We start from the raw sequence: 71,071 nt of genomic DNA, 5'->3' as shown, positions 1-71,071 counted from the left end.
TCTAGGGGGTGCAGCCACCACTACCCCAACCGTGTGCTTTGACTCCATCAATAGCCTCGTACTGTGGACGCGGTCCGCCGACTAGAGCACTTAGAGCATTTTATGTGGGGACACACACAATCGGCTGTATACAACCGATTTCTATAAAACCGGCTTCTATAAATTCGAACTAATTTCGTAGTGTAGACATACCCGAAGAGAAACAGAGCAGCTTTAGGTTTAGAACCTTATTCTAGTAAAGTTCCTTGTTTTCCAGAAGAAAGTGACTTTTTCTGTGATCCCTTCCCATTGTCACATGACACCAAGTTCGCTCAAATGATTCACAAACTTTAGCAAAGTTATCAATGAACTTGTTCAAGTTTGTAACAAAATCTAAAGTCAGGTAAGCTTTTTGTAGTTTTAATTGTCATTCTCACAATTTTTCACTGATTCAATGTCATGAGATTTTTAAGGTAAATACTAGAGAAGGGTGTGAGCTACAAAACTGACATCTAACTCTATAACTAAATTATCCCAAAGTCTGGGAGTTGTTCAGATCTGGGCCCATTTCTAATTGGTGTAATTAATACACATAAGGGGAAATATGAATTCAGTATTCCTTGGGCAAAACAAGGGGGCCCAATCCTGCTAACATTGACTTCAAGAGAAATTTTTGCCAAAGTTACCAGATCATCCTGTAGGGGAGAGACCACAATATTGATGCAAAAATGGTATTAATATAATTACTATACCTTATTTGATTAGGTCCTTACAAATGTCTTTGGACCTTTGCTAAATGATAAGCTATAGCTACAATTACGTTGTAGCTAGGATGCTTGGAAATATAACAATACATGTATTTAGCTAGTTATATTACAAAATGTGAAAGCTAATCAAAGAAATCCCAGAAGGTTTCTGCTTCTATCTCCCAAGGACATGCATGCATCAAGCAGATAAACAATGTTAAACATTCATGTTTTAGGAAGAGGTCTGATTGTGAAAAGAATGTAGGGTGTGTTATCAGAGCAATAAATAATAAAGCGGTCTTTACTGATCTTCACCATCTTGCAAGAAAAGCTGCTAGTGTTCTTCAGAGATGTTTTCAACTTTTGTTTATTTCTTAAATGTTGAAACGGCAAAAACTTTTGAGAAGTGCTGACTTGCAAATATGCTAGCTAAATGCAAAGCTCCTAATGTCGTTGCTCTGTAAGTGGTAACAGTTTAGGTACCAACATGAAATATAATGACCTGGCTAAATTAGTGTAAGTAGCCATTTAAATAAAGAATATGTATATTAATGGGCAATTAATTAATTATGGGCCATAGACAGACAAAACCTCACCAACTCAGGACGACAAGAAAAATCTTTTCAAAAACTGTCGTGTAGAATCAACAGCTTACGCTAAAGACTTTCTAAAAGTTATTTAATGTTAAAAGACTGTTCTGATAACTAGTAGCTTTTATTTTGAAACTTTGACTTAAAAGTTACAATAAAATATTAACATATTACATCATACATTACTTATTAAGGATCAAGTTAATATTCAAAGAACCTGGCTAAAGATTCTGGCTTGCTAGCTGGGGAGCCCTGCTCCTCTGAGTACACTAAAAAAGATGAGCACATTTCTAAATACCTATCCTCTTTTTGGTGCTTCTTTTGTGTACCTACTTGTAATGAAGAAGTTTTGGACAGTCCATATTTTACTATACCACATTCCCCAGGAGGGGAAATCTCACTTTCCAATAACATGCCATACGAAGTCTTGCAGCTAACAATAAAAAAACATAATTTGTCATGCTGTTTAAAATGTAGATCCTTTTACTGGTGCATTAAGAAAGGAGATCAGTGTAAATGGTGGATTCTCTGTGAATTGAAGTATTTAAATCAAGATTTGAAGACTTCAGTAACTCAGCCAGAAGTTATGGGCCTATTACAGGAGTGGGTGGGTGAAATTCTGTGGCCTGTGATGTGCAGGAGGTCAGACTAGCTGATTGTGAAGGCCCCTTCTGGCCTTAAAGTCTATGAATTAAGGTTGCACGGGCATTTCCTAACGTTTGAGTGCTTGATTTTGGCTTTCTGCTATCGTGGGGGTGGCGGGTTTGGTTTTTGTATGTACTGTAATAGAGAAAAACATAGTAACAAAGTGAGTTGTGTATGGTTATCCCTGCCCTCTGCTGGATGGAATCAGAACTGGTCAAATATCACAGCCTGGCCTTCTCTAGTGCACAAAAATAATGGCAATTCTCCATTAGCTCAAGGAGTCAGGGCTCTTATAGCAAAAGGATCTGCGTTCTAGCCTTGGTGTGTCTCATGTTCTGAGCAACCATAGCATTGTGACATCTGTATAGTTCTAGGTGGCCATGGAGTTGTTAGAATACTTAACATCCCTGTGAGAAAGGCAAGTGTGAGGGTTAAGTGGTCAGCAGTATAGCACTTTACAATTTCAAAATGCTTTTAAAAACATTATATTGAGTTGTTTAGTTAATGCACTGTGGTGGTAAAATGATGCAAAGGATTCTGGTGTATGGAGATTACAGGAGAGGCTTTACAGGGGCTGCTCTCTGAACACAGTCAAGAGAAGCCTGTACTTCTGTCTCATCCTTGTAGTGCTGAGAATACGTAAGTGAGGAGCTGGGTGTGTATGTGAGAAAAAGTTGCCTTAAGTGCAGTTCCTCTTCAGCATGGACAGGAGCAAATACTGTTAGAACCACATGTAGGGTTGCCAGGTGTCCGGATTTCAACCGGAACACCCAAACAGGGATCCTGGTGGCTCCAGTCAGCACTGCTGACCGGGCTGTTAAAAGTCTGTGGGGTGTGGGGCTGGCAGGCTACCTACCTGGCTCTAGTGGCTTCAGAAGCGGTGACAAGTTCCTTGGCTCCTTGGTGGAGCGGTGGTCATAGGGGCTCCATGAGCTGCTCCCACCCCGAGCGCCGGCTCAGCGGCTCCCACTGGCTGGGAACTGCGGCTAATGGGAGCTGCAGGGGCAGCGCGCAGAGCCACCTGGCTGCCCATCTGGCTAGGAACTGAGGGACATGTGGCTGCTTCCTGGGAGCCCCACGAGGTAAGCGCTGTCCGGCGCCCACACCCCCTTCCGTCCCCCAACCCCCTGTTCCAGGGAAGGTTGGGGCAAGGGTGTTCGTTTTTTTGGAATTAAAAAGTTGGCAACCCTAACCACATGACTTTTTAAGCATAGTTCTAACATGGTTTCACTTTGAACACACTGGCTGACCAAACTGTGTTAGGGTTTTCTCTCTACCCCGTGAATGCAACCATGTTTAGAGATCTGTAATGGGTCCCCCAACATGGCTGTATTTGTAGGGTAAATAAACCCTCATAAAACAGGCTGGATCCATGTTTAAACTAAACTTAACTCAAGTTTTTACTATGTTTTAAATGTAATCCTTTAACAGAGTTTGAGCCCCTATCTGTATCAGGCCATAATTTTTCCTCTCCTGTCTAGGGTTACCATATTTAAAAAATAAAAAAAGAGGACACGCCACGGGGCCCTGGCCCCGCCCCTTTCCCACCCCCTTCCCCGCCCCAACTCCGCCCCTTCTCCGCTCCTTCCCCAAAGTCCCCGCCCTAACTCTGCCCCCTCCCCTGAGCGCCCCGCATTCCCCCTCCTCCCTCCCAGCCACGCGAAAAGGGCTGCCCGAGCGCTACCGTTTTCACGGTTTGCCAGGCAGCCCCCAGACCCTGCGCCCCCAGCCAGCGCTTCCCCAGCACAGCTGGAGCCCGGGAGGGGAAGTGCCCAGCCGGGGGCGCAGGGTCTGGGGGCTGCCCGGCAAACTGTGAAGCCAGTAGCGCTCGGGCTTCGGGCAGCCCCCATGCCTCCGGACCCTGAGCCCCCGGCCGGGCACTTCCCCTCCCAGGCTCCGGCGGCTGCTGTGTTCCCTGAACTCCTGGGCTCTGTAAGCGCTGAGCTGCCCGAGCACTACCGGCTTCGGGCAGCCCCCATGCCTCTGGACCCTGCGCCCCCAGAGCCCAGGAGGGGAAATGCCCAGCTGGGGGCACAGGGTCCAGAGGCATGGGGGCTGCCCGAAGCCGGTAGCGCTCCGGCAGCTCGGCTCTTACAGAGCCCAGGAGTCAGGGAGCACAGCAGCTCCCGGCGCCCGCTCCAAGGTAAGCCAGGGAGTATTTTTCCCGGACATGTTGTGCTTTTTGGAAATTCCCCCCGGATGGGGGTTTGATTACCAAAAAGCCGGACATGTCCGGGAAAAAACGGACATATGGTAACCCTACTCCTGTCTCTCTCACCTCGTAGCTTGGCAGCAAGTCACATAGGAAAGGACACATTTTTCTCTCTGTTAGACAAGTGCAAATCTTGGCGTTCCAGGCAGTGCCTCTAGATTTACACTAGCATAAACCAGAGCAGAATCAGGTCCTGCAAGCCCTGCTCAGCCACTTCTCCAGGAGGCAGATTAGCCCATTTTCCAGGCTGGGTGGGGTTGTGCATGACTGCACGCCCTGGGGGAAAAACCCCAGTTCAAATGATTGAACCTGGGAACAGAATATATAGGCATGGTGGTGTCTGACGGTAACCAACACACAATAAGAAAGCCAAGCCCGGTGAGCTGGGGAAGCTATTGCTGAGCAACACTGTAACAAAAGGACGTGGCAGAATTACTGCAGGATCCTATCCCTGGGGAAAGAGGTGAAGAGGCCGTATGACTGAACTGCATCTCCCCACCACACAACACTGTCTGTCTGGAGCCGACCACAGGAGCTCAGAGCAGCCTTGCAGATGGGTTAGGGGGCCCTGGTGATCTCTTCTGGTAAGTGCCACAGCAAGAGAGGAAAACTACAGGGGAGGTAGAAGAAATGGAGAGCATGTGGGGCAACACAGTCAGGATCCTAGATGCCCTGAGAAGAAGCAGGAATTGGTGAAGAGGCAACAGCAGTGGGGTTAGACAAAAGGAGAAGCAGCAGGACTCAGGTGTCAAGGAAGGGGAAGCCATATTTGTGGGGAAACAGTGCATGGCAGCAGGTTTGGGGGAATGATGAGGAGACAAGACGGGAGAAGCAGCAGTGGATTATAGCAGGAGCAGTGGTGCTGGAACTATAGGTTCTGGGGGTGCTGCCACACCCCCTGGCTTGAAGTAGTAACAACAAACACCAACTACGTAGTTTCTATCATCAGCACCCCCACTATAAAAATTGTTCCAGCACCTCTGAACAGGAGAGGGAGAAACTGGGAAAGGAAGAACAGGAGAGGCGAGGAGGAGCAGTTACTCAGTTTTCCCTATCTGTAAAAGGGGATAAATACTTGCCCTCCTAGGTATGTTGTGAAGCATCCTCAAGATTTGTAAGGTGTCTGCAGTTTCTTGGATAGAAGATGCCAGGTGTAATTTCCCTATGCTCACTGAAGAGGATTAGCCTGGTCTACACTATGTTAATGTCCCAGGGCTGACAACGAGTATAGTTTGACAAACAGACTTTAATTGCAAATGCAGACAAGGACAAACAGTGTTCAGCAGCCGTTCAGAATAGACCAGCTGTCTGCACAAGCAGTTTACACCTTGCTTAGCACCAGTTACACTGCATTCATTGTCAACACCCACTGTCAGCCCCAAAACCATTTTGTTTAGAGCCCCAGGCTCTAGAGTAAAAGGATACAGAGGTGCAATCCTGTCTAGGTGTACATGTGATTTCACTGTGCTACTGGCCAGGCTGTGGTTTGGAAGGTGTATGGTTAACTGCAAATACAGTCAGTTTTTGAAAACAATGAATCGGTAATTTTAGCCACTGTGATTGTCTCTAATTCCTCCAGACAATTCTGGTTTTACAATCACACTTCCCAGTTTAAAAATAAGTTTTAGTCTACCCTTTTCCTGTATAAAAGACTCACGCAGACAGGAGAAACCAACTCACTGGCTGACTGTACAGGGGAGTCAATGAACTGGTTTACAGAAGTGCACAAAATAAACCGAAAAATCAGAACAATCACTTTATTTTCTCTAACCTCTTTTAGATCTAGTAATCTAAGGTTAGACTTTTAACTGGATTGAGTAAAACCCCAAAACTCATGTTTTTAAATTGTGCTGCCCCTTTAAATATACAGTATATGTATCATACCATATCTATTTCTACTATAGCTTAAAGTATATTATCTCATTGTCTCAACTGGAGATGTAGATGAACATGCAGTTGACTTTTCTAAGCTGTTGTAGATACACATACAAAGGTTTCCATGGGGCTTTGGATGTGTTTGGTACAGTATGCACGCTCTCTCTCTCTCTGAATGGCAGGAGTTTTTTGTATAGGGTTACCATACGTCCTCTTTTTCCCGGACATGTCCGGCTTTTCGGCAGTCAAACCCCTGTCCGGGGGGAATTGCCAAAAAGCCGAACATGTCCGGGAAAATGGCGGCTCTGTTTAAGAGCCGGGCTGCCTGAACGCTACCGGCTTCGGGCAGCCCCGTGCCTCCAGACCCTGCGCCGCCGGAGCCCGGGAGGGGAAGTGCCCGGCTGGGGGCGCAGGGTCTGGAGGCAAGGGGGCTGCCCGAAGCCGGTAGCGCTCGGGCAGCCCGGTTCTTAAACAGAGCCTCCAGCGGCTGCGGCTCTGTGTAACTGACACTGTGTCAGTTACACACAGCCCCGGCGGCTGGAGGCTCCAGCCGCCCCCGCTCTGTTTAAGAGCCGGGCTGCCCGAGCGCTACCGGCTTCGGGCAGCCCCCGTGCCTCCAGATCCTGCACCCCCAGCCGGGCACTTCCCGTCCCGGGCTCCGGCGGCGCAGGGTCTCCAGGCACGGGGCTGCCCGAAGCTGGTAGCGCTCGGGCAGCCCGGCTCTTAAATAGAGCGGGGTCGGCTGGAGCCTCCAGCCGCCGGGGCTGTGTGTAACTGACACAGTGTCAGTTACACAGAGCCCCAGCCGCTGGAGGCTCTGTTTAAGAGCCGGGCTGCCCGAGAGCTACCGGCTTCGGGCAGCCCCGTGCCTTGAGACCCTGTGCCGCTGGAGCCCGGGAGGGGAAGTGCCCGGCTGGGGGCGCAGGGTCTGGAGGCACGGGGGCTGCCCGAAGCCGGTAGCGCTCGGGCAGCCCGGCTCTTAAACAGAGCGGGGGCGGCTGGAGCCTCCAGCCCCCGGGGCTCTGTGTAACTGACCCCAGTGTCAGTTACACAGAGCCAAAGAGGAGCAAAGCCTCCAGCCCCCTGGGCTGTGTGTAACTGACACAGACGCTCTGTTTAAGAACCAGGCTCCCCGAGAGCTACCGGCTTCAGGCAGCCCCCTTGCCTCCGGACCCTGCGCCCCCAGCCGGGCACTTCCCCTCCCGGGCTCCGGCGGCGCAGGGTCCGGAGGCACGGGGGCTGCCCGAAGCCGGTAGCGCTGGGGCAGCCCGGCTCTTAGAGCCTAAGAGGAGCAGAGCCTCCAGCTGCGGGGGCTCTGCTCCTCTTCGGCTCTGTGTAACTTATACAGTGTAAGTTACGCAGAGCCGCCGGAGCCCCGGAGGGGAAGTGCCTGGCTGGGGGCGCAGGGTCCGGAGGCATAGGGGCTGCCCAAAGCCCGAGCGCTACCAGCTTCACGGTTTGCCGGGCAGCCTCCAGACCCTGCGCGCTGGGGCTCCAGCTGCGCTGGGGAAGCGCCGGCCGGGGGCGCAGGGTCTGGGGGCTGCCCGGCAAACCGTGAAGCTGGTAGCACTGGGGCAGCTTTCCCCCTGGCTGGGAGTGGGAGGGAGGAGGGGGCGGAGTTAGGGTGGGGGAAGGGGCGGAGTTGGGGCGGGGCTAGGGGTGGGGAAATGGGCGGGGCCATGGCCCGTGGAGGGTCCTCTTTTTTTATTTATGAGATATGGTAACCCTATTTTTGTATAACACAAAAAATGTAACTTTTCAGCAGTTGCCAGTCACATTTCAGGGCTGAAGCTGCATCACGGCATATATCTGTGCTACTTCAGTCTCAGACCCCATTCAGGAAAGTACTTAAGAACATACTTACCTTGCAATGAAGTTCAAGGGGACTTAACTACATGCTTGGCAAAGCTCAGGTCATGTGAGCTGACAAGCTATTGCTTCCCTTAGAAGAGGAATTGCTTCATCATACTGGAACAATGGCTTCTGAGTCTCATTGTTTTAAAACTTGTGCTTAGGAATCTTTTTGTTAACAAAATGATTTATCTTCATACTAAAAAAGGAGGAACCAAATTTTGCCATCTAGAAACACCCTTTATACTCTGTGGCTGTTTTTGCTGTTGAAAGCTGGATTGCTAAGTGTTCAAAAACTCGTAGTGACACAAGGCCCGATTTCCAGAGATGCTGAGCACGTCCAACTCCAAATGAAGACAATCGGAGTTGAGGGTGCTCAGTCCATTTGAAAATGAGGCCACATTGTGCTATCAGTCAATTTGGCCTAGCAGTTAGTGCATTGAGAAGCCTGGAGGCCTGTGGTCTAGTCCCTGTTCTACCAGTGCTTCTTTGTGTAGCCTGGGGCAACTCATCTAACCTTTCTATCTTGGTTCCACCATTGGTAATACGAGGACAATACTAATTTCTCTGACTTAGAGGATTAATCTTTGTAAAGTGCTTTAAGCATGTAAATTGTTATATAATAGCTAAATAATATTTTATTATTATTACCATGCAGGCCTCCTGTAAATTCTACTATAAGCCAAGAAGCATCTTCTCCTCCCTTCCCCCTTCTTTCCCCACACCCCCATAAACAATCCCTCCTTTCCCCCATCCCTGCTCACATGAAGTTTGTCACCATGGAAGCCTCATTTAGTTTGCATCTCACTGAACTTGGGCTTCATTGCTGCAGCATGTTGTAGTGAAGTGCAAGGTGGTCACACAACAAGAGAGTGAAAGCCTGGATGAAGCCTTCGGAGGACACTTGCTAACTTCATTGCACAGGAGGCCTGTGGAAATCCTGCAGCTGAGAGATCTGCAGCTGGACCCATCATACTTCACCGTCGGGGCTATTGTGAGTCTCTGTACTTTTCCTCTCCATCAGCTCAGCCAGGCTGTAATTTTATGTCACCTAATGCAGGTGCCAGTTTACGCTGGCAAAGCAGGGATCACAGCAGGATGAACTTTGAGGAGGATTCAAAGCATAAATAGATCCCACATGGAAGTCAGGAAGGAACCTAACCCACCCCATCCCCTCCACAGACAGCAAACATAGCACTGCACAATTAGACAGGGGTAGTAGGAGGCTTTTTGCCTACTTTGGGAGCAACTAGTATTGGATACTCTCAGATGCAGGCGACTGGGCTAAATAGACCTGAATCAAATCCAATATGGCAAGTACTATGTTCCTATGTAGAAAATGATCTGCATCTGCAAAGAAGAAAATATTGTTTGTGCCCTTTTTCTTGTTGCTTTTTGATGTATGAAGAAGACCTGGTTTTAAAATGGTTTGTTTTTCTGCTCGTATTTTTACATTCCACATTCAGACATTGTCTCCTCTCTTTCCCGGAAGACCCTATGGACAACTAGAGAAACTAGTAGGATTATGACATCACCAAAACCTGTAGAGGGAAACCTTAGCAACTGAGACTATCAGACTGTTTAGAAGTCGAATTCTGTTTTTTGTTAACACCTATATAACAAACCCCTGAGAAACAGTTGGGAGAAAAGACCTCATTGTTAAAAAAAATCAACATGCCTTCCCTTTCTCTGAAAGGCTAAGAGTTCCAAGTCCTACAGCACTCTGGGTCTCCAAGGAAACTTCCAGCAAAAACAGCAGAGATCAGACTATATTTCCAGTGTTTCTGAGAATAGCAAGTAGGAAATAATTTTGGAGGGAAGAATACTCCTTTCTGTCCGTCTGCATACATCATGACATTTTTAAAAGGGAAAGGTCCCGTGCCCTTCTTTTTCCCCTTTTCAGGTCACCCTTAATATCTTTGGCTATTTACCACATTCTCCCCCAGCAGATTTCACATTGGAAATCCAATCAGGAACTAATACAGCTCTGCAGTTAATTCCCGAGTACCTTCTGTGACTGCCTCTGGGGAGGCATCTGATAGCAGCATTAAGGGAGGGGCTAGAAGGGCAGCTGTGCAGAGGTCATAGATCTCTGTGCCCCGAAATCTGTGGTTGACCTCATAAAATACAGGAAGGGCCAAGCCCGGCCTCTGTTCCTCATCCACTTTTATGAAATGAGAAGGAAACTCCTAACCTCTCCCCAGGTTTTTCCTGCTAGGGAATAACATGACCCTTAACAAAGTGATGGGATGGTGTTGTGATCCACGGATTGTTCTCCATGACATTGCCACAAAGTTACTGGTGCTCCACAAAGCGTTTTTCAAAGTTTGTAGCATGAAAGCAACAATTTTTCTAAAATCATTATTTCATTATTACCATTATTTATTTTATTATATTTTATTTTAGGAATTTAATTAAAGAAAAATGACCCAGAGACTCTTAGGAAAACTTGATTCTCTGGAACAATATTCACGCAAAAGACTGGCCAAACATGCAAAGGTTGAAGTAAGTATGGAGCAAATGGAAATCATATCAAGGATAGACGCACCCGTTGTCAGCTTTGAAAGAACTGTTTCTTGAGTTATGCCAGCACCCACACACTATCGTGACTTGCACCATATAATAATATCTAAGGTAGATGGATGAGATAGATGGGAGAGGGAGAGACTGATTTATGTCTGACTGATGATTATTCCAGGCAACAAAGGAATACTGATAAAGCGAGCAGGTCATCTGGCAGCTGAGAAAAGCACAACATTAGAAGTGTGACAGGGAGTACCAAGCATTTGGCACCCCCTGCTGGAGGCCCTGCCTTTGGTGTACACTGCCCAAAGAAGGCATCCTTTGGAGGAAAATAGCGAGTTTAGACCTCCAAGAGTGGCCTAGAGAGGCCCCCCAAGATCAGCTGCTGGCAGAACTAATGAAAATTGGTCCTCCAGCAGCTAGAAGATTCGGGAGCAGGCGGAAGCCAGTCAGAGCCCAGCAGGCATGATCTTTTGAAGCTGCGGGCTGCAGTTTTTTTGTGAATCTCAGTGAGAAGTGAGCATTTTAAAAAGAACCCCTTCCCCCACTGGCATAACCTCAGATGCACCCCACGCCAATGGCTGCTTTTCTGACCATATGGCTATGGGAGGCCAATCATGTGCCTCTGAGTCCACATGCATTTTATTTAAAAAAATGATTTGGATTTGGATTTGCAGAGTAATTGTTGCCAAAGAGAAGTAGCCCAGACCCTCCACATGCCAGGTGAGCCTCCCCCACCCAATACAGCCTCCAGGGCCGGCTCCAGGCACCAGCCCACCAAGCTTGTGCTTGGGGTGGCACCTGGAGGGGGGCGGCGCGGCGCTCCGGCCCCCGGGGAGAGCGGGGCCACGGCCGGGCTCGCCGCCCTCCCCCGGCGCTCTGGCCGCCCTCCCCCCCGGCGCCCTCCCCCCGGCCGGGGCTCCGCTCTCCCCCCGGCTGGGGCTCGCCACCCTCTCGCCGCCCTGCCCCCTGCGCTCTGGCCGCCGGGGGGAGAGCGGAGCCCCGGCCGGGGCTCGCCGCCCTCCTCCCAGGGCTCCGGCCGCCCTCCCCCCCGCGCCCTCCCCCTGGCCGCCGGGGGGAGAGCGGAGCCCCCGCCGGGGCTCACCGCCCTCCTCCCAGGGCTCCGGCCCCCCTCCCCCCGGCCGCCGGGGCTCACCGCCCTCCCCCCGGGGCTCCGGCCGCCCTCCCTCCCCCCCACCCCCCCACAGGGGGGGGGGGCGGCCGGCGGCTTTTTTGCCTGGGGCAGCAAAAAAGCCAGAGCCGGCCCTGACAGCCTCCCTCACTTGCCATGGGCACCAGCCCCCCATTCTTGCCCATGGCAGCTGTGCGGGTCTCCGGTCTCCCTGTGTGAAAGGGACTGTGCAGGGCTTGGGCTACAACCAAGATGGTTGTGCCACAGGCAGCTGCGTTGTGCGGCTGTGATTGGAAACAGGCTGAGGGCTACATCGCATGTGGATGGCTGCCTAAAAACAGCCAAACAGTGTGAAAATCCTCACAGCACCCAATGCTTGGGGTCAGCCCCATAATCTGGGGCGTGATGCTGCCATGAACACTTTAAGGATGAGAACACCTGGCAGGTGCTAAGTTTTGATGCATGAACAATATAACTACAGTAGTAGTTTGTTTTTAGAAGAGTAATGAAATCTCTATTATAAAGCAGCAGTGGGTTGGACTTGTTTCTAGAAGTTAACTTTTGCTTATTTTTCTGACCTGACCTGCCAAGTTCCAGGGACCCAGCTCTGGGTGAACTAGTGAAAGATTGTTTTATATTACAGAATTTAAAGCCCAGGTGGCCATCTTGAGTTAAATATCAATTTACTGCTGTACAATTAAGGCGTGCTCGCCTTGCAAGAGGCCCCGCTGGCTCAGATGGGCCCGTGACAAAAAGCCAATGGAGCATCTCACCACAGAGCACCTGTAAATGCACCTGCCACAATGCCAGTGTATGCAGACCAACTCCTCCACCCTTTTCTCATGTACCCAGGGCCAGCTCCAGGCACCAACGCAGGAAGCAGGTGCTTGGGGTGGCCAATGGAAAGGGGCGGCACGTTTGGGTCTTCGGCGGGAATTCGGCAGTGGGTCCCTCAGTCCCTCTTGGAGGGAAGGACTGGCTGCCAAATTGCTGCCGAAGAATGAAGCGGCGCGGTAGAGCAGCCGCCGTAGTGCCGCCGATCGCGGCTTTTTTGTTTTGTTTTTTCCTCTTCGCCGCTTGGGGCGGCAAAAAAGCTGGAGCCGGCCCTGCATGTACCTCCCTCCCCCACCAAATTGTCTGGTTTTATAATGCATTCTTTAAAAAATCGTAGGTTGTCAGAATTCTAGCAAGCTGATTTCTTGGGGAAATCTGTAGTAAAAGTCAGGGTAACCAGTATCACAGTAATACTTAACTAAGCTGTCTCAACAATGCATTGCACTGCCGTTAAAGTAAAAAGACATTTTAAAGTGCATTTAAACTCTGAGTGATTATGTAAAATGGTAGTTTCTTAATAACAGCTCTGCTCCCAATGTGGGTCTTCCAAGGCAAAGATAAGTTAATAAAATAAACAAGATTTTATTGCTTTGACTCATGTTGGCTTTAAATTCAGATGCTTAATTGCAGAAAGAGATAACAATAGCTGGTGGTTCACAAAGTTAGTAATATTTCACGTAATCGAAATAAGTATATTGCAGTCCTAACCAATTACGGCCATGTACACTTGTGTTGCAGAGCCCAGGGCTTGGGAAATTGCAGTTAAAGCCATTTGTGACAACCCCATTGACATTTGAATTTAAAGAAGATTATGATCTACCCAGTGCTAGAACAATAAATATTTCCAGGTCTAAACCTGCACTGCAGTTTTCAGAAGATGAACAGCTCTTCCGACATCAGCAAATAAGGTGACCCCAAACTAGAATGTTTGGTGTTAATTTTAGTTTGACTTAGAGATGCTATAAATATCATTAAAGTACCATAACTCTTTGACTTTTACATCAGTTCACTCTCAGCACAATTAAATGGGAGTTGTTAAAACTATCTTGTTTGCATGATTTACCCAAATCTACAGCCATTTTAAATAGCAATTATTAGTGTCAAAGGTATTATTGTTAGGAAAAGCCTTGCAATAAGGGGATCCTGTGCTGTTTCCTAAAGTGAAATGATTCCTCACCATAAAACAGGAAGCTGCGTAAACAGTAACTCACATGACTGAAGGATAATTTCTAGCATATCCCAAAAGAAAAAGCTGGAAAAGGACAGGCAGTTAGTTTGCCAGCTGAGCAGGGGTGAAAGTAAGCCGGTACGGGCCGGTACGGTGTACTGGTAAAAAGTGGCCGCTGGTACCAGCCCGTACTCAGCCAATGTTAAAGTGCTGCCGGAGCAGCACTTTAAGCAGGGTAATTAAAACGCTGCTGTGGCAGTGCTTTAATGTCATTGCCCCTTTTGCCCCTCCTACCCCAGGCTGCCGATGGGGGGGGGGCAAAAGGAGCAGCTGCCCCGGGGCCGGCGATTCCGGAGCTCCTACTACAGCGGCAGCGGCCAGAGCCCCGGCCCTTTAAATCACTGCTGGAGCCCCGGGCAGCACGGGCCAGGCAACGCAGATGGGCTGGCTGGGGGACACTGACCCCCAGCCCCGCTCCTTCCGCCTGAGTCCCCACCCCTTCCAGGGGCCGGCGCTGGCCCCTGTACTGGTAAGTGTTAAATGTTACTTTTACCCCTGCACCTGAGGATGCAATCTTCCTGTGATCCACAAAGTGATTACATACCAGGGTTTGATGTGCTATGCAAAGTGTGTGTCCATGAGCAATTGGAAGTCAAATCCTAGTGAGGAAAATAGAAAGGAGCATAAATTCTGGCAAATCAAGTGTAAAAGTATATGGCAGGCCAAGAAGGAATTTGAAGATCAACTAGCTACGGACACAGACTAACAGCAAACATTTTTTTAAGGGCATCAAAAGCAGGAAGATTGCCAAATGGTCAGTGGGGCTAGTGGATGATCAAGCTGCTAAAGGAACACTCAAGGAATACAAGGCCATTGCAGAGAAGCTAAATGAATTCTTTGCATTAGTCTTCACTACAAAGGATATGGAAGAGATTCCCCCATTTGAGCCATTCTTTTTAGATGACAGATTTGAGGAACTGTCCCAGATTAAGGTGTCAGTAGAGGAGGCTTTGGAACAAAATGTTAAATTTACCAGTAATAAGTCACCAGTCACTGAAGGAACTCAAATACAAAATTGCAGAACTACTAACTGTGGTATGTAATCCATCACTTAAATCAACTGCTGAACCAGATAACTGGACAGTAGCTAATGTAACACCTATTTTTAAAAAGGGTCCATGGATGATCCTGGTAATTACAAGCTTTGGTAAGCCTAACTTCAGCACCAAGAAAAGTGGTTGAAACTATAGTAAAGAATAGAATTATCAGACACACAAATAAAAATGATATGTTTGGGAAGAATCAACACAGCTTTTTGTAAAGGGAAATCATGCCTCACCAATCTATTAGAATTCTTTGTGGGGGTCAACAAGCATGTAGATAAGGGTGATCCAGTTGGTATAGTGTACTTGGACTTTCAGAAACCCTTTGACAAGGTCCCTCACCAAAGGCTCTTAAGCAAATTCAGTAATCATGAGGTAAGAGGGAAGGCCCTCTCGTGGATCATTAATGGGTTAAAAGATATGAAAAAAGGGAAGAAAGTAAGTTTTCACATGATGGAGAGGTAAATACTGGAACCTATGCCATTCAATATGATAAATATTCATAAATGATCTTGAAAAAGGGGTGAACAGTGAGGTGGCAAAATTTGCAGACAATACAAAATTACTCATAGTTTAGTACAAAGCTGACTGCAAAGAGTTACAAACTCTCACTAAACTGGGTGATTGGGTGACAAAATGGTAGATGAAATTCAATATTGATAAATGCAAAGTACTGTAGTGCAAATTGAAAACATAATCTCAACTATACATACAAAGTGATGGGGTCTAAATTAGCTGTTAACACTCAAGAAAGATCTTGGAGTCGTCATGGATAGTTCTCCGAAAACATCTCCTCAATGTGCAATGGCAGTCCAACCAAAAAAAAAACAAAACAAAAAAAAAACCACCTAACAAAGTTAGTAACAATTAATAAAGGGATAGATAATAAAACAGAAAATATAATGCCGCTATATAAAATGCATGGTACACCCACACCTTGAATACTCTGCATGCATTTCTTGCTGCCTCATCTCAAAAAAAAGTGCAGAGAAGGGCAACAAAAATGATTAGGAGTATGGAATGGATTCCATACAAGGAGTGATTAAAAAGACTAGGACTGTACAGGTTAGCAAAGAGATGAATAAGAGAGGTTATAATAGAGGTCTATAAAATCATCAGTGGTGTAGAGAAAGTGAATAGAGAAGTGTTTCTTATCCCTTTGCATAACAAAAGTACTAGGGGATGAAATTACTAGGCAGCAGGTTTTAAAACAAACAAAAAGAAGTACTTCACACAACCTGTGGAACTCATTGCCAGGGGATCTTGTGAAGGCCAAAAGTATAACTGGGATCAAAAAAGAATTAGAGAAATGAATGGAAGATAGGGCCATCAATGGCTATTAGCCAAGATGGTCTGGGACGCAACCCCATGTTTGGATGTCCCTAAATCTCCGACTGCCAGAAGCTGGAACTAGACAAGTGAAGGACCACTTGAAATTGCTCTGTTCTGTTCATTCCCTCTGAAGCATCTCGCACTGGCCACTGTCAGAGACAGGATACTGGGCTAGATGGACCATTGATCTGACCCAGTATAGCCATTCATACATTCTTATGTACCTATTCCCTGCTACTCGGCAGAGAGGGATAGCGCAAAATCAGTACTTTGAACACTCTCAAGTTTGGAGGCGTTGTACCTCTGAACACTGCTCCTGCCACAGAAATATAACATTAAATAAAATAATTTGACTTTCATTTCAGTTCTAAGCGCCATTCACACAGGTTCATTTAATGGAAATTCTCTTCCAGATTCAAGACTTATGGGGCAGCTGCTGCAGTTTGTATAGTGCCTGTTACAATAGGGAGCTCGAAAATAGCAAGACTGTGTTAGACTGCCAGCCACTCCACGGAAGCAATTTCAAAAGTACTAGGGCCTATACTGGGAACCTTCTGTTCCCATTAAATTCAGTCATAGTTCAAGTGCTCATCAGCTTTCAGGATTAACCCTCTTAGTAAATACACAAAACACTAAATGATAGGGCCCAACCTAACATTTTGGGCCTAGAGCTGCCACTCATAAGTGCTAAATTTTGTTATTACCGTTATTTCTCATCACTTCGTGGGGGTGGGAGATACAACCCTTATTTTGCAATATTAGCCAAAGTATTGCTGTATAATTCTGTTACCTTTTCCAACCTGTTTAACTTTTTTTAGTCAGATGTTGATTGTGCATGTCTATAAAATGTACAGCCTTGATCTTAGTCCTAGCAGGCTTACATCTGTGACCCCAAGACTGATGGCTAGAAAGAGTCACTCTGGCAAACCAACTGCAAGGCCATTTAGTGCTCCAGATACCTTGCAAGCTAAAGCATGTCATCAGAAAGGTACATCTTTACGTAACACAGGGTTACTGCTGATTCTGACATACACCTTCTTCAACTTGTTTAACAATTTTGTAAAACATTGTATGCAAAGGATTGATATTTGATTTCACATTTCAAAAAGCATGACTTTAGCACTATTGCACCCTGTCTACACTAAACTGCCAAAAGGCATGTTTTTACATCGAGAGAGTTAGTTAACTTGATGGAAAAAATGCATTTTTCCAGAAAAAGAAAAATGGTTGCAAGAAACAATTTGTTTGGATGCGTTGAGCTTACAGGCCCTTGCATCTACACGCAGGGCTGGCTCCAGGTTTTCTGCCACCCCAAGTGGCAAGAGAAAAAAAAAAAAAGCCGCGGCAGCGCAATCGCGCCGCTCCACTCTTTGGAGGCAATTTGGCGGCAGGTCCTTCGCTCCAAGAGGGACTGAGGGACCCATCGCCGAATTGCTGCTGAAGACCAGGACGTGCCGCCCCAATAGCAGCCGGAGTGCCGCCCCTTGGTATTGGCCACCCCAAGCACCTGCTTCTTTAGCTGGTGCCTGGAGCCGGCCCTGTCTACATGTAACAGCCATCTAAGATATAAGTGATGACTGTACATGTGGGAGAAGGTCTTTAGCTCAAATATGGTTGAACCAGTACATTGTGAAAAGGAAACCACAAATGTTGCAGCTGCACTGGTTCAAGTAGTTCTCCTAACTCAGGGGTTCTCAAACTAGAGGTAAGGACCCCTCAGGGGGTCGTGGGTTATTACATGGGGGGGTTGCGAGCTGTCAGCCTCCACCCCAAACCCCGCTTTGCATCCAGCATTTATAATTGTTTTAAATATATTTAAAAGTGTTTTTACTTTATAAGGGGGGTCACACTCTGAGGCTTGCTATTTGAAAGGGGTCACCAGTACAAAAGTTTGAGAACCACTGTCCTAATCCAACAATTCAGTTCCCTGTGTTAGGAAAAGAGCAAAAAGCCCTTGCTCCTGGAGACAGTACTGAGCATTATAAGATATGTGCTGCGGAATCTCAGAATGTGCTGGTACAACCACAGATGAAAGGAGTGCTGTATGTGAATGAGTCAGAACGGTTCTGTTTAAAAAATAGTGTTTCAGGGTAAATCTGCTACATCATTGCAAGGGAGCAAAACATTACATGCAATCACTGTCCCTTCAGCAGTTTCCTTGCTTGATGTGGCTGCTTATTTTAATGATTAATTCACCTTTAATGTAATCTATTAATTTAAAATACTGCACTATAATAATCTCTTCAAATTATTCCTAAATTCATAGAGAATCTGCACACGTTAAAAGAAGATTTTATTTCATTAAAACTAAACCAAAAAGTAAAACCTGCTAGTCTTAGACCAAAAGTTCACAGAAGACCAAAGTGGAACACAGAGGTAAATTCCACTCTCATCTTAATCCCAAAATACTAACTAATACTCTCCATTGCTGTCTTAACTCTAGCCAGATTTACACATGCTTTAAAAACGATACTAATTTCTTCTTGGGATGGTTTACATCATCTTTTGGGGTATGGAAGAAGGAGGTGTCTGTTTGAGGGAAAATTCCTCTTCTGGTTGTAATCTAGATATCCATGAAAATCACTCACCATAGTGAGGGGCAAATTAGAGATGCTAGTTAGTTAGTTCTTTTTTTTCTGCAAGAAATCAGATCACAATTTTTTTCTAGTGAAACATAATTTTTTCAATTTTTTTCATGGCTGTGTCCCCTTTTGCAAAAATTAAAACATTTTATTTTGTATAATTTAACATAACAAACTTGAGGGTATTTAGAATAAATGCTAAAACAAGATTGCTACAAGGTGAGGCAATCTTGCAGAAAGTTCTGAACTTGATGTACATACAATATAAACGTCAACTGTAAACTCAGGGAAGTGATCAGTGCTGAAAAATGTTTTGCTGGAATGGAGCCTGAAAAAATGAGTGAACATGTGACTATGGGGCGACTTGGTAGAGGCATTCCTGGAATAGATGCTTCTCTTGCATGAACGCCACATTAATATAACACAAGCTGCACACAGTAAAGGTAAATATCTTAAGGTGGACCAGACAGCCAAAAAATATGCCAATGGAACAAACTAAAAGTGAAAAAATCAGCCTTCTGCCTACTGAGCACTAAAACAAAATATTTCTTGTAATAAACAATTAGCTTTTATTATTAATCATATTTATTACGGCAGTGCTGAAGGGCCAACCAAGAATAGGGCTGTCTTGTGCTTGATGCTTAGTAGAAGGTCCTTCCCGAGGGGCTTAGAATCTAAATAGACAAGACGGACAGAGTGGGGGAAAGGGGCAAAACACAGAAGCAGGATATGAACAATGCGATGGCAATAATTGTCATATTAATTTCAGAGTTTTGGGGGGGTTGGGTTTAGTTAGGAGGGGATGAGCTAAATGGAAAGAAAAGGCAAGGGAAGGGGGTGAGGGACAGGGCAGGGGAGAAGAAGGTAAAAGGGGCAGGCGTGGAGCTTTGTTTTTGTTGTTCAACATAATTATAACCCTTTGTGGCTAAATACATTCTGATTGGCATAGCTAGATTTTTTTCCCTCCCCTCTGAGCTATAACAACTAGTGCCTGCTTTCAGAACGCTGATACACCCAAGGATTTTCCTTCAGGGTAAAGGCCAGATTCCAATTTCAGATGTGCATCAGCATGTAGTTAAAGAATACGTAACATTTTGCCAATAGCTACAACATAGTGATATCTAAGCTGCCACACCTTATCCCTATACTTAAAAGAGGAAATATCAGTTGTAATCCTATGGGTATCTACTGACAAATACTGACTTTTTAACAGCTATTTTTATACTAGGCACACAAGCAATATTGTGGATTTTTTTTTCTTTTTCATTTAGGTAGGCAGTGTTTGCTCACATATCTGAGCCTAACATCTGTCTCTAAATATGAAATCTACAAAATCTGTATAAGCGATCCACATTTGTGGATACTTACTTTAATTGGGCAGTCAGATTCCGTCATGAGCTTAGTATATATGGTTATGCAATGATCTGGTATAACAGTTCCTGTTTCTTATTTATAATTCAAGTGACTGGGCTCTTTCATTTTACACAAATGCTACACTTTCTAATCTTTTTGTTTTATTCCGTCTATGATTTTTTTGCTTTAAATGCATGATCGTTTAAAGTTTCTAACATACTATTTGCCATGAAGATAATTTAAAAGTTTTCATGTTAGGGTTATATTTTTAATGGTGGCTCATTACAAATATGATATGATGTTAACATGTACACATACTTCCTCATATCCAGGTTGAAAATGTTTTGAAGTTGGATGTCCTCTGTCAGCAAGATAGCCAAGCCCATTTACCATCTACTCTTGACCATATGGACACTTCTCATTGGTGCCCTCCTAAAAGTGCCAATAGTCAGAATGACGAGTCATTTCTAACAGCTTTAATTGGTAAGAATCAGTGAAATCCTTATGTATCTACTGTTGAGGAAAATACCTGGAGATTTACCAGTAGCATTGCATTGCCTTAGATTCAAATTAGAAGAAAAGTTTTACTTGGAGAAATTAGCAGCGACAATTGGGTAAAAGGACACATCCTGCTTAAATGAGCTATTAAATGTGCATAATTCTAACTTGTTCAACTTACATTTTTCTTTAATTATTTATTTTATTTTTATGACATCAGTTTAAGAAAAAAACAAAAACGTGAGTAACTGTAGGAATGTGCAATGTTCCCTAAGATGGGAAATTCTATGTGACCTGCCACACTTCTGCTACCGTCTTGAATTCCTTGTTCTGAAGAAGAAATCCTTATGGCTGAATGTATTATTGCTGCAGCACCATGCTGTCAAAGATGAAGACAACATAAGACACCCTCTCTGCAAAGCTGTAGGCCAGGATCGGTCAGTTTAGACCACTGATGGGATTTGCTGAAGCTCTCCCATGTGCTTTATAATACCTAACGCTTATACTATTTTCCAACAGCAGCCTATGAGAAGTAACTTTTATCTCCCTTATTTGCACATATACATATCACATACAAAACTCACTGTCTTTTCAGGGGACAAGATAGCGCAATACAGTATTTATGGGGAAGCTGGCAAATTCGTTGCTCAACAGCTAGAGAGAGACAATAAAATCAGAGTCTGTGTAAATGGCCATTTGCCATTAGATGGTCTGAAAGAAAGGTAATTACTGACAGACTGTAAATATTACTGCAAATCTAAGTTGAATTACTTTCTGAATGACCTACTGTGTGACATCCCAATAGTCAATGACTGGCCTTACTACCTGGTTAGATCTCACAGGACAAGTAAAGTCAGGCCTGGGCAGTAGTTGGAGTGGAGAACTTCAAAGAGTGCCTAGGATGATGAAGCAGGAAGTGGTACTAGCAATTCAGTGGGTAGCTCTCAATACTGAACCAATGCCCCTGGATGATGCTAAGGAGCCCTGTGCTGCTTAAAGTGCCATTTTTATTGTAAAGCTTAAAAGACAAGTCATGCTGGTCATCAAAGATCCCCTTGGCACTTTTGCAAGGACAAAGACATTAACCTAGGAGTCCTGGTCAAATTCTAACTCAAGTAATTGCCGTCTGCCTACTTACGTTGCCCCTGCAGTTTCACGTGGTTATGGTATTCTTCACCTCTCCTAAGCTGTTGCCTAGTGTTGCTATGCACTGTTGAGCCATTGTTATACCCCATTCAGACCCGACTGCATGTAAGTGTTGAGCTGATTTTGCTCTGTGTACCAGAGAGGTGGGCAGCCTTTGCTGATTAAAGGGGAAGGCAGAGAAGGAATTAGATCACCTCAGCTGCCCATGTTTAAAGTGAGTTGTCTGACAGACCATTCTCAATGTATCTGAGATGGAGGTTGTTAGCATGAGGGCTCTGCATCTCATGGCTTGAATCAGCATGGGGACAAATGGTCATGCCAGACCCTGCCTGTTGCGTGACATACAACGTCCCTGAGCCATGGAAGGGGTCGATGGACCCCATTAAGCTGTGCCCCCAGAAGAACTCAGTGGCAGCCCATGATAGGAAAATTGTGCAACACGGGTCGCCAATACGAGCAGGTTGAATCAGGAAAGGACATACGTGTATAAGATAGTTCTGTGTTAACAAACCTGTACTCACAAAGGGCTAGATTTTCAAAAGAGCTCAGCACCTACATTCAGTATCACAATGGGCGCTGCTGGGCACTGAGCTCTTTTGAAACTCTGCCAGTGCGCTTCCACAAAGCCTATTTCTTTCTCCTTTTTGCAGCCTGATATTTGGCAATTCTCATGATGAGCAAAACCTTCAGAAAAAGCTGTCTGCACTGGAGCTGGAGGTATAATTTTCAGCTCAGGTGGATGTAGGTGCGCCAGCTTAGATCAACGCAGTGCACTAAAAACAGTAGTGTAACCACAGAGGTGCAGATGGGTGGACAGGCTAAGTACCAAGGGTCTGGGACAGGATTATACTCAGGGCAGCTAGCCCATCCACTGTGGCTACACTGCTATTTTTAGCATGCTAGTTCAATCAAAACTAGTATGCGCACGTCCACCCGAGGTGGGAATTACACTTCCAGCATGAAGTGTTGTCATATCCTAAGCTGAATGCCCATACCTGCTTTTAAAACATTGTTGTCTGAACATGTTTCAAGTAACAAGCAGCTATCTGCATCATCACTTGTTTAACTATGGCCTTCTTTATTTTAAGAAATGAAGCTCCTCTGAAAGAAGGTGTTTTTAATCTTGAAGAAACAGAAAGGAAGAATAATTTTCACCTGTCTAAATCTGCTTCAGAAGAAAAGAAAAACCTCATCTCCTTGACTATTGAGGAGGAAATGGAAAAACCAAATGCCAAAATAATCAATGTGGGCTCTCCAAAAGCAAAATCTCCCAGGCCGGTGATGGTAATGTCCTGTTTACCGACCCTGTTGTGTTTGGTAAAGTTTACAACGGGTCTCGTATGCTACTGCATGCTGCTATTAAAAGAATATTCTATTCTGAAATAAGACCAGACTTCTGAACACTTGAGATTCCTACAATAATAGCTTGCTATTTCATTATCCGTATTTGGAATAGTATGCATACAGAGTAACTTTTAGCAGGAGTGGAATCCTGCCCCCAGTGAAGTCAATGGGGATTTTGCCAGGATTCCGCCCTAGATCAGTGGTTCTCAACCAGGGATACATGTGCCCCCGGGGATATGCAGAGGTCTTCCAGAGGGTACATCAACTCACCTAGATATTTGCCTAGTTTTACAGCAGGTTACGTAAAAAGCACTAGTGAAGTCAGTACAAACTAAAATGTCATACAACAACTTGTTTATAATGTTCTATATACTATTCGCTGAAATGTAAGTACAATATTTACATTCCAGTTTATTTATTTTATAATTATATGGTAAAAATGAGAAAGTAAGCCATTTTCAGTAATAGTGTGCTGAGACACTTGTATTTCTGTTTGATTTTGTAAGCAAGTAGTTTTTAAGTAGGGTGACCAGACGTCCCGATTTTATCGGGACCGTCCCGATATTTCCTTGTTTGTCCCGCGTCCCGACCGACGTGTGGTCGGGACAACCGGACAAACAAGGAAATGCCCCGAGCCTCGAGCCCGGAAGTGCTCGCGCCCCCCCCCTGCCCCGACTCCGCCCCCTCCTCCCCCGATTGGCTCCCTCCCCGAATCCCCGCCTCTTCCCCGGGCTCACCATTCCCCCTCCCTCCGCAAGCGCTGGAGGGAGGCCCGGGAGACGCAGGGGCAGCGCGGGGCCGGGGTGAGTAACAGTCCGGCCTGGCCCAGTGCAGGCAGGACTCAGTTGGGTGGTTGGGAGAGGAGGGGGGCGACCCGCGGGGCCAGGCGACGGGGGAGGAAGCGGCCATGGCGCTCGGCGGCTCTGGCGCCCCCGAACCCCCCGAGCCGGGGCCTGCAGCAGTGCGTACGCTGGGCCCAGCCCCTGGCTAGGCACGTCTGGGCTGCCCAGCTGGTGCTATCCCGCGGCGGCCCCGGGGCGGAGGCATCGGCAGCCCAGCCCCGTTCGTTCCCCTGCGGGACGGGGGGGCTGGGGCCTGCTGCCCCCACTCCGGGGCCGCCGCGCGATAGCACCAGCTGGGCAGCAGCCCAGACGCGCCTGGCCAGGGGCTGGGCCCAGCGTACGCGCTGCTGGGTCCCCGCAGCAGGCCCCGGCTCGCGGGGTTCGGGGGCGCCAGAGCCGCAGCCGCCGAGCGCCATGGCTGCTTCCTCCCCCGCGGCAGTGGGAGCTGCAGCAGCGGCTGCTCCCGAGTCCCACTGGCCGGGGGTGAGAACAGCCACCGCCTGGCCCCGCGGGCCGCCCCCCTCCTCGCCCTACCACCCAACTGAGTCCTGCCTGCAAGGGACCAGGCCGGACTCTTACTCACCCCGGCCCCGCGCTTCCCTTGCGTCTCCCGGGCCTCCCTCCAGCGCTTGCGGAGGAAGGGTTTTTTTTTTTTTTTTTTGGCCCCGCCCCCCGCCACGCCCCCCCCACGTCACCCCCCCCTCCCCCCCCCCCCCGCGTCCCGATATTTGTCTTTGGTGATCTGGTCACCCTATTTTTAAGTGAGGTGAAACTTGGGGTACAGAAGACAAATCAGACTCCAGAAAGGGGTACAATAGTCTGGAAAGGTTGAGAGTCACTGCCCTACATCATATGTCTAACACCTTAGCTTCTGGCCAGTGTCCTAGGCTCTCAGTTGAAGGCTGTCTGGAGAGAAGGGACTGAGTGCAATTTTTAGCCCCTGAAGAATAGGGTAAATTAGGACTCTTGGAGCCAACCTGATCCCATTTCCAGCACACTTGACATGATCTGCTGCCAGTCCCTGCTCAGTTTGCAAACCAGCAGGGTGAGGGAAGAGACCTCTATTGGGATCTGGCGACAGGGAGGAACTGGCTTAGAGCTAGCAACAGAGCGAGAAAGTAGTGCAGGCTGCAGATGGTTGGGGGGGGGGGGTAGCAGCACATTCTGGCACCCAACAATGGGTGAGAGGCCTTTTTGATAAAGGAAAGGGAGTAGGGCACCTGCTTAGCATGCAGATGGGAAAGGAGATGAGGAATTGGTGATGAATACCGATGTGGTACTAGTCCCTCAGTAAAGAGGAGTAAGGACAAATACACACATTCACAATGCTTTAAGGCTTAAGATTTCATGATTAATTTTAAGGCCTAGTAAAATGCAATTTGTGCTTTATGTTGGCAATTGAACCCTGTGGTCTGACCAGACTTCTTTAGGATTGACGTTTGAGCTTGCATCAAACATGTCCTGAATGAACTCTAGCCATGGAGCCTGAATTCACTTGCTGTGGTATTTTCTGTTTCTGGAGTTATTGGCTATTTTTTTCAGACCTATGTAAAGATTTCAAAAAACTCTGGAGGTCTTTCCTTCCACTGGGACCTCTATGTATCTCTTTTTTGTTTTTTCTACAGTTTTCTGTATTGTACATGGATACTCACGCTCTACTTTGGCTAGAAACAAGTGTCAAAAATGTACGATAAATACAGTTTATGTGGATATCAGCACCATGTGACTGTTAGTGTGATATCTTGCTATATTATCTGATCTGATCCTATATATTTCTGCATCTTCAATATATTCTTGGCCTTCTTTATGCAAATATCTCAGAAACTATATCAGTAAGAAAGGAGCAAACTAAAGTTCCATTGTTTTTTCCTACAGAAAGTGAGTGAAACATACCCCATCATTTATGCTGAAGAAGAATATATGCAAAACTTTATTTTGAAGAGGTGGCTGCATTTACATGGAGATAAAGTGTCTTATGACTCAGAAAAGGAAAATGGTGAGGTACAAACACATCCAAATTCAGTTTTACAAAACAACTGTGATTATGCCCTTGCCTTAGTTGGAAAGGAAGAAAAGAATACTTTTAATGTAGCTGTGAAGGGGAATAAAAAGCTAAAAAGAACATTATCCGGGAAACGGAAAATCAATATTCATATTTTATCTTCAGATGGAAAAAGTAGGAGCTTAAAAGATTCACAGAAGGAAAAAACTTTTGTGCAGAAAATAGTTGGTAGCTTTCATGATGTTGAAGTACCAATCAGTAAGCTTACATCAAAAGACAGGAATGTTTCAGCAACAAGGGCTGAATGTAACCCTGATGGCCTTGTTATACTTGGAGTAAACCCAAAAGCTGCAGCACACCAATCTGCTAAAGCAAATGCAGCAACCGTCACTAAATCTCACGGCTCTTACAGCAAGCCACTAACCGTGGTCTCCCAGCTTCATAAAAAAGGCAGGTTGGCTCATTCGTCACAGCTGGATTATATATCCATAACAAAACCTATTAAAATACCTGACTGTCCGAATGTCAATTCACAGTCATTTCACAAAATCTCAATGAAACGTGATCATTTGGAAAACAAAAGGATTATTCTGTCTGGGGCTTGTTTTAAGGAAAAACCTCCACTTAGTCAGAACAATGAAGTATCCAAACCTGCCAGGTGTTCTCAACCAGATTCTTGCAAGGAAGAAACATCAGCTGAGATAAAGCTAAATAATAAGGAACATTGCATAGATAGTAGGAAAGGCCAAGAATGGGATAATACTGTAGAATTCTGGAGCACTCGCAGATCTTCAGCATCACTGAAAAATTCACATGCAGTGCCAGACAACAGCCCTGAGCCCCAGAAAAAAACAATGCTACCTGAACGTCCAGCATCATTACCTGTTAACTTCAATCATCCAATTATTAGTATACCAACCGCACAATGTGATGCCTCGGAATTCAGGATAAAAAAAGTTGATGCTGAATTTACAGACGACACTGATACTCCAAAGGACACCAGTCGTTACAATTAACTGATGGTATGTCTAACAATGGGCTACCAAAGATATATGGGATCGTTCCATTTCTGAAATGAATGCATCTGCCAATCTAGATGTTATGGTAATTTTTTCTCAGAACAGCTATTATTCTGTACATGAACTTATGTAAGCCATGAGATGTTTGCCATTAAATGAATTATGATATAGCAATTATAAGGGGATGTGTGTCTCTTAAAAATTACGATAATTGATAGGCCTTTATTCAATGGTTTTACTAGGCACATATAAGAAGCATTAAACTCCTATTTCAAGCACAGAAGTTACTTCTTTTAAATCCTGAATGACTTTGTGTGTGAACATTTTAATGCATTAAGATATTATCTTTACTTTTAAATAGAGAGAGAAAAGGTATTTAGAGTATTATCCACCTTTCTTCCTTAATTTATTGCATAGATTTAAAAAATCTTACAACATCCAGTACTGTGAATTTCACATTGCTTATCATCTATGTTGTATATTTCAAGATTCTAGCCCAAGTCCTCCCTTGCAATGTTAACAAAATTGTATTTAGTGGAATTAGGCTTTTAATATTTAGCAATATTGGATTAGGCTGGAGTTCTCCATAAAATACATTGTAGACAACATGCGTAGACTAATGACTACTTTGATTCACTTATTCTCAGCTAATATTAAATCACAGGCACTTAAAAAAAAGAAGAAGAAAAGGCTTTCAGCGGGATAGATTGTCTCCATATGGGAAGTGTTTGGAACTGAAATGAATGCAGGAGATTTTCATCATGCTACTTAGAAGATATCTTACCAGACGAAACTAAATTTACACATTGTACTCAGACCTGATAGTTTGAACTTCTGAATAGACATGCAATTTCACTCCTATAACTCTTTCAGTAAGCAACATGTAAGAACCCCACACTTCCAATCATTACGTGCCTAAATGGTGATGCAAGTCCATGGGCCCTTGGCTTTATCTCCTTACATTGCTAGAGTACATGCAACATACCTGAGCACCTCATTTGGTTTCTGAACTGAGCTGATGTGTTTGTACATGTAAACACTGTATTTGTAATGCTTTGCCTATAAATGAAATTACTGAGGAACAGATTTGATGTTGGGGTCATTTTGTCTTTTTTTTTTTTAATTTCCTTAATTAAGTTCACACAGCTCCACCCACATGCTTGTTGCCGAGCTATGCAACCTTTCTTGTAAAGTGTCAAAGTAGCAAAGTTCATGTTCTCTTTGACCTAGCTGCATCAAAGAGAGCCAACTATTTAGACTCCAAAATATATCTTTGTCTGCCCAACATCCCTGTTGCCTTTGTATGTATTTTTTAAAACTATGGATTTATTTTTGTAAATGTGGCTGGATCACCATTGAATGCCCAAACGGAGACACCCCTCCACTCATGCTGGTAGCTGAAGGCTCTTTTAGATTTAAAATTGTTCAATATATTCTAAATCCAACACCATGCAAATCCTTCCTCTTGCCCTGTACAATCCTTCCATCCACCAGCATGTTATATTTCATCCCCAGCTCTCACTACAACCCCAGCACCTCTGCAGGCTTCTGGTGGCTGGTGAGAGGAAGGCAGCTGGAAGACTGGAGTTAACCATCTGGTGAGTATCTCTGGGGCACTTCTGTCTTATTGTTATTGATTAACTTTGGGGAGTGAAAGAGGAGCATTTCCGGTGCTGGGAACTTGCTATTGAATTTGATAGGACTGGGCTCGTTGCTGTGTTTTGAAATTTAGACTTGGTTGCCTTGCAGTTAGATGAGTTATCACCTGCTTCTAGCAGGCCTCTTTGAAGTGAGAGAAGAGCAGTTTTGATTGGATAGGCCAGTGATTAGAGGCAGATTCCAACTGTTTGTAGGGCTGGGGTTGGTAAGGCAAAGGCAGCTGGGATACTAAAGGAATTAGCCAGCTGAGGAAGGCAGGGATATAAATTGTGTGTTGTTTTCCTTAATTTGCAGGTACTCTACAATGGGACGAAAATGGTGTGTTGCCAACATCACTGCCAGCTCTTCCTCTGCCTGCACCTGTGGGGTCCTCTACCAGAGAGGCATCCTGACCCTGGAGGCTTCCATCCAGACCCTGGTCTCGACTTGCTAGGAATGTGGCCTGCATGTCCCTGCTGATTAAAGCCAGGCAGGGGGAACCACTCGGTGTGACAGGTGTCTGTTGGTGGAATCCCTCAGGGAGCAGGTAAGAGCTGCAGGAGGAGATGGCTCACCGGCATTTAATCTAGGAGCACAAGGACTTCATTGACAGGACAGGCTGCACATGGAAACATTTGGGATGGAGGATGCTAGCTGAATACAGATGACTACAGTGGCACCAGCGTAGGAAGGAGAATGGCTGCTTGCTGGGGAGGAGACTAGCTGCTGGCCATCTCGGGCAATAGATAGTGCTCCACTCTCCACCCAGATCCCCCCATGCATTGAGATGAAGAACTTTTATGTTGTACTGGCAACAGGAGATGAGGAACAGACCCCAGTGGCTGAGGAGGAGGAGTCATTCGCCCCAAAAGCTGGGAGGCTCATGGCCATTGCACCCAACAGGAGGAGATCTAGGATGCTGATGGTCAGGGACTCCCTTCTGAGGGGGATGGAGGAATCCATCTGCTGACCTGACATAGTGTCCTGGGAGGTGTGCTGCCTGCCTGGAGCCTGCATCTGAAATGTTACACAAAGTTTATCAAGGTTCATCCATCCCTCTGACCACTCCCCCATGCTGCTCATCCAGGTATGACCCTGAGCAGATCAGCAGTGACTCCAGGGTCAGGAGTGGAGGTTCTGATCTTAGCCATCCTCCCAGTTTAGGATGTGCATGGCCCTGCCTGGTCCTTTACCCTCGAGATGAACGCATGGCTGCACAGATGATATCAATGTGTGGGCTTTGGCTTCCTTGACCACAGGCTGCTGTTCCAGGAAGAAGGTCTGTTGGGAGAGATGGGGTCCACCTGACTACAGAAGAAAAGAGCATCTTTGTGCACCAGCTTGCCAACCTAGTGAGCAGGGCTTTAAACTAGGTTCAAAGGGGGCAGGTGAGTATAAAAAGAAGTGACCTTAACAGAGAGCTAGATATTGAGGGGGATGTGGAAAATTACAATGGGGTCATAGGAGCAAAAAGAGGGAAATCAGTGGGGGAATCTGTTTAACATCTTCGATGTTTATACACAAATGCAAGGAATATGGGGAATAAACAGGAAGAACTGGAAGCATTAGCCCATCAGTCTTCTTGATGTCATTAGTTATTAGCTCTCTTTCCCTGCTAGGTAGCGGAACTACACTTTCCATTGTCTTTCTGGTGCTCCTAATGTATTTAAAGAACCTCTTATTATTATTTTTTATGTCCCTTGCTAGGTGTAACTCATTTAGTGCATTAGCCTGTTTGGTTTTGCCCCTACATTTTTGTGTTGTTCTGTACTCCTCATTAGCAAGTTGTCCATGTTTCTACTTTTTATAGGATTCCTTTTTGATTTCCAGGTCATTAAAGAGCTCCTGATGGAGCCATATTGGCCTCTTACTATCCTCCCTATTTATCCTTCACTTCGGAATAGTTTGCAGTTGTGCCTTTAATATTGTCTCCTTGAGAAACTGCCAGCTGTCCTGCACACCTTTTTCCCCCATGAGATTGTCTTCTATTTTGCTTCAGTCTTCATTAAAAAGGTGAACGATGACCAGATGCTTAACACAATTGATACTAACAATTAGGGGGAAAGAATGCAAGGCAAAATAGAGAAAGAAGAGGTGAAAGAATATTTAGATAAATGTGATGTATTCAAGAAAGCAGGGCCTGATTAACTTCAAACTATGATGCTCTGAAGCAATCTCAGAACCATTAGTGATTATATTCGAGAACTCACAGAGGACGGGTGAGGTCCCAGAGGACTGCAGAAGGGCAAATATAGTACTTTTCATTAAAAAGAGGAATAAAGAGGACCATTGGAATTATAGACCAGTCAGACTAACTTTGATACATAGAAAGATACTGGAACAAATTATTAAACAATCAATTTATAAATACCTACAGGATATAGCATTATAAGAAATAGCCAGAAAAGATTTGTCAAGAACAAATCATGCCAAACCAACCCAATTTCCTTCTTTGTCAGGGTTACTGGCCTAGTGGATAGGGAGAAGTAGATGTGATATATCTCAATTTGAATAAGGCTCTTGACACAGTCCATCATGACATTCTTATAAGTAGGGAAATACGGACTAGATGAATTTACTATAAGGTTAGTGCACAACTGCTGAAAGACACTACTCAAAGGCCTGGTCCACACTAACCCCCCACTTCGGACTAAGGTACGCAAATTCAGCTACGTTAATAACGTAGCTGAATTCGAAGTACCTTAGTCCGAACTTACCGCGGGTCCAGACGCGGTAGGCAGGCTCCGCCGTCGATGCTGCGTACTCCTCTCGCCGAGCTGGAGTACCGGCGTCGATGGCGAGCACTTCCAGTATTGATCCGGGATCGATTTATCGTGTCTAGACAAGACGCAATAAATCGATCCCAGAAGATCAATTGCCTGCCGCCAAACCAGGAAGTAAGTGTAGACCTACCCAAAGAGTACTTATCAGTTGTTTGCTGTCAAACTGGAGGGCTCATCTAGTGGAGTCCCACAGGCATCAGTCCTGGGTCTGGTACTATTCAAAATGATTAATGACTTGGATAGTAGTGGAGGAGAGAATATGGCTATAAAATTTGCAGATGACACCAAGCTGGGAGGGGTTGCATGCATTGTGTTGGACATGATTAGAATTTAAAATGATCTTGACAAATTGGAGAATTGGTCTGCATTCAACAAGATGAAATTCAGTAAACATAAGTGTGATGTTTCACTCCATATTTGTTATGAAAATATGCTTATAATATGAATGACATAACTGAGATATACTTTATGCAAGATGGCTCATGTAAGAAGATATCATTGGAAAGGTTATGATTTACTGAATGTGGTTATCCAATTTGTATGCATGTATCATTTCTGTATCTGAAGTTAGGAATATTAATTATGTATCTGTATTTCAAATATGTTACTTTGGGTGTCACCCCCAACCAGCCTTTCAAGTACAACAATGGAAAAGCCAGACAGGGCTAATGGGCCATTAGCAGAGACAGTGGACTGTAAAAGAGCTTCGTCTTCCTGTGGATGCTCCAGACAGCCTACGAGTAATGGCTGCCACAGCTCTGCAGAGACATGGGTCTGAGTCACCTGGGAATGGACCCACCCCTTGGAATGCCAGCGTTCTTCCACTGGGAGATAAAGGGTTCCCACCATACACAAGAGCTATATAAGGCAGGGCAGTGACATCATCGAGGTTCTCCTCTGCCTTCCCACCAAAAAGACAGTGAAAAACACCTAGAAGCAAGAACTGGACTGAGGGGAGAAGGGTTGAAGCCAGGCTGGGAGGGCGTCCAGTCTGTGAGTGGAAATACCTGAAATCTCCAGGTGCGGGCCAGTGCAGTTGCCTTTCAAGACTTTCTGTAATCTACCTGTGACAATATCTAGGGTGAGAAATTACATTTTGGGGGATAGCTCAGTGGTTTGAGCATTGGCCTGCTAAACCCAGGGTTGTTCAATCCTTGAGGGGGCCATTTAGGGAACTAGGGTAAAAATCTGTCTGGGAATTGGTCCTGCTTTGAGCAGGGGGTTGGACTAGATGATCTCCTGAGGTCCCTTCCAACCCTGATATTCTATGATTATTTTATTTTATTTGCTCCATCTGCTTTGTTCTGTCAGTTATCTCTTATATTCACTTAAATTAACCTTTTGTAGTTAATAAACTGATTTCTTGTTTATAATATAACCTAGTTTGTGCAATTCACAATGTGGGGGGGAGATAAGAGGTTGTGCATACCTTCCTACACACTGAGGGAGGAGGCAGATTTCATAATACATCTGAGCCTTCCCAGAACGTACGTACATACGTGTCAAGTATCAGGGGGTAGCCGTGTTAGTCTGTATCTACAAAAACAACAAGGAGTCTGGTGGCACCTTAAAGACTAAGGCCCAAATAAATCTGTTAGTCTTTAAGGTGCCACCAGACTCCTTGTTGTTTTTGTACATACGTGTGTGTGTGTGTGTGTGTGTGTGTGTGCGTGTGCGTGCGCCCCCTCTGGAGGAGGCTTAATAGAATTGCTTGGCTCAGCAAGACAGGTAAAAAGGGTACCCAGGCTGGCATAAGAGACAGGCTCAGGCCTAGTCTTCACTTACCGGCTGGTCCGGCGGCACGCCATCGATGTTCTGGGATCGATTTATCGCGTCTGGTTAAGACGCGATAAATCGATCCCAGATCGATCCCGGAAAGTGCTCACAGTCGGCGCCGGTACTCCAGCTCGCCGAGAGGAGTACGCGGCGTCGACGGGGGGAGACTTCCGGCCGCGTCTGGACCGCGGTAAGTTCGGACTAAGGTACTTCGAATTCAGCTACGTTATTAACATAGCTGAATTTGCGTACCTTAGTCCGAAGTCCGGACTAAGTGGGGACCAGGCCTCAGTGTTATCTCAGCACATCAGGTGGCATCCTAAGGGGGAGGCAAACCATCACAATAAATACTTCACTTAGGAAGGAAAAATGAAATGCACAACTACAAAATGGGGAATCATGGGGTAGGCGTTAGTTCTGCTGAAAAGAAGCTGGGGGTTATAGAGCAGCACAAATTGAATGAGTTGCAAAAAAAGGCTAATATCATTGTGGGATGTATTAAAAGAGATGTGTCCTGTGTAAGACAGAGAAGGTAATGATCCTGCTCTACATGGCTGGATTAAGGCCTCAGCTGGAAGACTGGGTCCAGGTCTGCGCACCCCACTTTAGGAAAGATGTGAACAAACGAGAAAGAGTCCAGAGGAGAGCAACAAAAATAGTACAAGGTTGAGAAAACTTGACCTCTGAGGAAAGGTTAACAAAACCCGGGCCTGTTTCATCTTGGGAAAAGAAGAGTGAGGCAGAACCCGCTAACAGTCTTCACCGTCCTCTTTACAAGAGCCTTGGAGGTATTTGATCAATTGTCCCCCGCAAAGCCAGTGAAGATAAGACAAAAATTACTGCGCTTAATCTGCAGCAAGGGAGCCCTAGAGAAAAGTGTCGCAGGGGGCTCGCCTGGCAAGGGAATGTGTGGACGCAGGACCAGGGAAGATTTATAAGAACAGGTCGGGGACACGCCTGTGGGAGATGATTCTAGGTTGACTTGCTCCTGCCCCAGCGCGAGGGCTGGACTTGGTGACGGCCCGAAGTCCCGCGGCCCCGGCCGAGCATCGCGCAGCCCCCGCCCCTGCGCTGCCTCCCCCGGGCGGGCGCAACCGGCCGCAGTGCCGCCCCCTTGGGCTCCGCGCCCGGCGCCGCCCCCCGCCCGTCTGACGTGCCCCTGCAGCCATGTCGGCCGCCGCGCGCAGACGCCAGGCAGCCGGGGCGCTGCGAGAAGCCCCCGCTGGCGGAGATGAGGAGCCGGGCATGGCGGCCCCGAGCCTCAGCGTCTGCCTCAAGCTGCTGGCGGCGGCGCTCTACGGGTTCAGCTCCTTCCTCATCGTGGTGGTGAACAAGAGCGTCCTCACCAGCTACGGGTGAGCCGGGCCGCCCGCGCGGCGCTGTGCTCCGGGCAAAGGTCGGCGCGCGGGGTGGGGGAGCGGGGGCTGGTTGCACATTAACTCGTGCGGCGGGGCCCGGAGCAGAGCTTCCCCCCGCCGCCGCCTCCGGGCCCAGGGAGGGGATCCTCCGCGCGGGGGAGCTGCTCGGTCACAGCACCGAGTGGGGCAGGGGGCATCAGCTGGAGCCCCACGAGTAGCCCAGTTGGGCGGGCACTGGCTGCGGCGTGTCGTCCCCCCCCGCCTTCCCCAGCTGCTATCACAGGGGTTCGCCCCCCTTCCCCCGCTTTCCCCGGCTGCGGGCACGGGGGTGGGGGGGTTCGCCCCGCTTTCCCCGGCTGCGGGCACGGGGGTGGGGGGGTTCGCCCCGCTTTCCCCCGGCTGCGGGCACGGGGGTGGGGGGGTTCGCCCCGCTTTCCCCGGCTGCGGGCACGGGGGTGGGGGGGTTCGCCCCGCTTTCCCCGCCTTCCTCGGCTGCGGGCACGGGGGTGGGGGGGGTTCGCCCGCCGTCCCCGGCTGCAAGCACGGGGGTTCGCCCGCCTTTCCCCGCCTTTCCTAGCTGCAAGCACGGGGGTGGGGGGTTCGCCCGCCTTCCCCAGCTGCAAACACGGGGGTTTGCCCGCCGTCCCCAGCTGCAAGCATGGGGGGTTCGCCCGCCTTCCCCGGCTGCGGGCACGGAGGTGCGGGGGGTTCGCCCCCCGGCTGCAGAGAGTGGGTGTGCTTGGGGCCACTGTTTTGATCCCGGCCCCCATCTATGCTACAGGTTGTGACTCTTGCTTGGCACTTGCTGCATGAGGGTGTACGAAGGTTTGGATGAGCTCGCTAGCTAATCGCTGGGGGGGTTCCCTGGCGTGGAGCAGGCTGGGGTGCAGGTTCACTGCCTGCAGGGAAGTGTTTAGAGTCACCGAGAATGTGAGCCAGGGGAGAACAAACCGTTAGCATCCCAAAGCTGTAGGGTCATGGGTGTTGTCTGCCGTTAGCTCAGGCGGTACAGCCAGTTTTTTTAAGCTTTGGCCAGGAAATGCTTTAAGGCAAATATTAAAAGGCTTAGCTAAAGAGCAGACTTTGACAGGGGGGCAGATTGTATTTTCATGTGGTATTTCTCTCTCTAGAATGTGATTGACTGAAAGTACAACGTTGACTTTGCTGACTTTTGTATTTTTTTTTTCTATAGATTTCCCTCCTCGCTATGTGTTGGACTAGGCCAGGTTAGTTGGATTCCTGAATATTGCATGTTTCTAGTAGTGCATGGGAAGGGTTGTCGGGATGGAACAGTGAGTGTTTTGTGCTCGTCTTATAGATGCTGGCCACGGTGACTGTGCTTTGGGTGGGAAAGGCGCTCAGGGTGGTGAAGTTTCCAGACTTTGACAGAAATATACCTCGAAAGGTAAAACATTTTTCCCTCATAGTGTCTAATGTAAAATACAGTTCTTACTATCCTTTTAAGGTATAAACACTTTAAAATGTGCATATTCTTTAAAAAGTTCAGTAACATCTAGTGCTGTTAGCTAGACTTGAATGAAAGAATGCTTTTTATTTAAAAATATACCATTTTAAAATACTTTATTCATCAAATATAACATGGTTTCTGCCTTATTACATTATGCAATCCGGCACAGAATTCTGCTATGTAAAGCAGTTGTTGTACTCTGTGTTTATTTTTGTGTTCTCATGTATGTACCTTTCTCCAAGTTTATGTTGCCGTTAATTTTAAAGACCGTATCTATATGCAACCAAAGATGTTCGGTTGATGTTTCACAAACTGTTGCTTAAGATATATGCATTTTTCAAAAGTGTGTGTGTTGTAACTCATGTTTTAAAGTAGGCTGCACAAATGTTTTTGCTTGTCTCCATATTGAGATGATTCCCTAATTGAAAGCTGTTGTTATAGAGTCGATGCTTTATTATATTATCTAAGGTTTGAATGTGCGTGTGAGAACTAAGCATTGAAGAACTCTGATCATGTTACTATGTGAATGGGTAGTTTTCTAGCTGTCTAATTTTTTATTGAGTGTTGTCCCTCTTATAATTTTCTAGACATTTCCACTACCTCTTCTATATTTTGGGAACCAAATCACAGGACTCTTCAGCACAAAGAAACTGAAGTACGGATAACTTTTATTATTTAGTGAGGTTATAATGTGTTATGATTGTACATAAAGGTGAAACTGATCTTTAATATCACCATGGGCTTGATTTGTGGCAATGTAGGGAATGAGGGTTATAACTATTATCTGGCAACTAGTAATCAAGGTCTCTTTCCTGGTCTTGGAATGTGCAAGTGTTTTTTTTTTTTTTTTTTTTAAAGAGTCATAAATCACAAGATGACACTCTCCTGACTGGCATTTAGTGATCTGTCAGTGTCTCCAATGAAGCTTATTCCTATGATCTTAGAGGAGTCTCTATTCTTACGCTTGAACAGCATCTGGGGAGGCGGAAGGAAAGGAGTGGGGAGAAACTGTACTAAAAGATGCTGGCCTTTGGAACTGCTGGGGCGAAGGGTGGGGTAGGAGAAGGGAGAAAATGGTATGACTTAGCTCATTTGAAGAGACATTATTTTGAGGGAAAGTGGGAAAGAACCCCACAATCAGCTACACATCTATTCATGGAACACTTTTTTCATTATAATACAACTTGAACTGTGTGATGCCTTAAGATAAATAGATACATTTGGTAATAAATGTAATCAACCTTCATTTGTTACTCTGGATTTCATAGATTTGAGCTTGAAAATAGCCCTACAAAATCAAATTGTTAATCTGTGGCAGTAACATGCTCTATATCCAGCTGGTAGGAGATGGAGACTTTCTCCTGTGAAAAGTTCTTGACAGGTGTAAGTAGTACCTTTTGGCTATCAAATTAAGGATTTCCAGGAGGGATGCCATGGAATCCTTACTGTTGTGGTAGTTTTGTATAGCTATGATTTTAAACTTAGTTCCTATAAAGTAACTTGGTGTTGATTCAAAGTATCACTGTGGGGATGAGCTTGGGGTGTAACGTGTCTGTGGAGTTTTATAATTTTTCCCCCCATGTTTAATCTTATTTTTTTTCTTTTGTAGCTTGCCAATGTTCACGGTTCTGAGAAGGTTTTCTATTCTGTTTACAATGTTTGCTGAAGGAATTTTACTCAAGTGAGTTATTTCCAAAACTATCAATCTTTTATTCATATCATTTTTAAGATTGTTAAAGTGGTTGTAACATTTTAAATAAGCCTTTGAGTGTAGAGGATTTGTGCAGTCAGATTTAGTTGGCCATAAATTGGGCTTTAGAAACATGGGGGCACGGAAGAGAGAGAGCACGGATAATACATAATTCTCTTTCTAATAAAATAATCTTATGCTAAATGGGTCCTTCACCTTCGTGTTTTTATCAAAGGGAAAAAATCTAATGCATTAAGTTTATATATTTAACTACATCGCTAAGGGAGGAAAATGTTAAGATTCTTATACTAATAAGGCACTTTCTACGCTGCATCTCTATCATGTTTGTCGCTAGGCTGACTCTACATGAGGATTATGTCCATATGCCAGATGGTTAACACACAGTTAATTCCCTACAATGGGGGTGTACTGTATTTTGGCAGTCTTGGATGAGGTCAAGTCTCTAGATTACTTGTCTTGATGTAGCTGGATTTTAGCACTGTTCACTTGCCGTGTAAGCAAGATCATTAACTCCGTGTGTATAGGTAGGTTTGTCAGTCTTCCTACCCTATAATTCTTTGGGTAGGAGGCTATCCCAAAGTGACTTACACCACATCGTACGAGGGTAACCCACTCTGTGTATTATTGATGTCCCGTCCCCTTCCCCCCCCCCCCCCCCCCCCCTGGAATGTCTCCTATTCACAGGCTAGTCGGTGTTAGTGGGTAGTCACCACAGCATTATGGCATTTTTCTGGTCCACAGTGATAATAGCTCACAAATGGATGTTCAGGTTCTCTAATATTGGGGCTAGTTCTGCAATGCCAAGCTGAAATCTTTAACTATAGTGGGCTCAGATAGCACTTACTAAAGTGTTACAGCCCATCAGTCCTAATTAAAAAATCATAAGTATTCTGCTCTTCCAGAATTTCTGATCTTTGCTCCTTATATGTTGATTCTGCACCAGGAAGTCTGAATTGTGACCAGAGCAAATGCTTTCCCCTTAGTACTAGAAATGGCACTGTGATGTCAAAATTGAACTGTGATTATGAGTGATAGTAAGGTTCTTGTATCTTTTTTTTTCCCCCCCCCAGGAAGAAATTTTCTTGGGGCATTCAAATGACAGTGTTTGCAATGATAATTGGTGCATTTGTAGCTGCTAGGTAAGACTTCAAGCTTTTGTCCCTTCCGCTTTATATTACACAGCTTATTACAGTTTATATTATTTGTCTTTTTAAATGGCTTGTACAGAGTATGCTGGTTAATTTACAAAGTTAATTAGAATTCATAAACTGTAATAATTTAACGGTAGCACTTAAATGATGAAATCCTGCCGGCATGCTCTGCAATAGATAGATCAGCTAGAAACTTCTAAACTTAAAAGCATAACTTGTCCTTGTTCAGCTTCCATTTTTTCCACTGTCTGGGATGGTTGTGGTGAAGCCTTTATGTAGATAATGGTAGAATGGGGGTCTGCACTTGAAGTTCTGCTGTTTTGGTTAGGGGTGTGACTTATAATTATACCAGTAAAAGCCCTATTGTGGATGCAGTTATATTGATATTAAGGTGCCTTTTACCACTATAACGTATTCCCCTTCTAGTAGGTAAATAAAGTATACTGGTACAAGCACCTTTATATCAGTATAAGTGAAAGCAATACAATTTTCTAGTGTAAATAAGGCTTAAGTCGTTATGTCAAAGCTTAATTTTAAAATATTTTATGATCCTTTTAAATGGAAATTGCTAAAGTTGTGCAAAACATTGAATTTCATTGTCAGGGCAAGGTGAGTGGAAAAACTCGTTCACCTGTGAGAAGAGTAGATGGCTAGTTAATGGCCTAATGTTTGTATGTTTTCATTCAAAAAAAAAAAAAAAAAAAAAAGTCCAGAACTGGAGAAAATGGCTTCCAGTCCCAGACTAAAGCCCCCATCCTCAAACACTTATGTATGTGCTGGACTTTACTATCAGGAGTAGTTCCACTGATTTCAAGCTCATGCTAGTAAAGTTAAGCATGTGTAAACATTTGTGGCATTTATGGGATTGGGGCCTTAGTTTGTACAATTAGTGGTACTGAATACAGCATTTATTATATTGACTCTTAGCTCAGTGCCTCAAATGCAGCTAGCCTGCCAGGTAAGCTCACTGGAAATGCCTTTTCTACATGGAACTTATCAGACAAAATATAACATGGAGGAGTTTTATTAATGTTACACTCTGAGCAATTTAAATTCTTAATTTCCCCCTCCAGTGCTGACTTGGCATTTGATCTAGAAGGATATATTTTTATCCTGATTAATGATGTCTTGACAGCTGCAAATGGTGCATATGTAAAACAGAAACTGGATTCAAAGGTAGGCTGACTTCAATTTTCACTTTAAGAATGACATTATTGTGTTGCAAAGTAACAGCTAATCTACAACACTGCCACTTTTAAAATTTTGAACATTATGGGTTAATGAATAGAAGGCTAATTGTTGGAGACTGAAAATGTGAGTGTATTCTGCAGCTGGTTTTATGGTGTTTGGATGAACTGTTTATTTCCCCAGGTATTGTGCTCTGTCACTGAACTCATCACATCTTGTCACTATTATTTAAAGTAGAACTTTTGTAGCTCCTTATTCTTGTGTTTGTCCTGAACAATATTTTTTCTGAATCTTAACTTGACACTTCTGTTTTATTTGCAAATACAGATGCATGTATTTTGAAATAAGCTGTAAATTCAGTTTTATCAAATTGTTAGCATAACCAATTCACTGTTATTGGAGCTATATTTATTTGTATCTGGGTGAAATAATAGATTTGGCTATTTAGCTACAAAGTCAGGGTCATTTAAAAGAATTAAAAACCTGGTTCTTCACTAGACAGTGAACTGACCACATCCTCCCTCCCACTGCTTTCAAAGGCAGGGAGAGCTGATATGTCAGCCTATTCTACCCTTTTTTCCGCAGCCAGAGCTGGAAATGAACTTCTGTCCTTTTTGTTGCAACTGTGTAAGTTTTTAACAGAGGCTGAGGGATGCTCTATAGTGTACTTTGGGGCAATTGGGAATCCCTGTTCATCTCCTTATAAACCACTAAACATAAATGTGCTGTATTCAGTTAGTCTCAGCAGTATTGCCAAGTTCCTAGTAGTTCAACATCTGAGAAAGAGAAACTGATTGTTTAGGCTACCCTGAAAGTACAAGGATGAGCTTATCAGATGTTCACAACATACAGTGTGAGGGCTAGGTGTAACTTTTAACTACAAGTTGGAGGACAAACCTTTACATTGCTAGTGAACTCCATTTCTATTAATGTAGCCAGGAAGATACAGGTACAAGCCAGTGTAAATAATTTTTGTGGCATCTGTTGCCTGTGATATGAAGCATTTTCTTGATTATATTTATTGTGAATGTTGAGTCTATTCCTTAAAATGCTTTACTTAGTCGTCGTCTTCTCCTTTTGCTTCCTGTGATGAAGTTACATGTTTTTGTATAGCATAGAATATTTTGAGCGTAGGAGAAGGCATCTTGTGTGTGAATAAGGTGGCTTATGTCACCAGTCTGCTGCTATGGGAAATGACAAAATATCATGCAAACTATTGAGCTAGGTATGGGTGTATCTGTTCTTCTGCACGCTGTCATAAACTATTTTAGCATTATTAACATATCCTGCAATCTTAAAGTGCTGCAGGGTATAGCTGCAATCTGTTTGACCGTGAAGACACTTCCATTTGATTAATGATAACTATAACCAGGTTTCCAAACCTACTGGATGGAAGTCAAACTAGGTAAAAGTATTGCCTAATGGACAAAATATAAGGGAGAATTTTACAAGTCTGATAAACAGTGCTCCATCAAGCCTGCTGGAGGTACACTCTTCTTTCTGTCTATATTGGGAATTGGTCTGTGTTTGAGATACTTCATGTCAAAACTCTGCCAACAATGCACCTTGCCTACTCTCTCAGAAAATTATTATTGAATGCTTTGGCTGCTGGTGTAAACAGGGCCAAACCATAATGATGCAGAAAACTCAACCAGAATGAGGGCTCAGTCATGATTCCTGCTTCAGGTGTCCAAGAGAGACCAATGGGTGAGGTAATATCTTTTATTTGACCAATTTCTGTTGGGGGGAGAGACAGGCTTTTGGGTACACAGAGCTGTTCTTCAGGTCCAACACATTTTGGCTCTGTCTACATCCGTGGTTGGTTGTGGGGCCCATGGAGGTCATTTACTTAGAGGGTGCCCAGGCACTTCTCATATTCTGATGAGCACCTGACCTCTCTGTCTTCTCTGTGAATTCCAAACCAAATTGCTTTCTCTACCTGAAATGAAACATGGCTGTGTCCCTGAAAGTGTGCATGAGTTTTTAACACCCGAATATTGATGGTTGTTAATATTTCAGCAATGCCTTTATGGGTCTCTGAAAGAACATCCAAGCACAGAATTCGCCCAGTGGTTCTAAAAGTATCATATGCAAGATAGGTTTATTTCATAATATTTAAAATGTCCATGTTTCACTTCTAACTATGCAGGAATACCAGATTCATTCACTGATGAGACCTGGTTTTGTGTAGCTTTATGTATAAGGTTTTATGTGTCTGTTTTGTGGAGCCAACCTAAATACGCAACTATTTCCTGTTCCTAGGAGCTGGGAAAGTATGGTCTGCTTTATTACAATGCACTGTTTATGATTCTTCCCACCTTGGCCATAGCCTATTTCACAGGAGATGCGCAAAAGGTAGGACTCTTGTTCCAAATTGCAAGTCTTTAGTTGCACAGTAAACATTTTCTGTCAAATATATGCTTCTGTATTGCTAGAGAAAATGGGGTTTGGTTTTTTTGCTATTCATCATAACTCAGATGTGAATGCAGAATGACTTTCTATTTCCTGTAACTTATCAACTTGTTTTTGTTTGCTTTTTTACAAAATTTGCCATTTATATGTAAATGTAAAACTATACTATATAGTTTGCCCCCCTGCTCTGTTTGTAAATTGTATATGGCATGTACTGAATTTGGATGTAAGGGATCATTTTTGGAGGGAGGACTGAAGAAACCACAGAAGTTCCCTATAAAATTAAGTATAAAGAGTTACGAGAATTAGTGACTGTTGAAAAGAGACACCTTATTTCTGATGAAATCCATGGAATGGCTTTATACTGATCTTCATAAGGACTAAGTAATTCTTTTTCCTAAAGAGGAATGGAATAATTAAAACCAAGTACTAGGAAGAAGTGGAGACTTCAGAGTAGGTTTATTGCTGATCAGCTTGTACTAGAAAGATGAAACACTGCAGACTTCTTGGATTTTTTTTCTTTTTGAGTTGTAGAGGTAGTTGGTTTTTTTATGATAGATTTTGAACACTGTAAATATTAATATTTGCTAATACCAACTCAGCAGTATATTGCCTGACTGCCTGCAGATCAATGCGTTTAACATCTGTGTGCAAATTTAGAACTTACTTACATGCAAGTGTGCTTAATTTGTTCTTCTAGGACCGACAAAAGCATTGATCTTGCATACCGCTTAGTAAAATAAATTTGATATATCTTCCCCCCCCAAATTGATACTACTTGAGACTTTCACCCATAGATAGCTTATACTAAAAGGTGAAATGGTGGAGCAGCTAAATATTGGGGATGGTGGGGGGAATGTCCTTTATCATTCACATGGAAGGAATTTATATGAGTAATGCCAATTAATATTAATACCGGTTAGATGAGTAAATCTCTTACATATCAGTAGAGAAAACAGATAATCATAGAAAGCAATTACTAGCATTGTTTCTTTAATAAAATCACAAGCCACATACACTTACTATAAACTATTTTGGGATGTTTGATGCTGCATAGACATTTAAATAGGGAAGTCTTGTGATCTAAAGCTATATCTACTAGTTGGAATATCTTTTTTCTGTTTAATTAGAAGTTTAATGTAACTAATAATCAATCCTGGTAATGGCTTAGATCATGAGTATATGAAAATTGGGTGTGAACAGAAAATATTTCAGAGTGTCTTTCCGTGCTCCCCACCTCACCCCCACTCCTCTTTGAGATAGGCCAAAGGCAACTCAGCTGGAATATATTTGAGGAAAATGTACTCATTTATAAATCGGAGCCAACAAACGTGGAGTTGAATGTCAGCTTTGTGCTACTCTGTAGAGTCTGTGTATTCATAGTATGTGTCGAAACCTCCTCTTCCCAATTTTTTGAATAAACTTTCTTTTGCTCTCTGAAAAAGGTCTTGGCAATGAAGGTGAACAAAGACTTATTCTGTTTAACTTAGTCCCAGGAAATTCACCATTCACGAGGTTATGAAACTTTATTTAATAAATGTGTGTGTTTATTTCGATGTTTTTTCTAAAGCATATCATTGTACTAATTTTTTTTTTGCATTCTTTGTTAATCCAAAAATGCATTTAGTAAAACAATAATACGTGTAGCCACAGGAAGAGAGTGGCCGTCAGTTATGTGAAGATGCTCAAAAAACTGGATTTTTGTGGAGGGTTAACTATCAGACAAAAAGATTTCAGAGCCATAGGAAAATGTTTGTAATAAAAGTTGATAACATTTTCCCATTATCAAAGCATGTAAATGATTTGTCATGGTTATACGTAGTGTTTCATTAATCCATGTCAAAGGTACCGACATGTTGTTGAATTCCCAGTTACACAGCAGGCATAAATGGCTATGTGCTGAGCGCAAGCAAAATTTACATCTAAATAATTCCTGGCAATGAAGTGAATAAATCTCAGTGAAGCTGGTAGGTTTAAGTTTCTTTAACTGGTCAGTCAGCTGGCTTTTTTTATGTCCATTTCAAGTATGTACATGGCCCCCCACTTCATCTGTCTCTGAGCGCCTCACAATCTTTCATGTGTTTATTCTCACAACACCTGTGTGAAATACTGCTATAGTATTCTATACTATTATCCCCATTTTACAGATGGGAACTGAGGTTCAGTTCCCAAGTGACTTGCGTGAAGTCACACAGGAAGTATGTGGTGAATCAGGGAATTGAACCCAGGTATCCCAAGTTCTTGACTAGGACACTAACCACTGGCCCATACTTCCACTCTAAAATACTTTAAAGGGGACATTATGTGGTAAATTGGGAAGTTGATCCAGCCAGAGACCCTTCTAATACCACACAGGCATGGGGGAGAGAAACTGTGTTTTCTCTAGTACTGACTTGGGTGTTTGTGCATATTTATATTTAAAAAATAAATAAAAATGCTTCTGGCATGGGAGCCTGTTGCTTTAAATTGGAAATGTTAGTTTTCAGGCATCTGACATGACTATTGCTAAATGTCTGAAGTTATCTGGCCAGTTGTGCAGTTGTCTGTCATCCAGAGAAATAATGATCAATCTAAGATCTTAGATTGTGGGGAGGGTTTTAAGCATTATTGTAGTGTTTAATGCTAAGCTCTGCTGGATGTTAATATTTGTTGTTGTATGTGTACAGCTATATGTCTGTAGAGCATTTTTAATTATAGATGCTTTCCATCTCAAACCTACTGCTGAGTTATAGTATACAAAGGAGGTGCGTGCGGTTAGGATAGCTTTGAAATGGAATCTATAGTTGGCCTTAGATCTACTTACAAAGAAAATGAGATTCTAGGTCGGTTGTGTCAGCAGGGACATGCAAGGTAAACCCCAAGGGAGAGATTCTGCTCTTCTCAGAATATCTTAGAACAGAGGCTGTACGCTCAGTACTATTTACCTCAACTAGGCAGAAACCAGACGAGAACTAAATTGAGCTTTGGTGATTGTCAAAGCCATGCTTCCATGGTAAAGTATTAATGGAGAAGTCTGTCATCAGATGGCTACATAATAGAAATCAGGACATGTACTAATGTAAGAGTTCTACTTGAACAAAACCAACTCAGAACAGTATAGTTAAGATAGGCAAAGAAAGCAAGAGACTTTTCCCCATCCTAGGGCTTGTCTTTACTACTGAGAAGATGAACATTGCTGCAATCGATGCAGTGGGTGTCGATTCAGCAGGTCTAGATGCGATAAATCGACTGCCGAGCACTCTCCCGTCAACTCGGTACTCCACCAGGGTGAGAGGCGCAGGCGGAGTCGATGGGGGAGCATCAGCCATTGACTTACCGCAGTGAAGACGCTGCAGTAAGTAGATCTAAGTGTGTTGACTTCAGGTACATTATTCACGTAGCTGAAGTTACGTAACTGAGATCGATTTCCTCTCCCCCACCTCCCCCCAGGGTAGACCAAGCCTGAGGTTAGTTGACCGGAGAACATTTCCTGTAGCTGTAGCGCAGTGAAGACACCAGGATAAGTTGACCTAAGCTACGTCGACTCCAGTTACATTGTTCATGTAGCTAGAGTAGCATAACTTAGGTGGACTTACCCCTGTAGTGAAGACAAGCCCCTAGTTAAAACTAAGCAGCCATGTAGGTAAACTCAAAGGACATAGAGCCAAACCCATTAATAATGCACTGCTAAATGTCCTGTGAAGCTTAGTTCATTGTCATGTTAACTCTAGCAACCTGTTATCTCCTAGTATCTTATGGCCTCCAGTCATACAAGATGATAACAGCAAGATGCAGTTCCTGTTCACTCCAAGGAGAACACCTCAGAACTTTTACAGCTGTGTGATTGTTAGCAATATTTAAATCTCCTTCCTGTAGTATAGTAATCTTCCCTTTGAATGAATAGGGTTCCTTAATCAGCTGGGCTGATTGCTGTTAGAATGACGTGAGGCATATTCTCGACAGCAGGGATACTTAACCTCCGTGGTTCGGAAGCCCAATTAGCAATCGGCATTACCCAAAAGACCCATAGTAGTGTGAATTCATTGTTTCGTTCACTGTAGTACTATATTATATATACACATTTTCTCACAGCAAAATAAGTTAACAATTTAGTGAAAGTTGAAAACTTCATTGGTTAATAACATAGTAAAAGCATCCTGATTGGTTAATAAGTTTGATTAATAATTATTAATTATAATTAAATCAGTGTTTTAATATCATGTGCTGCAAAGAGCCTCAGGAGACTCTTGTGGCTCGTGAGCCTCAGTCTGAGTATCGCTGCTCTACAGCGTGATATTCGCCTACTGACTCAGGGAGTGAAGCACCAGGAATTATTTCCTTTTCTCTTCCCTCCCATGTTCCTCCCCACTCACCCCCCCCCCCCCCCCAAGCACTCCTGTCTTTCTCACTCCTCCAACTTTCTGCTGATCCCATTGTTGGTTGTTTAGTAGTCTTTGTCTGTTTCATTAAGGTATCTTCTGCTTTTTTTTTTCATGGTTCAGCTTTGGCCAAATGTTTAAAGGTGGCACAGGTACTAATGCAGCTAAAAATAACAACAAACAAAGGGTCCCATATGAAGTTAAACTCTGTGCTTCTTGGATTTTACTGTAAACTAATGTTCCCAGCATCTTTCATTACAAAGAATGGTACAAAGGCGCCAAATTGCACATCTACTTCTAATATGAAATCATCATAGTTCACTTTATTAACCTCTACACTTTTATTGTGGAACTATATTTCTATAAAACTATATTTTGTCTTCAGTGTGTTCTACCTTGGAATAGGTGGCTATATGGAACAAATAGATTTTTGTGGCATTAGTGTATTGTTCGGTTTGGAAGGATTAGATTTTTATTGGTAAATGTCAATTTTAGTGTACACATACAAACCGATGAAAAAATATTTCCATTGATGAGCATTGACGTTTAGATAGGAAAAGTAAGAAAAATATTGCTTGAGAATTTTTAGAGTTTGAATTAAGGATATTTACTTTGTATTTTGGTATGTGGTGACACTTCGTGTTTTAATGTTTATAAAGCTTTAACTTTTTGAGTCTGTCTACTGTCATTAAATAATTGTCGCCCCATAATTTCCCACAACTGTGAACATTTAAATAGATGAAAATAGGAAAAAATGCTTAACGCATAATTTTCAGCAAAAATTGGTTTATTTTAAGCTTTTTTATTTATTATCCATAGAAATTAGTTTAAAAAAATCTAATTCTGCCTAATTATTGTGTAGCATAGGTATTTTTAAAAGCATGTATGTATTTATAATCTGGCACACATACAGTTGGAGTGCGTGTGTATTCATAGATGTAGTATACGTGTTACGGTAACCTTCAGGTATAAAATGGAATAGACATTATACCATTGTGAGACAAACCGCTCAATCTCAAAGCCATTCATAATACTACAACTGGGGTTTGATCAACCAGTTGGCAGCATCTGCTGTGGGTTGGCATTAGTAACAGTTTCCCTGTTCTAAATGTAAATCATTTAGAAATTGATGGACCTCAAATCCCAATAGCAGTATTAGCAACTGCATTTGAATAAGTTGTTACCCCGAGAGAGTATGTCTATGCTGCAGTTAAACACCCGTAGCTGACCCGTGTCTGCTGACTTGGGCTCAGACTGGGTGGCTTAGTAGCTGTAAAACTGCTGTGTAGATGCTCGGGCTGGAGTCCGGCCTCTGGGACCCCATGAGGGGGAGCATGAATGTCTACACAGCTATTTTTAGCCCATGAGCCTGAGTCAGCTGACCTGGGCCAACTGCAGCCCTGCTATGGATCTTTTATTACAGGTAGAGGTACGCTTTGCACCAGTAAAGAAGTGAAACTTTGTTAATTTTTACAAAAACTTTCTAAAACAGCGGTTCTCGAACTGTGGGTTGGGACCCCAAAGTTTGTCACGACCCCATTTTAACGGGGTCGCCAGGGCTGGCTTAGACTTGCTGGGGCCGAAGCCCAAACCCCACCACCCAAGGCCAAAGCTGAAGAGCTCAGGGCTTCAGCCCTGGGCATCGGGGCTCAGGTTACAGGCCCCCTGCCTGGGACTGAAGCCCTTTGGCTTTGGCCCACCCTGCGCAGGGGTGGTGGAGCTTGGGCTTTGCCCTCCCCCGGGCTCAGGCTTCGATCCCCCTTCCTGGGGTCGTGTAGTAATTTTTGTTGTCAGAAGGGGTTCGTGGTGCAATGAAGTTTGAGAACCCCTGTTCTAAAACAGCATTCAAAATACTGTTTCTGATCATTTTAAAGTGTGTGATAGTTTATACAATCTTCATATGTGTTAGCTTTTAATATCTAAGGTGATGCGATCTGTAGATGAGCTGCTCTTTTGGCTTCAGAATCCCTGAACTACTTTGCAAAGAACTTTGATACAGCTGGAGAACTAAAAGGCTATCCTAAAACTCAATTCTATGGAACAATTAATTGTGCATGAACTCACAATTCTCTAAACTGCAGCCTTGTTTTAACACAGATTTTGCCTTGATTTTTTAAAATTATTTAAACAGGTTTTGTTAAACACCTTGAGTTAAACTGGTGCCACTTGTAATATAGACAAGCCAACAGAGGGAAACAGTGGGGGCGAAAGACCTCTCTGGCTTTAGGATTAAGCTAGATAAGTTTATGGAGGGAATGGTTTGATGGGATAACGTGATTTTAGTCAATTGGTCAACAACGTGCCATCGCTGGTAAATAGTATCAATGGTCAATGAGGGTCTGGCTGGAGGATCTTGCCTGCATGCTTGGGGTTCTACTGATGGCCATATTTGGGGTCGGGAAGGAATTTTCCTCCAGGGTAGATTGGCAGAGGCCCTGGAGGTTTTTCGCCTTCCTCCGCAGCATGGGGCGGGGGTCGCTAGCTGGAGGATTCTCTGCGACTTGAAGTCTTTAAATCACAGGATTTGGGGACTTCAACAGCTGAGTTAAGGGAAAGGGGGTGGGGCAGCTTTTGTGGCCTGCATCATGCAGGAGGTCAGACTAGATGATCATAATGGTCCCTTCTGACCTTAAAGTCTATGAGTCTTAGCGCCGTCAGTGCTAGACATATTATTTTTTTTAAAATCTATATTTTATTGCTCACATTGTTGGAGCTGCAAAATCGTTTCTAAACTGCACACTAACCACTTTCACTATTTCACAAACATCCCCCACGTTCACTATTTATGCTGAATATTGCTGTAAATGGATGACCGAAACAAACTACGTGTCAGCAATTGCTTCTTGAGAAGCTAAGGTTGGGTTCTTCTGCCTGCCTCCTTTTCCTGTGTAGACTCATTGGGGAGAGAAAAGAGAAGAGTGAGAGTCCAACAGCGTCTATCCTCTACTAGTATCTTGAATGCTTCACAAATCTGGCATGGATATAGCAAGAACAAATTATGCCAAACCAATGTAATTTCCTCCTTTGGCAGGATTACTGGCCTAGTGGATAGGGAGGAAGCTATAGATGTGATATCTTGATTTTAGTAAGCCTTTTGACACAGTCCCACATGACATTCTCAAAACAAAGTAGGGAAATGAGGCCTAGATGACTTTACTGTAGGGTGCGTGCACAACAGGTTGAAAGACCATGCTCATAGAGTAGTTATAAATGGTTTGATGTGATACCCTGTAGTTTATCTAGTGGAGTCTCATAGGGGACAGTCCTAGGTCTAGGAGGGCTTTAAACTAGGTTTGACGGGGACAGGTGAGCGAAGCCCACAGGTAAGTGGAGAACATGGAGACCTGGGAGATAGCCCACGCTCCCTCCTATTTCCAACCTATCATGGCAGAGAGAAAGGAGGGTCAGGGCAAAACTGGGAGGCAAGATCAAATCAGTATCTTAGATGCCTATATACAAATGCGAGAAGTATGGGTAACAAGCAGGAAGAACTGTAAGTGCTAATAAATAAATACAACTATGACATTGTTGGCATCACTGAATTTGGTGGGATAATACACGATTGGAATGTTGGTATGGATGGGTACATCTTGCTCAGGAAGGATAGACGGGGGAAAAGGGAGGAGGTGTTGCCTTGTATATTAAAAATGTACACACTTGGACTGAGGTGGAGCTGGACATAGGAGACGAAAGTGTTGAGAGTCTCTGGGTTAGGCTAAAAGGGGTATAAAACAAGGGTGATGTCATCCTAGGGGTCTACTACAGGCCACCTAACCAGGTGGAAGAGGTGGATGTGGCTTTTTTTAAACAACTAACAAAATCATCCAAAGCCCAAGATCTGGTGGTGATGGGGGACTTCAGCTATCCAGATATATGTTGGGAAAATAACACAGCGGGGCACAGACTATCCAATAAGTTCTTGGACTGCATTGCAGACAACTTTTTATTTCAGAAGGTTGAAAAAGCTACTGGGGGGAAGCTGTTCTATATTTGATTTTAACAAATAGGGAGGAACTCATTGAGAATTTTGAAAGTGGAAGGTAGCTTGGGTGAAAGTGATCATGAAATCATAGAGTTCACAATTCTAAGGAAGGGTAGAAGGGACTACAGCAAAATAGAGACAATGGATTTCAGGAAGGCGGATTTTGGTAAGCTCAGAGAGCTGATAGGTAAGGTCCCATGGGAATCAAGACGGGAAAAATGACTGAGGAGAGTTGGCAGTTTTTCAAAGGGACACTATTAAGGGCCCAAAAGCAAGCTGTTCCGCTGGGTAGGAAAGATAGAAAATGTGGCAAAAGACCATCTTGGCTTAACCACGAGATCTTGCATGATCTAAAAAATAAAAGGTTTCAGAGTAGCAGCCGTGTTAGTCTGTATCCGCAAAAAGAACAGGAGTACTTGTGGCACCTTAGAGACTAACAAATTTATTAGAGCATAAGGTTTCGTTGCATCCGAAGAAGTGGGCTGTAGTCCACGAAAGCTTATGCTCTAATAAATTTGTTAGTCTCTAAGGTGCCACAAGTACTCCTGTTCTTTTTTTAAAAAATAAAAAGGAGTCATATAAAAAATGGAAGCTAGGACAAATTACAAAGGATGAATATAGGCAAAAAACACAGGAATGTAGGGGCAAGATTAGAAAGGCAAAGGCACAAAATGAGCTCAAACTAGCTATGGGAATGGAGGGAAACAAGAAGACGTTTTATCAGTACATTAGAAGCAAGAGGAAGACCAAAGACAGGGTAGGCCCACTGCTCAGTGAGGAGGGAGAAACAATAACAGGAAACTTGGAAATGGCAGAGATGCTTAATGACTTCTTTGTTTCGGTCTTCACCGAGAAGTCTGAGCGAATGCCTAACATAGTGAATGCTAATGGGAAGGGGGTAGGTTTAGAAGATAAAATTAAAAAAGAACAAGTTAAAAATCTCTTAGAAAAGTTAGATGCCTGCAAGTCACCAGGGCCTGATGAAATGCATCCTAGAATACTCAAGGAGCTAACAGAGGAGGTATCTGAGCCTCTAGCTATTATCTTTGGAAAATCATGGGAGACAGGAGAGATTCCAGAAGACTGGAAAAGGGCAAACATAGTGCCCATCTACAGAAAGGGAAATAAAAACAACCCAGGAAACTACAGACCAGTTAGTTTAACTTCTGTGCCAGGGAAGATAATGGAGCAAGTAATTAAGGAAATCATCTGCAAACACTTGGAAGGTGGTAAGGTGACAGGGAATAGCCAGCATGGATTTGTAAAGAACAGATCATGTCAAACCAATCTGATAGCTTTCTTTGATAGGATGACGAGTCTTGTGGATAAGGGAGAAGCGGTGGATGTGGTATACCTAGACTTTAGTAAGGCATTTGATACGGTCTTGCATGATATTCTTATTAATAAACTAGGCAAATATAACTTATATGGGGCTACTATAAGGTGGGTGTATAACTGACTGGATAACCGTAGTTATTAATGGTTCCCAATCCTGCTGGAAAGGTATAACGAGTGGGGTTCCGCAGGGGTCTGTTTTGGGACTGGCTCTGTTCAATATCTTCATCAACGACTTAGATATTGGCATAGAAAGTAACTTATTAAGTTTGCAGATGATACCAAACTGGGAGGGATTGCAACTGCTTTGGAGGATAGGGTCAAAATTCAAAATGATCTGGATAAATTGGAGAAATGGTCTGAGGTAAACGGGATGAAGTTTAATAAAGACAAATGCAAAGTACTTCACTTAGGAAGGAACAATCAGTTTCATACATACAGAATGGAAAGAGACTGTCTAGGAAGGAGTATGGCAGAAAGGGATCTAGTGGTTATAGTGGACCACAAGCTAAATATGAGTCAACAGTGTGATGCTGTGGCAAAAAAAGCAAACATGATTCTGGGATGCATTAGCAGGTGTGTTGTGAGCAAGACACGAGAAGTCATTCTTCTGCTCTACTCTGTGCTGGTTAGGCCTCAACTGGAGTATTGTGTCCAGTTCTGGGCACCGCATTTCAAGAAAGATGTGGAGAAACTGGAAAGGGTCCAGAGAAGAGCAACAAGAATTATTAAAGGTCTAGAGAACATGACCTATGAAGGAAGGCTGAAAGAATTTGGTTTGTATAGTTTGGAAAAGAGAAGACAGAGAGAGGACATGATAGCAGTCTTCAGATATCTAAAAGGGTGTCATAAGGAGGTGGGAGAAAACTTGTTCATCTTAGCCTCTAAGGATAGAACAAGAAGTAATGGGCTTAAACTGCAGCAAGGGAGGTTTAGGTTGGACATTAGGAAAAAGTTCCTAACTGTCAGGGTGGTTAAACACTGGAATAAATTGCCTAGGGAGGTTGTGGAATCTCCATCTCTGGAGATATTTAAGAGTAGGTTAGATAAATGTCTATCAGGGATGGTCTAGACAGTATTTGGTCCTGCCATGAGGGCAGGGGACTGGACTCGATGACCTCTCGAGGTCCCTTCCAGTCCTAGAGTCTGTGAATCTAGTGTGAGGTTTTTATTAATGACTTGGATAATGGAATAGAGAGTGTGCTTAATGAAAACTGGGAGGGCTTGTAAGCACTTTGGAGGACAGGATTAGAATTCATAATCTTGACATATTGGAGAGTTGGTCTGAATTCAACAAGATGAAATTAAGTGAAGATAAGTACAAAGCACTTCACTTAGGAAGGAAAAATGAAATGTATCACTACAAAATGGGGAATAATTGACTAGGTGATAGTGCTGCTGAAAAGGATTTGGGGGTTATAGTGGACCATAAATTGAGAATCAACATCGTGAAGCAGCTGCAAAAAAGGCTGCTGTTCTGGAGTGTATTAACAAGCATGTCCTACGTAAGACATGGGACGTAACTGTCTGATTCTGGTTTGCACTGGTGAGGTCTCAGCTGGAATACAATGTCCAGTTCTCGGCACCACACTTTAGGAAAGATGTGCACAAATTGGAGAGTCCAGAGGAGAGCAATAAAAACGATAAAAGGTTTAGAAAACCTGACCTGTGAGGAAAGATGAAAAAAAAAGACATGTTTAGTCTTGATAAAAGGCAGGCCGGGGGTCGGGGACCTGATAAGTCTTGAAATATGTTAAGATCTGCTATAAAGAGGAGCAATCGATTGTTCTCCATGTCCACTGAAAATTGGACAAAAAGTATTTGGCTTAATCTGCAGCAAGGGAGATTTAGGTTAGATGCTAGGAAATATTTTCTAACTATATAGGTAGTTTAACTCTTGAATAGGCTTTCAAGGAAGGTTGTTCAATCAGCATCATTGGAGGTTTTTAAAAACACCTTTCAGGGATGGTCTAAAAGAGACGGTGGGTGAGGTAATATCTTTTACTGAACCAACTTCTGTAGGTGAGAGAGACAAGCTGGTGAACTTACACAGAGCTCCTCTTGAGTTCTGGGCTGACTGACCTGAAAAAGAGCTCTGTGTAAGCTCAACAGCTTTTCTTTCACCAACAGAAGTTGGTCCAGTAAAAGATATTACCTCACTCACCTTTTCTCTCTATTATCCTATGACCAACACAGTTACAACTATGCTGCATACAGGGATGGTCTAAGTTTACTTGGTCCTGCCACAGTGCAGAGGGCTGGCCTCAGTGACCTCTCAAGGTCCCTTTCAGCCTTACGTTCCTCCTGTGATTCTAGAATCTGGATTCACACTAAGCCGCTGTTCTCAGAAGGCTGTAATAGCGTTGGTGAATGACCTCCTTATGGCCATGATCCTTTAATGCTCACTTCTGGCTTTCACATTAACTGCGGCAAAATGTTAAAGGATTAAAGTCTACTTTGGAACATTATTTTTTCATTTTTAAGATTGGATTTGTTTGTTTCAGGCAATGGAATATAAAGGCTGGGCAGATACACTCTTCGTTATACAGTTTACACTCTCATGTGTAATGGGGTAAGGATTTACTTTAACTTTAGTGGTGTTTCCTCCAAGTAGTAATCTCTGTACTGTATCCCCACCAATAGATACTAAGGAAGGGCCTGCTCTGTGGTCAATATGCACATAAAACTCCTATTAATGTTAATTGTGGGGAGAATAATCTTTGCAGAGAAGTTCTACTGTTGGTAACGTACTAATCAGTAGAAAGTCCAATTTCAGTCATGGCACAACAGTTTGGAGAAAGATTATTCCTTAAAAGGTTGTCTCGTGAGTTAGAAATTCAGATGCTACTGTATATTCTGATTTTTTGAGAGACTGCATACCCGTAATGTTTTTTATTTTCTTAAATCTAGCTGTTTTTATGAGCAATGGCATATTTTACTATTTCCTTTTACTCAAACTAGTAGAGTCTCACTTTGCTAATCTACAAACTTGATTCCACGAGCTCCAGTGGTCTTGGCCCGCTTCTTAGTAAGAATTAAATAATAGAGGGTGGTAATGAAGTCATTACTAAGATTTCATTACTTTAAAATATAGTTTGAGACACTTACAAACATAACTTCTTATAAATAAAACTAAATAATGCCTGTCAAACTAAACTACCTGTAGAATTTGTGCTGTAGTATATTTATGTTTTCTGGTCTGTTTGCTCACTCACTAATTTCCAAAATTTAGTGCTCACAAAAGGGTTGCCCTGTTAATGCGAATTAGTGAGGTCCTCCTGTACAATGCAGTATAGTATATAGTGTACATGATGGTGTGGGGACACTATTGTTGTGTATTTTGACAGATAACATTACTCCATCGTGAGTTATACAGGTCTTTCCAAACAAGTAGTTCTGGAAACTCTGTAGTATGTTATATAATTAAGAGTAGGGAGAGAGATGGCATTTTAGTATAATAAATGCACCCTCAAATGATGAAAAGCTGAATGTTGTGTTTCTGTTTTGTTTTTTCTGCTGCAGGTTTATTTTGATGTACTCCACAGTTCTTTGCACTCAGTATAATTCTGCTCTTACAACTACAATAGTTGGCTGTATTAAGGTAAATTGCATAAATCTCTTAAATATTTGTCAAGTTTATTAAGTTTCCATTTCCTGTGTTACAACAGTGCCTGTATGATGCTTACAAAAGCAGCATAAATGTTTATATTCTCAGAGGCTTTTGTATGAGTGGAAGGGGTATAGAGAGCTAAGTAGGAATTTTTGGTAACTTGGAGGATAAAATTAGTCTAGAGAAACCAAGAACAGTAAGCCAAATCTTCATGATTGTCTCTCTCAATGCCAATTCAAGGATGTGACCTCCCATTTACTCGCCTGTGGTTCTTATTATGTGTTGTGGTGCACCATAACTAAAGCCTAGCAAAATATTCACACTTATGAATTATGAATAACATTAATAAAAGAAAGGAAAGAAAAAACCTGTGAGCTATAACCAGTGGCTATTTCAGTCACAATCTCTTCTGTATTTCTCTATTATGGAGAGATTACACCATCGAGGATGAGTCTGGGCTCCTGGGGATGTTGTTCCCTAGATAAATTAAGACCAAAGTGTATTATTTTGCAATTCAGTAGTGAGTTCTATCTCAGTGGAGCATAGATAATTATCATAGTTTGTACCTGGGAAAAGGAATTTCATTTAAGGGTTGGTGAATCCAGCTTGGTTATCAGTCCTAACCTAAACAATTTACAGATGGGCAGAGATAAGTGATCTTAGCTAAATCCTATGAATCTGGAGAAAATATTTAACTTGTTTACTTGAAAGAAGCCATTCAAAAATTACGAATTTAAAATAATAATGTTTCTTAACACACCAAAGCACTTTAAGGAGAGGTTATGAGGCTGGCAATTTACTGAAAATTAAGCATAGGAATCATAGAAGTGCAGGACTGGCAGGGACTTTGATAGGTCATGTAGTCCAATCCCCTGCAGTGAGGCAGGACTAAGGTGTTATCTGCACCATTGCTGACAGGTGTTTGTCTAACATGTTCTTTAAAACCTCCAATGATGGAAATTCCACATCCTCCCTAGGTAATTTATTGCTTAATTACCCTGACAGTTAATAAGTTTTTCCTAATGTCTAACTTAAGTCTACCTTGCTGCAATTTAAGCCCATTACTTCTTGTCCTGTCCTCAGTGGTTAAGGAAAACTCTTTATCACCCTCCTCTTTATAACAACCTTTTACGTCCATGAAGGCTGTTATGTTCCCCGCAGTTTTCTCTTCTTCAAACTAAAGAACCCCCCCCCCCTTTTTTTTTTTCAATATTTCTTCATAGGTCATGTTTTCTAGACCTGTAATCATTTTTGTTGCTCATTTTTACATTCAAATTAAATTCCACTACTTCAGTTTATCAAGGTTAGCTTATGTCGGCTCTCCAGGAGTGCACAGCCTAAACAAGCTGCTGTTTAGCAGGTTTAAGCTGTTACTACTTTACTTACAAAAGCATTTCAATAGTCCAATAAGATCATTACGAGAATCCTTTACAACTAATTTGTTGGCAGTGCTTTTGCAGATTTCTTGTCAACAGTGTTAAAAGTCTTGGTGAAGTTATCAGGTTGCAGAAGCAATGCTAGATTAGAGGGTTGCTTCCATTTCATGCTGTTTTCTGGCTTCTTTGTCATCTCAACTATCGTGTTGCTTCTGCAGTTTGTTTGTAGAGCTGTTGATTTGAAGGTATGAGGTGAACAGGCTGAGCTGAGAACTGAAGTATCCAGTGTCCAAGTCTGTTTTCTTTCTATAGTCTGATGGAAGGTGGAAGACTCACCTCTTTCAGGGGCTTGGCTAGATTCAAATATCAGCTGATGTCACCTTTCACTTGCTCAATGCCTTCATGGGATGGGCCTGGCAACATATTCAACTTGTGAATATGCCATCTACTAATGCATATGCAGCTGGGTTGTAATTCATCAACTTTGTGGTTATTGCTTTTATCTTTGTGGTGGGAAATTCTCAGTGTCTTTTAAAGTTTTTAATACCTTTCTTTTATTCGGTTAACTTTCTGAGATATCCCTTTAATTCCATGAGGGCTTAATAGAAGTTGAAATAGAATTCTCTGTAGTAACTCATTTGAAACTTTCCTGGGTGTCTGGCTGGTGAGTCTTGCCTACATGCTCAGGGTTTAGTTGGTCACCATATTTGGGGTCGGGAAGGAATTTTCCTCCAGGGCAGATTGGCAGAAGCCCTGGGTTTTTTTTTCCCTTCCTCTGCAGCATGGGGCATGGGTTACTTGCTGGAAGATTCTCTGCACCTTCAAGTCTTTAAACCATGATTTGAAGACTTCAATGGCTCAGACACAGGTTTGATACAGGGCTGGTTGGGTGAGATTCTGTGGCCTGTGTTGTGCAGGAGGTCAGACTAGATGATCATAATGGTCCCTTCTGACTTTAAAGTCTATGATTCTGTGATTCAAACATGGCTGTTTTCATGATTCCTAAAGAGGGTCTTTCAACTTAAATGGTAACCAGATAAATTACTTTTTTCCCTTAACTATACATGCAGAGGTGATTCTTGTCTTCCTAAGTTTTTGTTAAGGAGTAAACATGCCAGATAGCTAATTAATTCCTCAATAAATACAGATATTTTATACTCCAATGACTTTTTATATTAACCAGATGTAGCAAGGTCTCTTGATTCTATATTAGTAGATAAAACGTCTTACTATTCACATATCAGGAAGTTTTGCCTTCGATGCTTGCATTTAAAGACACGCATTTGCAAATGAACATAAAAAAGAAGCCTATACTATGTTAACCCTTTAAGAATTTTCACCTTTAAATGGAAAGTAACTAATAACTTCTATAAAATGTTTTCCCAACTACACATTTCCCTTCAAGTTAAAAGTCTGGAGACTTCAGTGCATTATACTGACGACTGGGCATTGCTGTAGGTCTCTTCTATTGGATTTCAGACTTGCATTGTGTGTTTTCCTCATGGCGTAGGTATAGGGCAACCATGTGCATATACTACAGTGCTGTGTCCAGTAGTGTGCGAAACCAATCTGCTCCTGAATGCCAATGCTATAGGCGTTGGAACCATGTGCTTTTTGTACTGGAATAACATATGTAGATCATGGGATCCCAGAAAAACACACAGACTTGAACAAACACACGCATGAACTCCCTGCTTCTCCTTCCATGCACAGGTGTTCCCCTAATTCACTTCTGCTTCTTTATCTTGCTCTCCTCTGTGGATTATCATCTCTCTCCTCCGTCTTTCCCCTAGGCTCTAGTCTCCAAACAAGATGATCATACCTGCTTGCTTGGAGAAATGAACAAAGTCCTCTCTGGCCTCAGGGGGAGGTACTGAGGCTTTTTGAAAGTTTGTTTTTAGCCATCTCTGGCCGTAAACTTTAAGAACAGAACAAAGGAGGCTATTTTTACTTTTTATTTTTAAAATATTTTGATTCATCTATCAAATATATTGGATTCCTCAGAATAAGGGGACTAAGTTTGTGGAATTCACTGTTGCATTGAGTAGGCTTAAGGTGGTGTTGTGTAAAGCAAAGTAGGCAGCTCTGTTGTAGTCAGTGACACCAAGGTCAGACCAAAACACAAGAATGTGAATCTGCCAAAGATCAAAATAGTGTGTATGCTTAGCCAGAGAAGTACCATTTCCAAACAGCGATAGAAGTATAATTCAACTGGTCTGGGGCACTTGCATATAATGCTATTTTCATGCTGGACAAAGGCAATCATAATACGTTGTTTATGTTTATGCAATTGGAAACCAACCATAATTCTGTATGACATAACTGAAATGATGAAATTACTGTGTTTAGGATTGCAGTGAATTATAAATTGGAAATAGAAAGACCTTTCAGGTCCTCTAATCCATAGGTTGAAACAGCCAGTCTACATAAATAGATTGACATTATTAGGTTTCACTTGTTCTTTTTGGCATAGCACCACCTCTAAGACATTCTCCAGGCAAGATTCTATCCTCATTTAAATCTGTGCAACCCCATTGTATCTAATAAGTTAACACAGGTGTAATTGAAGATAGGATTTGGTCCTGAAATTAATTAACTATTCCATTGCTTTGTGAGCCACAATAGAATCCAGCTCGCCCTTCTAGTTTCTTGGCTTGACATGGTTAAGAGGTCAGAGGATAGACAAGGAATACATAGGGAGAAAAGATACAACATAAAAGCCTCTGTATCCCTTTCCAGAGCAGAACTTCCCTTTAGGGCTGATGATCTCCAAGAGCCCTCCCATGTCTGTCTGGGCCCTTTCCATTCATTGATACGAGTTTTCAGTAGTGATCTGTAGCTGCCAGCATCTGTATATGGATCTCTGCTGGGTAAATTCTTGAATATCTTTTGCCTCATGCACTGGGATTAAGTTCCTGTGGAGCCCTACTGTAGAAGCCTTGTGGATGGTTGTGTGGTTGAAAGCTGAGGATATTGAACTTTGGCATGACTGGAGATCTAAATGAAGTCTTTAACAAAACCAGTGACGCCTGAGGGGAAATGGGAAACCAATAAAAACATATCGGAACTAAAAAGCTACTGTTGAAGTTGTTAGGCCTAGAATTAGGGCTGCCAGCAGTATGTGTAGTTTTGGAAATACATAACTTTTTAAGGTAAGGATTTTTGTACATGTCAGCATCTGTCTACTTGCAGATAAGGAAGAGAGGCAGAGCAAGAGAACAACCGGTTTCTGAAGAATTCAGTGCTCTAGGTACATTGTTGAAAGGTTGTCTAGCAGAAGCGTTTTTCCCCTATGTTGCAGCCTTTGTTTTGCAGGGTGGGAGAAAACATTTTTGGGGCTCAGTAGCGCAATATGAAGGAAAAACAGTAAGACAGGGGAAAAAAAAAAACATAAGGCCTGAATATTTTAATATTACCAGTAGCCCTGATATGGTAATTTTCAAGTCAGTATTATAAATACAAATGTCAGTATCTTTCACACAGTTATCTCTTCTGACTCTCTTCTATTCATTTCAGTATCCTGTTTATGCCAGTGGAATATACATAAACAGCTGTTTAAAAATTCTAAGCAAAACGTGTACATCTTTTTATTTATTTTCCTTTCCAGAATATATTAATAACCTATATCGGAATGTTTTTTGGAGGAGACTATATTTTCACATGGACAAACTTCATTGGGTTAAATATCAGGTAAGAAAACTGAAGACTGGTCTTGAATGTATGTAACACTTCAAAATAACTTGTAAATTGAGCAACTTGCTATTGAATTACTGAAAAGTATTGAACCATCCAGATAGGATCACTTTCCAAAATAGAACTGCACTTTTTTGAATTCTGGTGGGAGGAATCCACTACAAAGTTAATATGTAGGAAGTGTTAAGTCTTGATCCTGAAAACAGTTATGGATGTGAGTAGTCCTATTGATATCAAGGGATTTATGTGTATAAAATTAAGTATGTGCCTAATTGCTTGCAGGATCGTGCTCTTGTCATAGCTTTTAGTTAAGATTTTTTTGTATCACCAGCTTAATGTTCCATCATTTTTGGTAACAGATTTGTTTGGAAGTAAAGGAAGAGGAAAACGCGGGGTTTTAAAGGGATAAAACCTTTCGTAGAAGCGTGTGTGTGTGTGTATGTATTCAGGATGACTATTATGGGTGTATCTTTTATAAAAATAAAAGCATATTTTCTTCCTGGCATCTTATTTTTACATGAAATGCTGGTTGCTATTCAAAACACATGTAGGAGGGTGAACTTTAGGCTGTGTGAAGTAATACCATGTCACCCTCCTGTCTCAAGGATTTGTATACATTTGAAACTTAAAAAGCAAATTATTACTAAGGTATGTTGTAAGTTTCAAAGAGGAATCGATAAATCCAAAAGCGAGGCACCTAAAGCCAATTGCTCAATTGGTAACATCATTACACGGGGGAGAAAAACAAAATAACTGAAGTTCCTTTCTGCTGGATGCAAGGTCATCAGTCAGAACCAGCGCTGTCCATAATCTTGTTTTGGATGAAGAATTTAGCCTTGTTTGCATCGCTAGAAAGACATGGGTCAGTGCTGCCTCCAGCCCAGCCCTAGCACAGCTAGTCCTCCAGCCACAAGCCCAGACAAACTCCAGAATGCGCCAGCAAAAAGGAGAGGACACGGAGTAGCTGTCCTGTTTGTACCCTAGCTCTGATTCAGAAACATTCCGCCCCAGAAACTAAATCTTTCAGGTGCATCCATAGGACCTGTGAGGTGAAGGACCAGAGGAATCTAGGACTCCTAGTGGTGTACTGTCCTCCAGATGGAAAGCCAGTCAACTTCTGGAAGGAACTAACAGAGCTACTGCCAAGCATGGTACTCCAGATTCCTTGTCCTCTGTGAAATATGTGCAGCTCGACATATGTTAGATCCTACCTTCAGTGTACGTGTAGATATTGGAGGCATCCTCAACGTACCACTCTCCTGGTGTAATCACCAGGTCTTACAGGACTACACCACTGCAATAAAGGAGGCAAAAGCAAGCCTTCTCCTTCTCCTCCACAGAGCTGTTTTAAATAGGGAACCAGCTAGTCAAATCTGATTGCATAGCTTAGACACCAGACCCAAGCATTGACTGCTGTGAGGAGCTGTTGGCTTTGGTGAGATCAACAGAATACATAAGAAGCTAATGGACAAAGAACTCTACCCCGACTAGACTGTATTATCTGCCTCACCACCCTGACTGAGTCTGGCCTGATCACACATGCTGAAGCTCAAAAAGCCCTGTAAAATATTAGAGCCAGAACTTGTGAAACAGATCCATACCCCTTCTGGCTGGTAAAAGCCAATGAAGAATTATGCACAGTACTAATGGATACAGTCAGATCCTCCTGCAGAGAAGAAAAGTCACCTACCAAACTCCTTGGGGGGGGGGGGGGGGGGGGGGGGGGGGAGAGGAACAGTTCACCCAATCCTCAAGAAAACATCCCTTGACCCTGAAGCTCTCTCCAATTGCACTCCTGTCTCCAGCCTCCCATTCCATGGCAAAATAATTGAGAAATCAGCAGCCACCATGCTCCAGCATGTGAATCAGCCAGCATAGTGGATACCTGACGGCTAGGGCACAGAGCAGTGGCAGCGCTGTTGGCACTAAAATATGACCACCTCATGGCCATGGACACAGTCAAGATCTCTGTGTTCGCACTGCTGGATCTCTCTGCAGCGTTTGACACAGTGGACAACAAGGTACAACTACATGACACAGGAGGAGTAGATGGCCCAACGCTCCAGTTGCTCCTCTCTATCGCTGCTTAGCCTTTCCGGAGGGCCTCATCTCTGGGGTCCTATAGGGATTCATACTATCCCCACTTCTCTCCAATAACTACGTGAGACCATTTTGTGGGGCGAGAGGGGAGATGCTGGGGGCCTAGCTGCCAACTAAACTGAAATACATCATTCTCCATGGATGAAAGCACCAACACTACTAAAATGTCAGAATGCCTACAAGAAATCAGTGCTTGGATGAAGAGCAGCTGAGTCAAGCTGGACCCTGGCAAGACCGAAGTGGTGATAGTTGGAAGGGGGGAAATGCTCTGAGCCGAGTGGTTGTCTTCTTTCATTGATGGCACACAGACCCCATTCATCAAAGTGCTGCGAAGCCTCTGGACTCTCTTGGACTCCACCCTCCACTGCCTCCTAATTAGTTTCCAATGCCAATTTAAACCTTTTGGTCTTAAATTTTCAAAAGCCAAATTCAATCGGCTGCACTCCTCTGGGACAGTGCGGATCACAAAGCCTGTGACCTAGGAGGTGAGAGCTGGGGATAGAGCGTTCTCTGTTGAGGGGATACCACTCTGGAACAAAAAGAACAAGGAGTACATGTGACACCTTGGAGACGAACACATTTATTTGGGCATAAGCTTTCGTGGGCTAAAACCCACTTCATCAGATGCATGCAGTGGAAAATACAGTAGGAAGACACTCTGTCTCTCTCCCTCTCTCTCTCTCTCTCTCTCTCTCTCTCTCTGAAAAAATGGGGGTTGCCATACCAACTGTAACAAGTCTTTTAGAGAGGTCAAGTGAATCCAGAATCTGACCATCTTTAGGAAAGGCTCTAAAACCTTCCTCTTCGCTAAAGCCTTTTCACCATAAGAATGACACAACACTGATGTCCCCCTTCCACCCAATAAACCCCTACTAACTAAAAGAAGAAAATTAATAAATTCAAAAACCCTACCCCACACAGTGTGTTTGCCCCAGAAGGGAGAAGTGCCAGAGACTCGATTAAGTGCATTAGGGACTTTGCTACTGCTATTAATTTGTTTTACATGGAAGATGCTCAGATACTACAGTGATGAACAGCAGTACTAAACCCTAAAATAGACAGACATGAATGAAATGACAATCTGCAGTTAAACTATCAGTATTAAAGAAAATTATGGTTCTCGATCATTTTACTTCATGGCATAAGCAAATCATCAGCTGGAGTAATGAATAGATTGTCCCTCCTTGACCTATTGTAGCATTTATGGGGTCTCATGCCTTTCTCTGAAGCATCCTGTCCTAACTACTGTATGAGGATAGGTAATTGGACTACTTGGTTCATTGATCATCATCTGCTACAGCATACCCGATGTAACTGTGTAGATTTCATGTGTTGAGACCGCATAAGGGAAAATAACTTAAACTTAATTTAAAAAACCAAAACCCAGAGACTTACCTTTTCAACTGCTAAATACCTAAAACAAACAACCCCTTCCCACCGATTCCCAATTCTACCAACTTAAATGGTTATCCTCAAAAGCCATTTTCAGATTGAACAAAATATGAACCGTATGGAGAGGAGAGGATTGATTTCAAGAGGGTAGGGGGAGAATCAGCTAGCTAAATCAAGTTTATGGCTGACACTTCACCACCTTGCTCAGACTCCTCATTTTACCAATTTAACTTCCTTTGTTCCTTTTGCAGCCTATATAAAACTGGGGGTAGGGGCAGCAGAGTATCATCAAAAATTTGTATTTCTGTGGCTGGCCAGTTATTTATAGGCCCACCCCAACTCCTTTACCACCAGGCCTAGTGTTTGGTACATCTGCATAATGAGGTCCATGAATATTTTGGTACAATGGTAGGAATGAATCAAAATTCAGAATAATCTCTGTACTGGATTCTAGGTAAAAGTGTTAATTAGTAAATTGGAGAAGGAATGCACGATTAAAATATGTTTAGAGTATGTAGAATGGTACTTATGTGATAATTTACATGGAGTTCTACCATTAATATGCATCATTTCTCTCTTTTACCTAAAAATGTGTTTTGTAGTATTGCTGGAAGCCTGGTGTATTCTTACATCACTTTTACAGAAGAGCAATTGAACAAGCAGTCTGAAGCTACTATCAAGATGGATATTAAAGGAAAAAGCTCAGTATGACCAGGGGATTACTTATAAGAAGTAACTCCTTGTTTGTTGTTTTTTTTCCAACGATCACTGGCGGTATACAGTAAAAATATTACAATGTGGGTGTCTGTTACGGAATAATGCTGGTACTCTGCATTTGCACAATCTAAATATGCTGCCTTTTTAAAAATTTTATTAAAAAGAGATTTATAATTGACTGCACATTAAATATACAGCTGGTTAATTTAATCTAGACTATGAGGAATACATCTTTTGTAATTTATTATGATCAAGTCTGGTGGTAGAACCGTGCACAGATGATGTAAACCCTTTGATTTTACAGGAGTACCATTAATATTCTTAGATACAATTTTGTTTTCTTGCAAGAAAACTTGTCCTAACCTATCATTTACAGTTTAGCTTGCATCTGGGTTGTCTTGCAGCTAAGCATATCAATGGGCAATAATAAATATTTTTAATTAGCTTTTAGGGTGAATGATTGACTCAGCTCCATCCCCTTCATGCTGTCTAAAAGGGCCAGGGTGATGTCAAGGGTCTCAAAAAGCCCTGCGTCCCTTTCAGGGCAGAATTCCTCAGTTCAGGCACATGAGGCTGCCTTCGGAGGAACCCCTCACAAACCCTGGTGTGGGGGCATGCCAGTTATGGGGATGAATGGGTTGGTATTGGGGGTAGAAGTGTTGCTGTAGCACGGAGCCTTGTGGAGATTCTGGGCAGTGCTGCAGCCCAGAAGACCCCTGTGGGAAACTATTGTAGCTTAGATAAGGAACAGGGAGGACTCTCCAGTCCCTAAAGCAGTTGGGCAAAAAGATGATTTAAAGCCAGCATAGATCCCTCTGTGCTGGGCTACAAGTTCTGTGCTGTGCCTCATGGAGAGGCAACATGGAATCTCACCCCTTATCTCAGAAAACGCAAGCTAACAGATTAGTTTACTTTATTTTCGAGAAGGAAGCTACTGAAGCAGGGTAACATTTATAGACTTTCACTAACTATAAGCCAACTGTAGGCCCTGCATAGATCATGAAAAGAAGATACATATTTTTGGCAATTCTGATTTCTTGTCAATATTAAGCTTTCAGAGGAACAAGAAAAAGGGAAAGAGGAGTTTTTTCCTCTAGAACTAGAATATATATAGAAATGGAGGGAGACTGAAATATAACTCCTTTCTTTTATTTACTAAGGAAAGGAATGGCTCTGCAACATTGCATATGCAAGTGCAGATCTTTCAGCAGAAGTATCAATTCTGCAATACACTCTTATTTCAGTCAGTCATCCGGTTTTAAGTTTTTGGCCAAAACATTGGCTTGAATAGTCAGTGATTTTAGTAGAGGTTTAATTTTTTTCATTAACTTTTAAGCCTGTGCTCAGCCTGCTCAGATTCTGCATGCGTCACAACAGCTTAGTACCTCTTCTTGTAAAGCTGATGTAGGATGGTGAAATTCAAGAATAGGTGGTGGGGTGATGGTACACCACCTTCCAATTTTACATAATATATTGGAGAACTCAGCAGGGAAGCACTGAATTAAAATAAGACCTATCCTGCAGTCATACATGAGTAACTTTACTTATATTAGTAATCGTACTGGACAACTTAATAAATAAAGGTACTCACGTGCATAAGTTTTTGCAGGGTAAGGTCTAGCACTCATTCAAAATCAAGTGAAAATCTGTGTCTAAAAGACTTTTTTAAATGAATTAATATTTTTGATTCCCTTCCAATCCCAGTACCAAGTGTGCCCCATTATTCTGAAACAATAGTAAAAGAATAAATTTGAAATACGTTATCTTTTTAGTTTAATAAATTAACAGTTAATCCATATATAACATTTTGTGCAGCTACACATTGACAGGTCATCTAGAATGAATATTTGTTATCTCATAGTAGAGAAATACCTTTACTCTTCTAGATGATGTCAAGGTAATTCATTAATTGGTACATTTAATTTGTACCATTATATGATTGATACAGTTCTGATGTTTTAACTCTGTCCAAATTTTATGCTCTGTTCAGTTTATTTTTGGGTGCAGTAAAATCTCTTACATTATGAGCTGTTTTTAATGGAGAAATATTTTTAAAATGTCAAGCCGTATTGATTTTTTTAAAAAATTAAAATTGATTCGATAGACAGAAATATCTTCCTCCTTTTGAATCTTTCTTTGGTTAAAATTGTACTTATCATTTCCCCACAATTTATTCCTACTCCTACCCTTCACTTACAAGCAGAGACTTTCACGGGCAATTAATCTAATTGCATTTGGAAGGATATTTGGTGGAAAACTGAGTGACATGGCGTTGCATTTATCAGAATATTTTTTTATGTAATTGAGGTGAGCATTTCTGTAACATTTTCTGTAGAAACGTTTAAACAGCATACTGTGTGTTACAGTATGTGTCTACTGTGTTTCTTTGGCAGTTTGCATTGTTAGCCTAGTCCTCCATTTTAGAATCCTTAAAGGTAGCCTGCTTATCTAGTTCTTGTTTTAATTGAGCTAAATGGAAAAATTGTGTATGATACCCATATACCGAAGGAAAAGGATGGGGGAGCATTCAACACAATAAGATACATTATAAGATATATACAAAAAAAACTTACCTGATGTGTTCCTGCTTTTGCTAGCTTCCTAAAATCATGCAGCCGGCTCCTGCTCTACTGTGATCCATGATGTGATGGCATAGCTACTAGTGTCACCCAAAGGGGCTATTCTGATAAGTGCCATTTAAGTGTGGTGCAGTTTTGTAAAGTCACTTCTTTGACCCTGATGGTCAATAGACTTTGCAAAAATACTACCCCTTACGCCAGTAGTTTGAAAACAATCCCTTACTCTTGTAGGCCAGCTCCAGGTTAGCAATGGCAGCACAGCAGAAATTAGTTGAGGAAAGTAAACTTAAGATTATTTTTTGTGCTGAATGTCTCTTACTGTGTCTTACAGAATATTTTAGCTCATATACAAAATAAAGGCCTTGCAGGAAATCTTAACACACCCAAAATAATAATAATAATAGTAATAGGCTAGGGAACCAAATTTTCTGTTCAATTTTAGCCTGTTGTGATCCCCATTCTTTTTATAAAATTTGGATCTTTATTTAAATACTTTAGTCTCAACTTTACATGTGATAAATATGCCTGTTTTTAAATGTCAAGGTCAGTAACTCTGTCAAAAGAGGGTTTTCAACTCAGCTCATTCTGCTATAAACTTCAAAATGTGCTGCCAAATTCTTCTTTTTTTTTCTTATGTCTCCTTGTCCTCGCACTCTCTGGTGCGGGAATCTGGAACAGATAACATCATAATGCCACCAACTGGAAGCAAGAATGCAAAGAACTGCTAGATCCTGCCCCTGGACATATAAGCTTCAGCACCGTCCCCTCAGTTTACCTTTCCTCCTTTGGAAGCCTGGAGCCCTGGCCTCAGCTCTCCTGTCATCTCTTTTCACTTTTTCTCTTTTGTGGGGACTTTAAATGGGACAGAATTGAGGAGTGGGGAGAGAGAAGTAAGAAGCCAGTAGCAGTTTCTCAGATGGAGAGTTGAAGGCAGAGCAAATTGCTGTTCGGTTAAGCACCACCCTGCAAGGGGGTTTCATCTGGGGCCAACTGTTCAAATGGATAAAACATAAATGCCACCACTCAGGGATGGTATGCCCAGTCTGCACCCCACCTCTAAAGTGGGAGTGGCAGCTCCCCTTCCCAGCCCTTGGCAGGCATCCCTCCTCTGAAGGGTCTTTGGCAACCTCCCTCCCAAATGTATTTCTAGTCCTGAAAACCCAGCCTTAGGAGAGAGGGACCAAGATCTTGGCCGTGATCTGCTCCTGGACTTAGATCAAGCCTCCGAGCCCCTTGGTTGATCTGATGCAGATACCCGTGTCCTCTGCATTCTCTGTTTGGAGACCCCCAAAGATACTGTTTTCAAGCATACATGGTTCTTCGCAGAAGAGGGGGTTATCTTTCCCTTCCACTTGGGCATCCTGGACCTTGCGTCCAAGGAATGGAACTGGGTGGACCTATGCATCCAAGACTCTCACCCTAAGGCCAGTTGTTATCCTGTTTCTCCTGAGGAACCAGACAAAGTATTTGCTATTTCTAGGGTGGATGCATAGGCCTTATGTCTCACTTCTAAATTGTTCTAATGGCGTATATGTCCACCCCACAGACAAGACTGGGAGTCGACTTGGCCCTTAGTACAGCTTACAAGCTCGCAGTAGTGACTTTGAATATTGCAGCTCATTTTGCTGTGGAGCCTAAGCTCTGTGGGTGGATCTCAGAAGGATTTCTCCTCTGCTTTTCCCGTGACACCAGAACTATGAGGCTTTCTCCACTGTCCCCTGTTCTATAGAAGCTGCTTCCTTTTTGTGTAAAGCTGCCTGCATGCGGAGTTTCCACTGTGGGTCAGACACACATTTGGCTTTGGGAGTGGAATGCAGATGAGGGAGTAAAGTCAAAGCTGGCCAGTCGCCCCTTTTAAAGGGCTTAATCTCTTTGACTGTCTAGATGCTGCTACCAAGAGTTATGTAGTTTCTTCTAAGAACCACCCCCCATCCTCGGGGAGTGTGCCCCCCTTTATCCCTTGCTGAAAGCCCATGCTCAGGTGTGGGCAGGGGTCCTCTTTGGTATCCTATGACAGGTCAGCCCTTGGTTCTGTGGGATTCAGGTCTTTCGTGGGCCCAGGAGGCTGCTGTTTAAACACTTCTTTCCGCTGTTTCCCAAAGCAGCCCGGTTGCACTCAGGCCAGGTCCATCCCCATAGCTCATCAGCGTTGGAAGTCGTTTGCTGATATTTGTGAAAAAGTGAGCCCGCCTCCACTTCAGATGCCTGATAACCTTACTCAAGCCCCTTCAGCCTCATGTCTTCTAGAGTCTCAGGACCTCTTGCGGCCCACATCACTGGGGAGAAATCTATCATTGTAAACCTAAATGATACATCATGGAAGTGATTTTTTTTTTAAACCTGAAAAAATATTCCAATATTTCAATTTCATACTTTTTGTTCAGCTGATGGACTAGCTCAGAAATTACTTGTTCTAAAACCCTTTATATCTAACAAGACCATGGGAGAGATCCAAACGCCTCTCTGGCCCTTTTATGCTGAGTTATAGGGCCATAGCAATGTAAAGGGGCCTTAAAATCCCCAGTTCCAGTTGTTAGAGGATTCCTCTAGGGCAGGCACTGAGGAAGATAGCCATAAGGCTGCTTTTTGGGGACCCTCTTGCAAGACCTGGTATAGGCGGTATGCCTATGATACGTGTGGGGTGTGGAGGGATGTGTCAGGCAGAGACACCAGCATCATGGAGATTGCAGCAGATGCTGTGGTCCGCGGGGCAGCCCTTAGAGATTACTGTAATTTAGACAGGCTTCCAGGGGTGTCTAAACTACACTGGGGCCTCTCTAGTATAAGGATGGAGCAAAGGTGGTTGAAAGCCACCATAGTGCCCCTTCTCCCTGGGTTGAGAATTCTGTGCTGCTGCTCTTAGAGGATTTTTAGCCAAGACTACTACTTCTCAGCAGTAGCTTAAAAACTGGAATATTTTCAAGTCACTTGTTTGTCATCTTGCTGTACAGAGGCATTTGGGTCAGAATGTTATTGAGAACTTCTACCATTCTTTTATTTTTAAATCTACTGGTTAGATTTATTGTCCTGTAAAATATTCTTAAAGCTTATTTTGTTTGTAAACGTGCACCTTTTAGTGCCAATGTCCAGACAGTATTGTATACACTGGGAAGGTGAACAAAATTGATACAATAGTATATTTTCTACGCTGTTAATCTTACTATAAATATTTTTTCTACATAGATTCTATTTACAAAGTGACCATTTTAGTGTTAAAAGGGTAACCTTTTTCATTTGAATGTACTGCAGGCTTTATATCTGTAAGTCACGTGACAGCAAAAGGAATTTTATGTGCCTATGTATTTTTTGTACTGGCTTTAAATAAATACTTTTTTCCTGAAAGATTGTGACAATTTGTTTTTCTCTAATTCATCTAGTATTTTTAAGGCTGCCAGTTGAGTTGCTGAACTTCAGCATGGAGGAGAGGGTGTCACACATGTTAATACAGTGTGAGTCTCTGTGCCCTCTAGTGGCTGACCCACAGAAGAGATTGAGTTAGCTAAGCCTTATACCAGTGGTTCCCAAACTTTACCAACTTGTGAACCCCTTTCACTAAAATGTCAAGTCTCGTGAACCCCATCCTGTAAATGAATATTTTCAGGGATTTTCTCCTTTGCCTGAGTATAAATTATAAAAGCCGTGATCTTGGAAATATTAATTTTGTTTTT

At 43.2% G+C, this 71,071-nt stretch overlaps 2 protein-coding genes and 1 long non-coding RNA gene across 7 annotated transcripts; all 3 read left to right on the top strand.

The window, feature by feature from the left end:
* Nucleotides 1–17,202: 17,202 nt before the first annotated feature.
* Nucleotides 17,203–27,869, top strand: LOC101932254 (uncharacterized). 3 transcript variants are annotated; one of them, XM_065554004.1, is made up of 4 exons: nt 17,207–18,366; nt 20,258–20,408; nt 22,658–22,853; nt 25,631–27,869. In XM_065554004.1, exons 3-4 carry the CDS (start codon nt 22,785–22,787, stop codon nt 26,771–26,773), a joined length of 1,212 nt encoding a protein of 403 aa, XP_065410076.1. In that variant the 5' UTR covers nt 17,207–18,366; nt 20,258–20,408; nt 22,658–22,784; the 3' UTR covers nt 26,774–27,869. The 3 variants fall into 3 exon arrangements, 2 of the variants coding, with proteins under 2 accessions (XP_065410076.1, XP_023959617.2); XR_010589639.1 differs by lacking the exons at nt 22,658–22,853; nt 25,631–27,869 and adding an exon at nt 21,019–21,145 and having other exon boundaries at nt 17,203–18,366; XM_024103849.3 differs by lacking the exons at nt 17,207–18,366; nt 20,258–20,408 and having other exon boundaries at nt 21,903–22,853.
* Nucleotides 27,870–28,287: 418 nt separating this feature from the next.
* Nucleotides 28,288–32,572, top strand: LOC135972987 (uncharacterized). Its single transcript, XR_010589638.1, has 3 exons — nt 28,288–28,374; nt 28,730–29,802; nt 31,828–32,572. It is a non-coding gene; the product is annotated as an uncharacterized LOC135972987 (long non-coding RNA).
* A 1,499-nt stretch (nt 32,573–34,071) lies between these two features.
* Nucleotides 34,072–70,745, top strand: SLC35D1 (solute carrier family 35 member D1). 3 transcript variants are annotated; one of them, XM_065554003.1, is made up of 13 exons: nt 34,072–34,328; nt 35,524–35,557; nt 35,650–35,736; nt 36,387–36,454; nt 37,409–37,480; nt 38,581–38,649; nt 39,735–39,837; nt 42,112–42,204; nt 54,441–54,508; nt 55,459–55,537; nt 60,115–60,172; nt 60,530–60,612; nt 64,710–64,918. In XM_065554003.1, the coding sequence occupies exons 1-13, from the start codon at nt 34,141–34,143 to the stop codon at nt 64,773–64,775; spliced, it is 1,068 nt and encodes a 355-aa protein (XP_065410075.1). In that variant the 5' UTR covers nt 34,072–34,140; the 3' UTR covers nt 64,776–64,918. The 3 variants fall into 3 exon arrangements, with proteins under 3 accessions (XP_065410075.1, XP_008164874.1, XP_005300162.1); XM_005300105.4 differs by lacking the exon at nt 60,115–60,172 and having other exon boundaries at nt 34,082–34,328; nt 64,710–70,745; XM_008166652.4 differs by lacking the exons at nt 54,441–54,508; nt 55,459–55,537; nt 60,115–60,172 and having other exon boundaries at nt 34,075–34,328; nt 64,710–65,034.
* Nucleotides 70,746–71,071: the final 326 nt, after the last annotated feature.

Source organism: Chrysemys picta, chromosome 8, assembly GCF_011386835.1.
Source record: "Chrysemys picta bellii isolate R12L10 chromosome 8, ASM1138683v2, whole genome shotgun sequence".
Taxonomy (NCBI): Eukaryota; Metazoa; Chordata; order Testudines; family Emydidae; genus Chrysemys; species Chrysemys picta.
This window is presented reverse-complemented; position numbering and strand designations above follow the sequence as displayed.

What these genes read in the sequence shown, in the direction of transcription:
- SLC35D1 (XM_065554003.1), top strand. Translation starts at nt 34,141, where the DNA reads ATGTCGGCCGCCGCGCGCAGACGCCAGGCAGCCGGGGCGCTGCGAGAA. An exon ending in TATGTGTTGGACTAGGCCAG is followed by an intron (nt 35,558 to 35,649) that starts GTTAGTTGGATT and finishes CTCGTCTTATAG; the next exon opens with ATGCTGGCCACGGTGACTGT. An exon ending in GGTGCATTTGTAGCTGCTAG is followed by an intron (nt 38,650 to 39,734) that starts GTAAGACTTCAA and finishes TTCCCCCTCCAG; the next exon opens with TGCTGACTTGGCATTTGATC.
- LOC101932254 (XM_024103849.3), top strand. Translation starts at nt 22,638, where the DNA reads ATGGCCTTCTTTATTTTAAGAAATGAAGCTCCTCTGAAAGAAGGTGTT. An exon ending in AATCTCCCAGGCCGGTGATG is followed by an intron (nt 22,854 to 25,630) that starts GTAATGTCCTGT and finishes TTTTTCCTACAG; the next exon opens with AAAGTGAGTGAAACATACCC.